This window comes from Portunus trituberculatus, chromosome 26 (assembly GCF_017591435.1).
Source record: "Portunus trituberculatus isolate SZX2019 chromosome 26, ASM1759143v1, whole genome shotgun sequence".
Lineage (NCBI taxonomy): Eukaryota > Metazoa > Arthropoda > Malacostraca > Decapoda > Portunidae > Portunus > Portunus trituberculatus.
In genome coordinates, this window is record NC_059280.1 from 2,549,139 (window position 1) to 2,604,138 (window position 55,000).

Consider the following 55,000-nt stretch of genomic DNA (forward strand, 5'->3'; position numbering starts at 1 on the left):
TCATTGGCCGCTCGCTCTTCAGCTGAGTCTGCCGATCCGAAGACTACTCCTCCTGGTACGTACCTCTCGCTCTGTTGGGGCGGGTAGTCCTGTTCATTTGGCCAATTGGTTTGCCCTGTTGTCCGACGACTCAGTTGAGTCACCTGCAAGAAGCAACGAGATTAATACGTACTTGACCAAACTAACCTATGTAGTGGATGTCCATTTCCCTCCTGCATCGCTTATGCCTTTGAAGGGCATGACCAAACGGCACCGTGGCTCTACGGAGTCGTTAGATTTAGCTCAGCATAAGCAGTCTAAGTTTTCTCCCGGTGCACATAATCGTGAGTCTCCCAGGGACCGCTCTGCTAGGTTACCTCAAGTAGTTTTTGTCCAGCATTCTGTGACGCCCTCCGTTTCAGATCAGGCTTCTTATGATGAGGACGGTCTAAGCATGGAGACGTCCGATGATATTGTCACAGCCGTCCCTCGTGTACCCAATGTATCGGAAAGTACAGTCCTGCCTGATCCTCGTCCTCCGAGATGGATGGATGGATTTTACATAAGGCGCCGCAACGGCTAAGGTCATATGGCGCCGCTTCAAAAATTAAAATGGCAGAGTAGTTATAAAACTATATCAGTTAAAAGCAATACAATATTTAAAAACTAAAAAAAGACAATAAAACGAAATAAAATATTAAAATGCAAAATGAAATAAGAATAAAATTCAGCTTTGGGAGAAGCCAGCTTCTCCCAAAACCTAAAACGTCATGGCCCTCCAGACACTCTGGCCCAAGGACCTTTGAGATATAATAGATACCGCAATCTCTACCGCGACAGCGGTAGAGGTAGCGGTGTCGTAACTCAATCAAACTAGGGCACTCTACAAGAAGGTGCCGTACAGTGAGCGGCACCAAGCAGTCATCACAATAAGGTTGTGGGTCCCTGGTCATCAGATACCTTTGTGTAAGGTACGTGTGACCTATGCGCAGTCCCGCCAATAAAGTCTGAGCACAGCGATCCCGGACATGGGAGTATGTCCACTGAGAGATAGTGGAAGTAGTGACCTCTCCCATTTTCGATGTTGCGACCCCTGTTAGCCATCTCCTCTGCCAAATTGCAGTAATCGCCACACGAATAGTGTAAAATACATCTCGAAACGGAACAGGGGCAGGAGATGGAGCGCGACTTGCTGCCTCTTTAGCGAGGCGATCTGCGTGTTCATTCCCTGGAACACCTACATGACCAGGGACCCAACAGAACCCAACACGATATCCTCTTTTGTAAGATATAGCCACTCCAGGCTGATAAAACCAAAGGGTTAAGGGAAATAAGAGAGAGAAGTAAGAGCACTGCGACAGTCACTAAAAATTGTAAAAGACGAAACCGGAGAGTAAAATAATCTGTAAAGCTAGGACTATGGCAGCTCCGCAGTAAGACAGATGCCACTGAAGGAAGGCTGCCACCGATAAAAAGAGGGAAACCACTAAACCAACGCCTGCGTCGGAATTGGAACCATCAGTAAAAACAGGGATATCATCGGAATGCATAAAAGTGTGTTCTAAAAACCGTGTGTGGGACAGAGCTGGCAGAAAATCCTTTTTGCCATCCATGGCAGGAGGGCATAATGAGGTAACACAAAGCTGCCAATAACCAACTCGGGGGAGCCGGAAAGAGTACACAGGAGTGGGGTCGATAGATAACTCTGCCATGACATTTCCAACTTGTAGGCCAAAAGGTTTAGGGAGACTCGGTCGAGTGACATACGCCTGCGAGCGCGAGTCCCGCAACATTAACAGACAGGGGACAGAATCAGGAAGACGGTGGGTGCGAAACCAACACCGGAGCATCGAACACTGGCGCCGGAGGTCGAGCGGCCAGAAACCAGCATCCACTAGAAGGCTAGGTATTGGATATGTCCGAAAAGCACCCGTAGCCAAGCGGACCCCAGCATGATGCACGGGTCAAGCGTAAGTAGTCGTGCATCCGTTGCGGATGAGTAGATCTCACAGCCGTATTCCAGCTTCGGAAGTATGAGTGTACGGTGACATTCTAGTAGCAGCAAAAGAAATACATAAATCATCAACATATAAGGAGCTGTGAATGTCATCTGGGAGAGTATCAATCACACCATTTATAAAGACTGCAAATAATGTAACACTAAGAATACTTCCCTGTGGAACGCCGTCATTTAGAGCAGTAGCCTCAGAGAGACACTCCAACTCGAACCCGTAAAAACGTCTGGATAAAACTGTTGGATAAAGGGAAGATGGCCACGAAGGCCAAAATTAAACAAAGACTGTAAAATGCCATGACACCAAGCCGTGTAGGCCTTCTCCAGGTCAAAAAGACTGTTACTTGATGGTGGTGATTAGCGAAGGCCTCACAAATGGAAGACTCTAGGATAAAAGAGCATCAGTAGTAGACCTCATCTTTCGGAAGCCGTACTGTACCGATGACAAGTACTTCCTCTCCAAGTACCACATGAGTCTTACATTTACCATCTTTTCTAACACTTTACAAATGCAGGATGTCAAAGATATAGGACGGTAGTTCGTAGCCTGGAGATTATCTTTCCCAGGCTTCGGAAATGGGAGAACCACTGCCACAGCCCAAGAAGATGGAAAGTCACCGGTATGCCAAATCATATTATAAAGATTTAAAAGAAAGTTAAAAGCAGTGTCAGACATGTGGCGCAAGAAGGCATAAGGTATATCATCTGGCCCAGGAGAAGAGTCGTGACACTGGGACAAAGCAGTCCGCAACTCGGAAGCAGAGAAAGGGACATTATAAGACTCCCTCCAGCCGAAGAAAAGTTTATGCCGAGAGATTCCATTCTCTGGCGGTGACGTGCGCCCGGAGCTGCAGGATGCCTCTGGGAAACACTGGCAAAGTCCGCGAAGAGGTCGGCGACATTCCTAGGGTCTGCCACCGTTCGCCCAGCAGACAACAAAATTGGTGGGGAAGGAGCAGAATACTTCCCAGCAATTCGGCGGACTTTGTTGAAGACATCCGTAAGAGGGTGCGGACGTTTATGGAAGAGACATAGCTTTCCACGAGGCTCTTTGTGCCTCTTTCAAAATGCGGCGGGCCCGAGCTCGGCAGCGCCGAAAGCTTCCAGGCACTGCGGTCCCCACGATGTCGCCGGAGACGAGAGAAAGCTGCCCGTTTCTCTTTCACCGCTGCAGTGCATGCTGCGTTCCACCAAGGAACGGGACGCTTAGTAAAGCGACCTGACGTCCTAGGGATTGTCTGAAGCGCTAGAAAAATTAAAAAATCGGTAAAATAATCAAGAGCCTCAGCACAAGTACAAAAGTCAGCCAGCGGACGGATAAAGAGCTAAGGTCTGTGAATCGACGCCAATCTGCCTTGTCTAAAACCCAGCGTGGAGGCCGGGACTGTGGCTCAGAGTTCACAGATTCCAATAAAATCGGAAAGTGGTCACTACCGTGTAAATCCGGTAGGACTCGCCAATTAAAATCGAGGAAAGAATTAGATGTACAAAGAGAAAGATCGATAGCTGTAAAAGTCCCAGTAGGACTGTGGAAATGTGTATCATCCCCAGAATTTAAAACCTCAATCCTCATCCTCAATAAAAGAACCGATTAAAACCCCACGAGGATTACTAGCACCTTCATCCCACAGTGGGTGACGGCCGTTAAAATCTCCCAACAAAAGCTGTCAGCTGACGCACCAGGCCGTCAAGCTCACCCCTGGAGACAGGAAGCCGAGGAGGAGATATAAACTGCAAATGGTGTACAGTCGTCCCATAAAGACCTTAACAGCAACCACCTGAAGGGAGAGTTAAATTGTAACGGGATAATAGGTATATCCTGACGGACTAGAATAGCTGTGCCACCGTGGTGGCCCTGGTCAGGGAAAGGAGTACTAAAAAAGGCACGATAGCCAGGAGGACTAGAATATGTACCATCACCTAGCATAGACTCTTGTAGAGCTACACAGGCTGGAGAGAACTCCGACAGCAAAGCTCGGAGTTCCCCACGAGGCGCGAAGGCCTCTACAGTTCCACTGTAGAAGCTTGAAGATGACTATTTAGGTGCAGTGGATGGGCGAGCCTTTTTAAGGGGCTGCCCGTGACTCACCTGACCAGAAATAATTAAACGACGAGAAGACACCGGAGTTGTGATGTGCCGGGTCGTTGGACCGCACCTTTCGGCTTGCCGGTGAGTGATGCGAACCATCATCACTTTACCGGTCCTCGGAGGACGAGGATCAGGCTGGACTGCGCTTTCCGATACAGTGGGTCCACGAGGGACGGCTGTGACAATATCATCGGACGTCTCCATACTCAGACCGTCCTCATCACAAGAAGCCCGATCTGAGACGGAGGGCGTCACAGGAGGCTGGACAGAAACTACTGGAGCTACCATTGCAGAGCGGTCCCTGGAGGACTCACGATCACGTACACCGGGAGAAACTTAGACTGTTTAGGCTGAGCTAAATCTATCGACTCCGCAGAGCCGCGGTGCCGTTTGGTCAGGCCCTTCAAAGGCTTAGGCGATACAGGTGGCAAATGGACATCCACTACATGGGTGACTTTGGTCAAGTCCGTATTTTCTCGTCACTTCTAAGATGACTCAACCGAGTCATCGGACAAAGGGCAAACCTATTGGCCAAATGAACAGGACCACCCGCCCCAACAGAGCGAGAGGTAGCAGAGAGTTGTCTTCGGACCGGCAGACTCAGCAGAAGAGCGAGCGGCCAATGAAGCATAGGATGTCGCACCAATACCGTCCTTCTGGTGGTACAGGAGTTCACGGCGGGCGCTACCTAGGCTTATGAAATGAGTGTTAGCAAGTTCTAGAATGTCCTGCTCCAGGCGAGACCTGGGGCTTTGCCTGGAACGTACCTGGTGAGCATCACGGCAATGAAACAATAGGCTGCACCATTGCAATGCTCCTCTGAATGTGAGTCGAGTGCAGAGCAATTACCACATCGAAAAGCTTCCTTACACGAGCCCTTGCCGTGACCGTATCCATAGCATGAAAAGTACTGAAGAGGACGAGAAAAAGGTGACTGAAGAGGACGGGAAATAAAACGCCTCACCCTAAGATTAATAGGTCCGATATTAACACGGTCAGGGAGGGTGGAGCCGAAAAAGGTGAGAAGGACCATGTTAGAGGAATTCCTCATCTTAGTCACCTTTTGCACAGAGGTAGGACACATTGCTAGTATTTCATCCTCTGGAAATTCATAAAGGTCTTGACTATAAACACAACCATTACTATAATTAAAGGTGGGATGAGCCTTAACAGTCTCAAACATGCTGTCAGTAGGGCATGGGAGATGTTGCAACATCCTCACTTGTGTAATATCTTTAGCTCGCACTAGCACCCCTTTACCATATTTCTTGAGGTTTCCCTCAAGAATAGTGCCGATTTCTTTGGCAAGATACCGGGAGGCATGAATGAAGTTACCACGCCCATTTCTATAGTACGCCACAAACCAACGAGGAGGCGGGATCTGGCGGACCTCAGGAACTGAATTATCTAAATAGTTTTCAAAAACATTTGTTATGTAATCCATGTCACTCTCTGAAATATTACGTGACTGGAGAAATTCAGTTTTAAAGCCATGGCCGGCGAGGGGCAGAGATGCTACATATTCATAAGCTAAACGGGCTTCATCACATGGCATAAACGTCACATAGCAGCGGTTAGAAGGAAAGTCCTTATCATAAACCAGTCGAATGCGAACAACCGTACCATACGCCTTGAGATGGGAGTGCAAGGCGTGATAGGAAAATGATGGGTTAACATTTACTATCAAAAGGGAGTCATATGCAGCAGAAACGCAACCCTCAGAAGAACTCTCAGAACAGGAGACTGCTGTGGGAGGCCCTTGTGGAGGGGAATCCTTCTACAGTGGAACTGTAGAGGTTTTCGCGCCTCGTGGGGGGAACTCCGAGCTTTGCTGTAGGAGTTCTCTCCAGCCTGTGTAGCTCTACAAGAGACTATGATAGGTGATAGTATTTATTCTAGTCCTCCTGCCTATCGTGCCTTTTTTAACACTCCTTTCCCTGACCAGGGCCACCACGGTGGCAGGTCTCCGGCGACACCGTGGGGACCCGCAGTGCCTGGAAGCTTTTCGGCGCTGCCGAGCTCGGGCCAGCCGCGTTTTGAAAGAGGCACAAAGAGCCTCTTGGAAAGCTTATGTGTCTTCCATTAATGCCCACACTCCTCTTACGGATGTCTTTAACAAAGTCCGCCGAATTGCTAGGAAGTATTCTGCTCCTCCCCCACCAGTTTTGTTGTCTGCTGGGCGAAAGGTGGCAGACCCTAGGACTGTCGCCGACCTCTTCGCGAAGCACTTTGCCAGTGTTTCCCGGAGGCATCCTGCAGCCCCAGGCGCACGTCACCGCCAGAGAATGGAATCTCTCGGCATAAATTTTTCTTCCACAGGAGGGGTCTTATAATGTCCCCTTCTCTGCCTCCGAGTTGCGGACTGCTTTGTCCCAGTGTCATGACTCTTCTCCTGGCCCAGATGATATTCCTTATGCCTTCTTGCGCCACATGTCTGACAGTGCTTTTAACTTTTTATTAAATCTTTATAATATGATTTGGCATACCGGTGACTTTCCTACTTCTTGGGCTGTGGCAGTGGTTCTCCCATTTCCGAAGCCTGGGAAAGATCATCTCCAGGCTACGAATTACCGTCCTATATCTTTGACGTCTTGTATTTGTAAAGTGTTAGAAAAGATGGTAAATGTAAGACTCATGTGGTACTTGGAGAGGGGGAAGTACTTGTCATCGGTACAGTATGGCTTCCGAAAGATGAGGTCTACTACGGATGCTCTTTTATCCCTAGAGTCTTCTATTTGTGAGGCCTTCGCTAATCACCACCACCAGGTTACTGTATTTTTTGACCTGGAGAAGGCCTACGACACAGCTTGGTGTCATGGGATTTTACGTTCCTTGTTTAATTTTGGTCTCCGTGGCCACCTTCCTATTTTTATCCAGCAGTTTTTATCCAGACGTCTTTTACGGGTTCGAGTGGGGAGTGTTCTCTCCGATGCTACTGCTTTAAATGACGGTGTCCCACAGGGAAGTATTCTTAGTGTTACGCTATTCGCAGTCGCAATAAATGGTGTTATAGATACTCTACCAGGTGGCGTTCATAGCTCTTTATATGTGGATGACTTGTGCATCTCTTTTTGCTGCTGCTAGGATGTCACTGATTGAGCGAAAGCTCCAACTGGCAATCAATCGAATATCCAGTTGGGCCAACATAAATGGTTTTCGATTCTCCACCTCAAAGACCGTGTCTATGCATTTTGTCGAAATCGTGGTGTTGATCCAGATCCCGATTTATATTTAGCCAATAGACGCATCTCATGTGTGGAGGCCACTCGATATCTTGGCCTCTTGTTTGACAACCGTCTTACTTGGGTTCCCCATTTCCGTTCTCTTAAAGCGTCTTGCAGGACGGCACTATCCCAAAGCTTCTTCGGGATTTTAAGTTACACCTCTTGGGGATGCGGACAGGGACACGTTGTTTAGAACACTTTTTATCCATTCTGATGATATCCCTGTTTTTACTGATGGTTCCAAATCCGACGCAGGCGTTGGATTTAGTGTGGTTTTCCTCTTTTTATCGGTGTGGCAGCCTTCCTTCGGTAGCCTCCGTCTTTACTGCGGAGCTGTCTGCCATAGTTTTAGCTTTACGGATTATTTTACTCTCCCGGTTTCGTCTTTTACAATTTTTAGTGACTGTCGCAGTGCTCTTACTGCTCTCTCTTGCACTGTCTCCTTAACCCTTTGATTTTATCAGCCCTGGAGTGGCTATATCTTCTTACCCAACGAGGATATCGTGTTGGGTTCTGTTGGGTCCCTGGTCATGTTGGTGTTCCAGGGAATGAACACGCAGACCGCCTCGCTAAAGAGGCAGCAAGTCGCGCTCCGTCTCCTTCCCTGTTCCGTTTCGAGATATATTTCATGCAATTCGTGTGGCGATTGCAGCACTTTGGCAGAGGAGATGGCTAACGGGGGTCGCAACCTTGAAAATGGGAGAGATTACTACTTCCACACTCCCTCAGTGGACTTACACCCATGTCCGGGATCGCCGTGCACAGACTTTATTGGCGCGACTTCGTATAGGTCACACGTACCTTACACAAAGGTACCTCCTGACCAGGGACCCTCAACCTTACTGTGATGACTGCTTGGTGCCACTTACGGTGCGGCACCTACTAGTGGAGTGCCCCAGTTTGACTGACTTAAGACACCGCTACCTCTACCGCTGTCGCGGTAGAGATAACGGTGTCTATTATATCTCAAAGGTCCTTGGACCAGAGTGTCTGGCCCAGGGCCATGACGTTTTTAAGTTTTTGGGAGAAGCTGGCCTTCTCCCAAACTTGTGAGTTTTATTTTATTATATGTATTTTAATGTTTTATTTTATTTTATTTTAGTTTTATTTTTTTTTAGTTATTTTAAATTTTATTGTTTTTACCTGCTTTTAGTCATTTTATCATTTTTCTTTTAAACCCTTTTGTTTTCCATTAGGAATTTTAGCGGCGCCATATGACCTCCGCCGTTGCGGCGCCTAATTTTACCCCCATCCCAACACCAACGCACAGAAACTCCTGCAATTCCAAGGCATAGCACCCTTAACACATTTGCTTAAGTACACACCCTTCAATTGACATCATAATACCCACACCAACCCAAATAGAAACAGGTTCCAAGGCTGCACACCCGTTTCATATACTGAAGAGTCGCCCACACGACACACGGGCATCCCAGCTCCCGCCAAAATTCCCCTCACATGATCACAACAAACACACTCGTTTCGTCCGCTAGCCATCGAGCTTTGCGCCAAATTCGAATTGTCACACTCACCCTTCATTTTTTTGTGCGTATCCTCATGCACACATCCTCCACATCCAATGCACCTCCTGTCATTCTTCTGCTTATGCTCAAGAATTCGTCTTGAACGCCTCAACTCTGTTGGTTCTCCAATCTCCTCAGTTCCACAAAGGTTATTCTCCCCAACTTCCACAAGTTCCTCTGAAATTCCTGTCCTATTGCCTTCATCTTTCTCCTCTACTGCTGGTACGTCATCATGAAACCCAAATCTCTTTAAAACTTCAGTCATATCAGGCATCTCCACTTCCTCCTCCTCAATATCAGGCGATTCCTCCTCACCCTGTATTTCCTCTTCCTCTGGTGGGTTCCATGGGCGCAAATTACTCCTATGAAGTACTTTTGCATGCTCCCAGTCACTCTCCGGTCTGACCTTATATACACCACTTTCCTCATCTAATATCCCCACAATCACCCACACATCCTCAGCAAATTTAGGGTGTATCTTGTTTCTGCCTAACACTGTATGATCCCTCAGCAACACTTTCTGCCCTTTCTTTAGAGCCTCTGTCCTTGCCTGCTCTTGTCACCGTCTCCGGTTGCTCCCATTACACTGCTTTATATTTGCCTTGGCAGCTCGCCAAGCACTTCTGTGCGTCTCCCCTAGCTTCTTAACCCAATCACAATGACTAATAGCAGCCTCTTCTGACCCTACAGCAAACCTATTCATAGGCAAATGAGGCTCTACTCCAAACACCAAATAATGAGGTGAAAACCCAGTCAGAGCATGAGGAGTGCTGTTGTAAATAGATGTGAGACTAGCCAAGTACCTGGGCCACTGTTCTCTCTGCTCCTTACCTAATGTTGCCAACATACCATGCAGGGTCCTATTAAACCTCTCACATACCCCATTCCCCTGTACTTACACAATTCACCTACTAGTTGGCTCTCAAAATTTCTACCTTGGTCACTATGTACTCTGTCTAGGTACCCAAACCGGTAAAATATCTCCTCTACCAAGATTTTAGCTCCAGTGCTGGCTTTCTGATTCTTGGTGGGAAAGGCCAAAGCGAATTTACTGAATACATCAGTCACAATGAGCACATTCTCCTTACCATCCTGGGATGGTTCTAACAATGTAAAGTCCATGATCAACACTTCCCATGGCCTGCTTGCTTCAATTGTCCCCAGTCTTGTTTTAGCACTCACACCCTCTTCCTTAGCCACTGCACATGTCTTACACTGGGCCACATAACCTTTTATATCCTCATGTAATCCAGGCCAAGCAAAACTCTTTTTAACCAGCGCAACAGTCCTGGCAACTCCCTGATGGCTCCATTCATCATGAGCTCCTCTAATCACTGCCTTCCTCTGACTTATTGGTAACACCACTTTCCACTTTTTCCTGTCCTGCTGTTCCCCTCTCCAATATATGACTCCATTCCTCATAATCAAGATTCTCCTTGCCCTCCACAACTTCCTGAAGTCCTCTACCTTCAGCAGATCTTTGATCTCCCTTGGATGCAACTTCCCAATCATTTGCATCCACATTTTACCCAACACAGGGCATGCCTTCTGAGCATATCTCATTTCCTCCAGTTGCCTAATGTTCCATACTCTTACCACAGCAACCTCTTTCTCTGACTTATCCTTAGACATCTCTTCTCACACCTTTCCCCATATTTCTCCTCCTTCCTCACCCTTGACACGGGGCCTTCTAGACAACCCATCTGCATTAGCATTTTCCTTTCCTGGTCGATATTTTACCTCGAAGTCAAACCGGTTCAAATCATCTAACCACCTACTTTCCACAGCTCCCAATTTAGCAGTCTGTAGATGAGCCAAGGGATTATTATCAGTCATCACCACAAATTTCCCCCCGTACCAAGTAATGCTTGAATTTCTCTGTCACAGCCCACTTCAATGCTAGCAACTCCAACTTCCTAGAGCTGTAATTACTCATATTTCTCTCTGACTTCCTCAGACTTCTACTTGCAGAAGCAACTGGATAGAGCTTTCCCTCATGTTCCTACAATAACACAGCCCCTAAGCCATCAAAACTAGCATCCATCTCTACCACAAAGGATTTGCTAAAATCAACATTTTTCAACACTGGTGCATGTGTCAATTTCTCCTTCAATTGTGCAAATGCTTGTTCTTCTTTCTCTCCCCAATACTTAGTCACATTGGCTGTGGACTCACCACCCATTAAGGCATGCAATGGCGACGCTAGCATGGCAAAACCTTCAATAAATCTCCTATAAAATGAATAAAAGGCCACAAATGCTCTTACATCCTTCACTGTACATGGTTTTGGCCAATCTGTTACTGCACTAATTTTCTCTGGAACTGTACTGATTCCATTCCTAGACACTAAAAAAACAAATACTTCACTTCTGGCTTCAAGATATGACACTTTGCAGGTTTCAGCTTAAGTCCATGCTTCCGCAACAACTCTAGCACCGTTTCAAGCTTCTCCAAATGCCCCCCCCCATTTTTGGAAAATAATAACAAACCATCCAAATACACCAACAAGGTTACAAAAATATGATCACTAAATACATGTTCCATAAACCTCTGAAAAGTTGCTGAGCTGTTAGTCAATCCTATAGGACAGCGGACATACTGGTAGTGTCCAAAGGGTGTCACAAATCCTGTCTTTGCTCTGTCCTCTTTTCTCACTTTAATTTGATGGTACTCTGCAGCCAGATCAAAAGAAGAAAAGTATTGGGCACCAGCTAGGGCATCTAATGTGTCCTGAATCCTTGGCAAAGGAAAAGCATCTTTCACTGTTACCTTATTCAGCCTCCCATAAGCCACACACAATCTCAATGAGTGGTCTTTCTTTCTCACCAACACCACTGGGGCAGCATAAGGGCTCACACTCTCCTCGATTACACCTTGTTCCAGGAGCCCCTTAATATGAGCCTTAACTTCTGCCATGCACTTGGGAGGGATATGTCTATAAGGTAACTTGATTGGCACATCACTGGTTAGGTGGATCTCATGCTCCACACCTGTATCACACTAACTCTTGTCCCTCTGCTGCAAACACACACTTGTACTTAAACAGCAGTTAGTCCAACATTTTCACTTGTCCAGCATTCATTTGGCTCTCATCCACATGTACACCTAGTTTCTTTCTGTAATCACCAGCAACTTTGGCAGACACTGGCTCCCCTACTTCACAATGACCTTCCTCTGCACCAGTAATTTCTCTGCCACACGACACCTTGGCCACTTTCCACTGTGGTCTAAGGGTTACATCTGTCTTACCCAAGTTTGCCACTGCAACACAACCTTTAACCCTGATCACTATGGTATAGCTTAGGAAAACACATATGCCTTCAGGCACTCAAAACCTATCTTCTTCATCCATTCGTTCCAATACAACACTTTCACCGTCCAAAGGTTGCAAATTAGGCAGGAACACTTGTAGTATTCTCCTGGTACCAGCAGGAATCACCAGATTCTGATTTTACACTACCACAGCCCATCTCAATGGTTGCTGTAGGATATTCAACCGTGTCTCTACTGCCCGTACACACTTACTCCATACCTCACACAATCCTGATACACCACCTCCGTTGACACTATTCCAACCTTCCACCAACTCAGCTAATACATTCATGCTCAATAACATTGGTAGCTTTGTACCTTGTACCACGCCACCTCCTTCATTAGTACGTTTTACAAACAAACCATAGTCTTTGATCACCTTGCCTTCAATCTTCAAATCTACTTACACATAACCCATACATGGTATTCTCCTTCCATTAGCATCTGTGATCTGCAAGTTTAATCCATGCACTACAACTTGTTGGGGCAACAAATTTTCTGTGTATCACTTATCTGTCTGCAAACTAACTTCTGCCCCTGAATCAATCATGGCCTTAACAGGCTTCTCATTCACAAACACATCAATGTCAGGAGTCTTACCAAACAGCTTCGCTCCTCTGCCTACTTTATCAGCTCCCTCACCAACCCATGAGGACAATTGCCTTACATTACCACTTCTTATTGTGTCTGTCTGGAGCCTTGGGGATCGACCCGTCTTCCGCAAGGCTGTCTATTTCCCGCTTTTAATTTCTCTTCCAAAATTAATACGCTGAAACCCTAAATGGTCTTCCTTTCCGCACAAAGAACATACTTTAGAGGAACCAATACCTCTAACCCCTTTTCCAGTGACACTTCGGTGCAACTCAGCTTCTTCCATTTGAATTTGTTCCACTTCATCCCACTTGTCTGCTGCTCTCTGCACCAGCTCTTCCCAGCCAACCTGTTGATGTTCCTCCCACCATTTCTGCAGTCTCATCCCTATTTTTCTATACCTTAAATTCCTGCAAAACCAAGTGTACAAAAGCCATTTCCTATCATTATTATTCCTTGCTCTCTTACACTGCATCTTCTGTTCAATCTCCCACAGTGACTCAGCAAACTCCCATACACCTTCACCTTGTCTCTGAACACGGGATTCCAACTGCTTTTGCAGGTCCACAAAACTCAATTTCTGGCCAAAAGCATTCTCCAAACACTCAAACAACTCAGGCACAGACTCCACTGCACTGTTACGTACTCTTGTGAGGGTAGGCCTGTCCAGAAATCCACACAAGTATGCCACAGCCTCAGGTCCCATCTGCGTGATGCACTACTCTGCATCCCTGGTCCACTCATCCAACTCCGTAGGCCTCCCTACTTTAACAGAAAACCTTGGAATGGTGGGGAGAGGACGAGACCAAACCGTGGTCTGTGATTGCTGCAGACCCTCCATGGTGTGGCATAGCCGCGTAACAGTTTGTGCCAGCTGACTGTTAGTGCTCCTGACACTATCCCACACCGAACACGGTACCGTTACACTTTGAGCACTCTCTGGGACCTCCCAATCAATCGGCTTTTCCACCCTAACTTCCTCCTTCACATTTTTACATCTCTTCATGGCTACTCTACAATAACTGAGCCCAAGCAGGAGTTTCTTTACTGTCACCCAAAAGGGTAAACCACGCTCTGCTACCAATTCTGTGATGAGGTGGATTCATTTCCTAAGGGGGTTAGGGTCCCCAAGGAATAATCCCGGTTATAGCTGCCCGCTGTCACCTCCTGGGCTCATTATAACATTACACTCATCACATACATTACACTAATCACATACAAGTGAAATCTCGATACTCCTGCCATAGCAAGAATAAATCTACTACCCTTACAACTTTAATAAAGTACAAAAAAATACAATTCTTATAAGCCTTCAGTTCACACACAAAAAAATTCACTGTCCTTGGTTCACCACTGTGTCCCACTCACAACAATAACACACATCACATGAACCTTCACCCAAGCACCAACACTGGCCTTGGTACACCACTGCAACACCACTCTTATACACCGGGGCTTGTAGAGCAAGACTGATGTGACTGGCCCTTGCTATATACTGCACGTCTTTCTTTGCCGCCGTTGCCACAAACGCTACTTCGGCTGCTCATAGAGCTCAGAGCACCTGTATACACTCCTCTGCAGGCACCGACACACAGCAGCTTCCTCCACAGGAGCAGGTAATAGGTAAACCCCACTTCTTCAGGTACCAGGCGGATCAGCTTCCTAACACCAACCCACAGAAACTGCAATTCCCAGGCATAGCACCCTTAACACATTTGCTTAAGTACACACCCTTCACTTCACATCGTATACCCACAGCAACCCAAAAAGAAACACCTGTTTCAAATACTGAAGAGTCGCCCTCACGACACACGGGCATCCCAGCTCCCGGCAAAATTCCCCTCACATGATCACAACAAACATACACTCGTTTCACCCGCTAGCCATCAAGTCTTGCTCCAAATTTGAATCCTCACATATAGTATTGTTAGGCTACTCCCGACGCCAATGTTTCTGTTACTGTTCTCACCACGGGGTTGCACATGGACTCGGTGACTGTTTACACGGCGAAGCAGTGGCGTAATGGATACGGTGGTGAGCGTGGGATCGGGCAGACGTCCACGCTTAGGTTCGAATCCCACCACATACCACTTTAAAGCTATGCCATTAGTCGAGTGGCTTAAAGTTACCTACGTGTCACCATGATACCCAGGCTCTAGGTGGTTACACCAAAGATGCGCTAGGGTGGTGGTATGGGCCCTAATATGGGTACCAATATGAATAAAAATGTTTTCGCCACTAATGGGCAGAAGCCGAAGAGCGCTTCCCACACATACCCTTCAAGTATGCCTATAGGCCATAACATAGGGAGGCAGTGGCATAGTGGATATGGTGGTGAGGGTGGGATCGGGCAGACGTCCACGCGTAGGTTCGAATCCCACCACGTACAGCCTTAAAACACTTTGCCATTAGTCGAGTGGTTTAAAGTTACCTACATATCACCATGACACCCAGGTTCTAGGTGGTTACACCCAAGATGAGCTTGGGCGGTGATATGGGCCCTAATATGGGTACCATATTAGTGGCCTGCGCCACTAATGGGCGGAGGCTGAACAGCGCTTCCCATACACTCAAGTGTGCCTACAGGCGCTATAGGCCTTTCCGTAAAAAAATAATAAATAAATAAAAAAAATGAAAAAGAAAAAAACTCCACCTTTCGTCTCCGCAAGTCGCGTGGGCCGCAACCAGTATATCGTGGGCGTTGGACTTAACAGTTACACTTAGGTGCTCACTCAGTGTTACCGCCCATCAAGGTGGTTGCAGGACAGTAAGACCCTCACGTTGACGCGATAACATATATTTTTCGGTCAAAACCTGTTGACAAAGGCACTACGATAAAATACAAACAAACAATATAATAAGCGCGTTTCCCTTTGGCAAGCATGCAGGTGAAATAATTAGGACCCCTCGACGGGTCGAATCCTTATATTACACCCACATTCCCACCAAATGAGAACGGCTGTGATATAAGTACATATATGCTACGTTTGTGAGACTAAATACATTATGCGACACTAAATACGATAAGTACACTCATAGAATAGCGTGTGGAGTAAATAAGCATACGTCTGAAGGACAATGAACTTACGTGTTCGGGTCTACGGCACGTTACAAGGAGATGACGATGTTAAAGTGTACTCTGCGAGAGCTTGTTGAGGACTGCTCCTTGGTGTGGCCTGGCATGAGGCAGTGAACTCACCCTCTGACCTCATCCGCTGACCCGGGAATTCTTTATCTATGAGACGGGACTCGGACTCAGCACTTCCTATCTTGTAAACAACTTCCATCGCTCCCTCTATCCCTCTCTCGCTCTACTTCTCTCTCTCTCTCTCTCTCTCTCTCTCTCTCTCTCTCTCTCTCTCGTTGGCGATAACACTCAGAACAGGAAAGACAAGCAGAGGCACCTTTTTTTTCTGGTTTATTCGCCACAAACGCAGATGAGTACAGCGAACGAGCGTCTTACCTCACATGCATGTCTGACTTTAACTGGCCCGCTTCACAGCACTTCCCCCTTTCCCTGCCGCGCCACCGCACAATCACCCCAACTATTCACACATCACATTCATACAACTACCACGCAGCTCACATAGCACCATTCGCATTATAAAGGGTAGTATTAGTTAAAGCAATCATCGAAGCACCCTAACCAACACTCATGTAGCTGGCAGCGATCAACACCGCCGTCCGGGCTAGGCGATTCACCCCGTGCTCCTCGCCTCACACAAACGCTCACACAATCATATACACATGTATACACACAACTACATTTTGTCACAATATAATAACACTTACTCAATAACATTGTGAAATATAGATGTAGTTCTTTTCACGATACGAGCGACGCGGCAAAATAATCGAGCACCAAACCATACATCTCTCAGACTGCCCTGGAGTGATATCAGAGAAATACAGGAATCTTTCCCCTTTCTCACAGCATAGCAGAATTGACACTACAGCAAGAATTAAGTGGTTGTCCAGCAATGTATTGGTTGAAAAGCTGGCCAGTCAGATGTTTGATTTGGTTAAACACGGCAATACTGTCACTACGACACAAGTTGCCTATTCTTAACCAAACTCTTGTTTGCATTACTAGGAATTTTAATTACGTCACTTAGTCTTTTAAGTGACACTGAAATCTTGTTTTCTTGTTTACTTTTGTCTGCATTATAATATTTCCGATGAAATACATACTTGTTTAGAAACCAGAGATGACCAAATAAATATAAATATCAATTCACTAGAAAATCAACTTCTATCCATTTGTTCGTAAATATCATAAATAGAGTTCGATTTTCTTTCTGTTACTATATTGTTACGCCACCCCCACCATCCTCACAGCACCCCCAGATGGGATTTGGATTTGGATTTTATTATAAGGCGCCGCAACAGCGAGGGTCATTTGGCGCCGCTACTTTAATTTTTAATTAAGACAAAAAGGCTTTAAAGAAAATTTATCAAATAACTAAACGCAATTAAGAGCAATATAATTAAAGGTAGCTAAAAAACTAAAAAGAATAAAAATTTATATAACATTAAAATACATAATAAAATTAAATAAGATTCTAAAATTCACAAATAGGGAAGGAGGCCAGCCTCTCCCAAAAAAACAAAAACATCATGGCCAAGGGCCATACACGATGGTCCAAGGACCTCAGATAGATAAACATCATAAACATCGCTATCTCCATCGCGGCACCGATAGAGGTAACGGTGTCGCAGGTCTATCAAGCTAGGGCACTCGACAAGTAGGTGCCGTACTGTAAGTGGCACCAGACAGTCATCACAGTAAGGTTGAGGGTCCTTGGTCATCAGGTACTTATTTGTAAGGTACGTGTGACCTATACGTAGTCGGGCCAATAAAATCTGTAAACGGCGATCCCGGACATGGGTGTATGTCCATTGGGGGATAGAGGAAGTAGTGATCTCTCCCATTTTCGAGATTGCGACCCCCGTTAGCCATCTCCTTTGCCAAATTGCTGCAACCGCCACACGAATTATATGAAATACATCTCGAAACCGAACAGGGGCAGGAGATGGAGCACGACTTGCTGCCTCTTTAGCGAGGCGGTCTGCGTGTTCATTCCCAGGAACACCAACGTGACCAGGGACCCAACAGAACCCAACACGATATCCTCTTCTGCTAAGTAGATATAGCCACTCTAGGGCTGATAAAACCAATGGGTGAAAGGAGATAGTGGAAGACAGCAGTAAGAGCACTGCGACAGTCACTAAAAATTGTAAAAGACGAAACCGGGAGAGTAAAAATAATCTGTAAAGCTAAGACTGTGGCAGACAGCTCCGCAGTAAAGACGGATGTCACTGAAGAAAGGGGAAGAGGGGAAAGCAACACTAAACTCAACGCCTGCGTCGGATTTGGAACCATCAGTAAAACCAGGGATATCATCAAAATGGATAAAAAAAAAGTTTTAATAACCGTGTGTGGCAGAAAATCCTTCTTGCCATCCATGGCAGGAGGGCACAAGGAGATAGCAGGAAGCTGCCAATAACCAACTCGTGGGAGCCGGAAAGAGTACACAGGAGTGGGATCGATAGATAAATCCGCCATGAGATTTGCGACTCGATGACCAAAAGGTTTAGGGAGACCAGGTCAAGTGACATATGCCTGCGAGCACGAGTCCCGCAATATTGACAGACAGGAGACAGAATCAGGAAGCCGGTGGGTGCGAAACCAACACCGGAGCATCAAAGACTGGCGCCGGAGGTCCAGCGGCCAGAAGCCAGCATCCACTAATAAGCTAGGAATTGGAGATGTCCGAAATGCACCCGTAGCCAAGCGGACCCCAGCATGATGTGGGGAATCTTATTATGACTGCCCAAGTCACCCTTCTAACAAAATTCCCCACAACACGTAATTATTTGGGCAAGAAATTAGGTTCAAAAGTATAGGATAATTACGTCAATCACTTACCAGTCACTATGTACCTCGGTGCACTGTATTTACCTCGGTGCTAGAGCTCAGAAGTCTTACTGTCATACACTCCTTTACTGTAAGAGACCACAACGAAAATAAGGATCTGTACAAGTGTCCAATAATAAACAATGACACTGTGAATCATAAGTACGACAATACCATCTGCGATAGAGTTACTCACGTTGTGTTAGGTATTCTCTCGCAGCGTAACGCCTTCTCGGTATGTTAATAACGTATAACTAACACTGGCCAGGAAAGCTACACTTAATAAATACCTTACTTGAGAAAGCGAGGCTCTTAATGTAACTGTTCGAGCCTGCTATTGTTCTGGTTATACTTGTTCTCGCTGCTCTTGTTGTACTGCCCGATGTCTGGGTTGGAAAGTAACTAACTCCCTCTCCCTTTCTGCTTCAACTCTTATTTGAGGTGTCGAACGTGCTTCACTGAATCCTTTTACCTTTCCCGGTAGTTTTCAAACTACAATTATGAGATAGTAATTATCCTTACTATCATATATTTATTCAATATACTAATTCTGTGGGATAATTCCCACATACTGGGGGCCCAAGAAAATTTTTTTTCCCAAGAAAACTCCATTTCTCTATGTACACTTAGTGTGGTTGCATTTTTTTTAATATATATATATATATATATATATATATATATATATATATATATATATATATATATATATATATATATATATATACAACCTAATCCTCCACACTTTCATCTCCAAGGCCTCTCGACTGCATCAGTTTTATGGCCTTAATGGCTGCTAGCCGTTTTGGGCTAGTAACTGAAGACTTCATCTTTTACCTTTCCCGGTAGTTTTCAAACTACAGTTATGAGATAGTAATTATCCTTACTATCATATATTTATTCAATATACTAATTATGTGGGATAATTCCCACATACTGGGGGCCTAAGAAAATTTAATTTCTCAAGAAAACTCCATTTCTCTATGTACACTTAGTGTGGTTTTTTTTTAATATATATATATATATATATATATATATATATATATATATATATATATATATATATATATATATATATATATATACAACCTAATCCTCCACACTTTCATTTCCAAGGCCTCTCCACTGCATCAGTTTTATGGCCTTAATGGCTGCTAGCCGTTTTGGGCTAGTAACTGAAGACTTCATCTCTTGTATCCCATCGTTTGTTTCTGTACTAGATATTTCAAACGGTACTAATTTATATGATGAGTAGGCAGTAGTCACCTGCCGCCCGGTGGAATACTCCAGGAGAGGTACTTACGGGGATGTAGGCAGTGCTGCAGATTGAGTGATTCCCCGTGTCCTCTCTTCCCGGTTCCCTTTGTGGTCTCATTTATACAATTGAGCAGCTGCAGCCTGCCCTCTAAAGACAACTTCTACTACTTCCTACACTACACTACAACACCTTACACTTTTACACTCTCTTCAAATCAAAATTTAATAATGGCTTCACCACGCCCTGCCTCGGAGTCCCCTCTGGGGAGGGGACCATAAATGTCCCCAGGTCGGACTGCCCCTCTGCTGTCGACCTTGGGTGTCTTGACACTTCATCTAATACTTTCACTATCAATTTCTGCAACATTCGTGGCCTTCGTTCTAATTTTCAATCTGTGGAACACCACCTCTCCTCTACTAAACCTCATCTTCTCTTCCTAACTGAAACACAGTTGTCTGTGACTACTGACAGCAGCCCCTTTTCTGTTCCCTCCTACTTGCTCTATCCTCATTTTCAATCCAAAGCTGGATGTTGCGCATACGTGCGTAACGACACCACTTGCTCTCGTGCCCACAATCTTGAATCTTCAGAATTTTCTACCATCTGGCTAAGACTTCAATGTCACTCTCTAACTAAATTCATCTGTGCTGTATACCTCTCACCTAATTCCTCTGACTATGTAAAATTCTTTGACTATTTGACTTCCAAGGTGGAGCACATCTTATCTCACTTTCCTTTTGCTGAGATCTCCATTTTAGGGATTTCAATGTTCACCACCAGCTTTGGCTTTCATCTTCTTTCACTGACCAACCTGGTGAACAAACCTTCAACTTTGCTATCCTTCATGACCTAGAGCAGCTAGTGAAGTTCCCTACCCGTATTCCTGACCGCCTTGGAGACACGCCCAACATTCTTGATCTTTTCCTAACCTCCAACCCTTCTGCTTACTCTGTTAAACTTTCCTCTCCGTTGGGCTCCTCCGACCACAATCTAATTTCCGTTACCAGTTCTATCACTCCAGTGCAGCCTCAGGACCCGCCTAAGCGGAGGTGCTTCTGGCATTTTAACTCTGCTAAGTGGGAGGAACTAAGGCAGTACTATTCTGATTTCCCTTGGGATGATTATTGTTTTCATGTCAGAGATCCTTCTCTTTGTGCCGAGCGCATAACAGAGGTGATTATCTCTGGCATGGAGCTATACATTCCTCATACTTTCTCTAACCCTAAAGCTAAAAAGCCTTGGTTTAACTCTGCTTGTTCTCGTGCTGTCAATGATAGAGAGGCGGCTCACAAACGGTTCCGTAGCCATCCAACTGCTGAAACTCATGCCCTATATATTTCTGCCCGTAATCATGCCAAATCTATTCTCCAACTTACTAAAAACTCTTTCATCAATAGAAAATGTCAAAGTCTTTCCAATTCTAACTCCTCTCGAGATTTCTGGCATCTAGCCAATAATATCTCTAACAACTTTACTTCTTCGTCTTTCCCTCCTTTACTTCATCCAGATGGCTCTACAGCTGTCTCTTCTTTTCTAAAGCTGAACTCTTCGCTCAAACCTTTGCTACCAACTCAACTTTGGATGATTCTGGGCATATTCCTCCTACTCCTCCACCCTCTGACTACTTCATCCCTAAAATTAAAATTCTTTATAAAGACGTTTTCCTGGCCCTCTCTGGCCTTGATTCTCGGAAGGCTTACGGTCCGGATGGAGTCCCTCCTGTTGTTCTCAAAACTGTGCTTCCGAACTCGCTCACTGCCTGGTCAAACTCTTTCATCTGTGTCTCTCTACTTCTATTTATCCTTCTTGCTGGAAGTTTGCTCACATTCAACCTGTCCCTAAAAAGGTGACCACTCCAATCCTTCTAACTACCGCCCTATAGCTTTGATTTCCTGCCTTTCTAAAGCCTTTGAGTCTATCCTTAATAGGAAGATAATGAGGCATCTATCAGCTCACAACCTTCTCTCTGATTGCCAGTATGGTTTCCGTAAAGGCAGATCTACTGGTGATCTTCTTACTTTCCTAACTGAATCTTGGTCATCCTCTTTAGGGACTTCGGTGAAACCTTTGCTGTCGGCCTTGACATATCGAAAGCCTTCGATAGAGTCTGGCACAAATCTTTAATTTCTAAACTACCCTCCTACGGATTCTATCCTTCTCTCTGTACCTTCATCTCCAGTTTCCTTTCCGATCGTTCTATTGCTGCTGTAGTAGACGGTCACTGTTCTTCCCTAAAACTATCAACAGTGGTGTTCCACAGGGTTCTGTCCTATCACCCACTCTCTTTCTATTATTCATCAATGATCTCCTAAATCTGACTCAATGCCCTATCCACTCCTATGCTGATGATACCACCCTGCATTATTCAACAGCGTTCAACAGACGCCCAACCCAACAACAATTAAATGACTCAAGGCGAGATGCTATAGGACGCCTAACTTCTGATCTTTCACTTGTTTCTGATTGGGGCAGAGAAAACCTGGTTTTGTTCAATGCCTCAAAACTCAATTTCTACAACTATCTACTCGACATAACCTTCCAGACAACTATCCTCTCTTCTTCAATAACACTCAACTTCCCCTCTCCTCTACATTAAACACACTCGGTCTATCCTTCACTAAAAATCTAAACTGGAAATTTCACATCTCTACTCTTGCTAAATCAGCTTCCAAGAAGTTAGGTGTCCTATGGCGTCTTCGTCCATTTTTCTCTCCCTCCCAGCTGCTTGCTCTGTACAAGGGCCTTATCCGCCCGTGTATGGAGTATGGCTCTCATGTCTGGGGGATCCACACACAGCTTTACTAAACAAGGTGGAATCTAAAGCTTTTCGTCTTATCAACTCTTCTCCTCTAACTGACTGTCTTGATTCTTTAAGTCACCGCCGCAATGTTGCATCTTTATCTGTCTTCTACCGCTGTTTTCATGCTGTCTGCTCTTCTGAACTTGCTAACTGCATGCCTTCCCCCTCCTGCGGCCTCGCTGCACAAGACTCTCTACTTCTTCTCATCCCTATTCTGTCCATCTTCCTAATGCAAGAGTTAACCAGTATCTTCACTCCTTCATTCCCTACACTGGTAAACTCTGGAACTCTCTACCTGTGTCTGTATTTCCACCTGCCTATGACTTAAACTCTTTCAAAAGAGGAGTGTCAAGACACCTCTTACGTTAACTGGACCCTCCTTTTAGATTTTTTTTTGTTTTTTCTCTTTCTACTTTCTTCTTAACAGGGCCTGGCAACCAGCGGGATTTTTTTTTTTCCAACACTTTGTTTGCCCTTGGCCAGTGCCCTTGTAATGTAAAAAAAAAAAAAAAAAAAAAATCTACCGTTCTCAAAGATACACTTCCTTTCGACAAAAGTTTCACGACCCTGACATTACCACTGTTATCAGGAAGAAGTGACAAAATTTTACCTATCAGCCAGGTGGACCGAGGTGTGTCAGTGTCTATTATAACTATATCTCCAACTGACAGTTTAGGTAATGAAGTGTTTACTCCAGACCCATAGTGGTGTTCTCTGAGCGACAGAAGATAATCTTGTCGCCATGTAAGATTCCATCGCTTGATGACTTTATTGATATAGTTAAAGCGATCTATCAATGATTTTTCAATAGACAAGTTCCTGGTGGTCTGAAAATCTGGATCCGTCCTATAGTCTCTGTTGATGACCGGTGGAATGGTTTCAATAATAGATCCCTGTAGAAGATGGTTAGGTGTCAAAGCCACAGGTTCATCAATGGATTCTTGCACATAAGTGAGTGGTCGATTATTCACACGAGCTTCTACTTCCATTAGTAGAGTGCGAAGCTCATCCACAGTTATTCTTTTGTTGTGTAGGACCTTCCTCAGGCATTTCTTTACTATGCCTACCATCCTCTCGTAGAAACCTCCTTGCCAGGGTGCTCTAGGGGGTATGAATTTCCATTCGCAATTGCGTCTGTCAAAGAATTGCTGTACTTCATCTAGCTTGAAGAACTCTTTCAAAACCACTTGTCGGATATAATGATGCTTGGGCAGGATCTTCTCGCAGCAAACCTTCTGAATATTTTCAAAAAAGTATTTGCAGTCATGTCTGTTGCTAGTTCCAAATGAACAGCTCTAGTCATGGCGCAAGTAAAAAGACAAACGTAGATTTTCATTGGTACGGATTCCCCCTTTCCATCTGGGTCTTGCAAATGTATTGCACCACTGTAATCCACTCCCACGACTTGAAAGGGTCTGCTTTCTTGTACTCTCTCTTCTGGTAAAGGTGGTGGACCAGGGTACAAAACTGTTCTGGCTTCATAGTGTCTACATATAACGCAGGACTTTATGCAAGATTTGACGGCTTGTCGCGCCTTTGGTATCCAAAATGACGTCCTTATATTCGTAAGGGTGTCGCCCATTCCTCCGTGTAAAGTGTTGTGGTGCGCATTCATAACCACCAAGTGAGACAACCAATGACTCTTTGGAAGTAGTACCGGATGCTTACTACCATAACTATGTGAAGAATTGTGAAGCCTTCCCCTACACCTTAAAATACCTACCTCATCAAGATATAACCCCAATTGATTTATTAATTTGTTTTGCCTGAAGGCCCTTTTGGACTTTTCAGACCTTTGTGTTTCGAGAGTCTTTGTAGACAACTCTGTGTTATTACCGCGAGTCTTTGTAGACAATTCTGTGTTATTATCGAGAGTCTTTGTAGACAACTCTGTGTTATTACTGAGGGTCCTTTTAGACAACTCAGTTGTGTTAGGGTTATAGCTTGACAAAACTGATATCTCATCGTCATAAACTTCACTTTGTACTAGTTTTATCCAATATTGTATGGGAGATACACCTTCATTGCAAGAAATTTTTCTTCGTCTAGCAAATAAATTGCTTATGAAGTTAAAGACCCTTCTAGTCACTGCTAATAATTTTTCGAGGGACGAGTACCTTTTTACATTTATTATCTGGTTGTTCACTGGAATTGTGGCTTCTAGCTGCACAATTCCTGAAGGAGCATTATCCTGGGGGGCAGGACACCTTTGTTCTGGCCATTGAGATTTCTCCTTCAGCCAGTCTGGACCTCTGAACCACGAAGACGTTTGCAGATGTTTTACAGATACACCTCTACTTAATAGGTCTGCTGGGTTCTCTTTTGTTTCTACCTTCATGTATTTAAAAGTCTTGCCCTTTTCCTTGATCTCCTGCACTCTGTTTTGTACATAGGGTATCTTGCAGTTGTTATTTTCAATCCACATTAACCCGAAAACTGCTGTACGCCTTCTGGGTGGCTTGGCGGCAAACTGCTGTACGCCTTCTGGAAGCGCTCTTTTTAAACAGGCACCATAAAGTTCCCGTGATTCGTATTTCTTTGAAATTATTTTTTTGTGTTCTAATAACCTTTCTTTTAGTAATTTATATCCTTCTAATAAGAATTTGGTTATTTATATCATATTTATAAAGGAAAACAATGAAACACTATGTTTTTATTTTATTTAGTCGACATTGCATTCCTTTCATAGATATTAGAGATTGAGTCTCATGTATGGTAAGAGGAAGCTATAATGTAGTAGTATAGAAGTTGTTTTTGTACAATAGAAAAGAGATAAAGCGAATAAGATTATGGAAACAAGACCATCTTCACTAGACGTTTGTAACACTGTCAGACGTGTCGGCCCGGCCCGCATCGCGCGTCATGAGACATGACTCATCGTCGCTCCTCTCTCTCTCTCTCTCTCTCTCTCTCTCTCTCACACACACACACACACACACACACACACACACACACACAGATATATAGTATGATATGTATGTTATTGTGGCTTACACGGAACTAATATTTCGTTACTTTATTTATTGTGAACCAAGCAAAAGAGTAGTATTTTAGTTTCACTTATTTATTTTGAACAAAGTGTGAGAGAGAGAGAGAGAGAGAGAGAGAGAGAGAGAGAGAGAGAGAGAGAGAGAGAGAGAGAGAGAGAGAGAGAGAGAGAAAAAAAATTGTAAAACAATAGGGGGCTAGAACAATAACCAGTGCATATGCATTTTTACTTGACCAATTTATCCATTCCATATGTATGTTGTTTACTCAATATACTTTGATGCCATTTACTTCATTTGCGATTCAAAATATTAGTGTCAGAATAATGGAAAGAATATTACTTATACGGAAATTGCCATTATAGAAATAAAATACTTTTGTTTTATCATTTATTTCTCTTGAAGCAAGCAAGAGAGAGAGAGAGAGAGAGAGAGAGAGAGAGAGAGAGAGAGAGAGAGAGAGAGAGAGAGAGAGAGAGAGAGAGAGAGAGAGAGAGAGAGAGAGAGAGAGACATTCGAGCGTTGAAAACACTGTCCCGTCGACGAACAGTGGCAATAAGCGGTCTGTGTGTATCTTCCCTGCCTCCTCCCCCTACCTCCCCCCTCCCATCCCGCTCTCCACAATGCCTCCAGATCCTGCCAGAAATCCATTTTTGTGGCGAAAAATACTTAGAAATATGGTAGCTACAGTAAATTTTGAGTTACAGAATTGTGAAATGAAGTATCTGTGACACATCTTTATAAAGTATATATCTTTCAGTGAAAGTCAATCGTTCGCTGATTTAGCCGCACCAGGAGACACCCTCTGAATGTGAATGCCGCAGTTTACGGGTTAAGGCCGCTTCACTGTCTGACCAGATGTAAGTTTCTTCAATACTTATACTCGCTAGAGTATTTTGAATATACTCAGCAAGATTTGTTCCCACTAATAGTGCAGTGAGTTCAAGCTGTGGTATTGTTCTAGTTTTAATTGGAGCGACTCTTGATTTACTTGTCAACAGCCAAGTACTTGTTTCAGTAATTAAGTAAGCAGTAGCACCATATGCTTTAGCTGTGGCATCACAGAATATGTGTAGATCACACCGCTCTCCCTCTTCAACTACAGCTCTTGGTATTTCTATCGCAGTTATTTGTTCATAACTGCTTTCCAGTCTGTTACACTGTTCAATATAATCATCAGGTAAGGGATCATCCCAACCAATTTTTAGTTTCCAGCTTTCTTGTAGCATAATTTTCCCTGTGATGGAAATTGGGGTAAACAGTCCTAAGGGATCAAAAAGTCTACTGACCTTTGAAAGCAGAGACCTCTTTGTCAGTGATGTAGTTTGTTCGCCCAAGGTCTTTGTATACTCAATCCTCAATGTGTCTTCTTCTAAATTCCATCGTATCCCAAGAACTTTAGTTTCCGAAGGTACCTTATAGGCTGGAAAGTCTCTTTCTATCTTGTTCCTTAATTCTGTATGATTAGTAGTTCACTGTCGTAATGGCATATTGGCTAGCAACATTTCTTTGTTTGCCTCCTTATATGTATCATACAGTTGAGTTGTACTTGATGTGCTTCCTTGTCAACATAAAACTGTGACGCTAGTTTTTCCCTTAAGGGACTACTAGAATTCCTGAGATGAAAGTCGATTGTAGCCTGTAATAAAAATGGCGAACTGGTGGCTCCAAACAAGACTGATTTAAATTTGTAAGTCTTGAGTGGGCTTTCCTCTAAAAAAGGATCTACTGGCCACATAAATCTAGTAAAATCCCGGTCCTCTTCTCTAAGACCAATCCTTAAAAATGCTTTAGAAATGTCAGCTGTAAAAGCGTACTTATTTGTCCTGAAGTTCAGTAAGACATCACCCAACTTCTTGGTAAGAGAAGGTCCAGTCATCAGACAATCGTTCAAGGAAGGTTCACTTAGACTCGATTTTGAGCTACAATTGTATACTACTCGAAGTGGTGTAGTTACAGACTCTTTATATACCGCATGATGTGGTATGTAATGTACAGGTTTGCTGGAGTTTATCATTGGTGCCTCTTCAATAAAGCTCTGGTTTAACTGTTCTGTAATGATACCGTGGTAGGCATCTAACTGCCCCTTCCTTTTTAATTCCTTCATTAGGGAATTGAACTGTCCGCGAGCTTTGCTGTAGTTGCTTGGTAATACAGGCTGGTTGACTTTCCATGGTAACTTGACCCAGTATTGCCCATCCTTATACTGGACTGTGTCTAAGTATTCTTTATATGAAATCTGATCATCAGGTGCAGGTTGATTCGGATCTATCCCTATCACATCCAGATCCCATAACTTGTGTAATGGCATCGAATCTATCTGGGAGTCATGTTCCACCAAAGGATCCAAAGTCTCTGTGATTTTCATGACAATTACTGCTTCCTGTATGTTTGCATTGACAGCCATTGCTTTATCTCCAAAAAAAATATTAGGAATTTTCCCAGTGACTATGTATATCCCGCAGGGGAACTGAGTAGGTGTATACCATCCACTACAGCTGTAGTCGTTGAAATGAAATCGTAGTAGTGATCAGCACCTATGAGTATATCAATGTGGCCCACTTTGTCATCATTCACCTCCGTATCAGCCATATTCATACCTTTACTTGTTAAGTGATCAATGACGTTGCTCAGTCCTACAGTTACAATAGTATCAGGCAATGTATCAACTACTACTGCAGTGACTCTTTTCTTACGATTCCCCATTTGTAATACAGGCTTTACTATATCATATTTTTGACTCTGTGCCTGTCCTGTAAATCCTGTCAAGGTCATCCTTTCTCTTGCTTTAACAGATATGCACTTTCTTTGTACAAAGTTTCTTGCAATAAAAGTTCTTTGGGAACCAGAGTCAAAGAATATTCTAATATATTCACTATCACTCTCTAACCTAGCCTTGGCTGTGGCTAGAGCTATACTAGTAGGCCTGATTGTGGCTGCTCCTGTAGTGACATCACTATGACCAGCACTGCTCACTGGTACACTGTCATTACCAGGATTCTGCTGTTTTGCACTTTGTACCTTATCATTTTTAGATTCGGGGTATGAAACACATTGTTGTTTGTCATAACTTTTACATAGGGTTGTATGATGTGGTCCCTTTTGACACCTTCTACATGTCTGCAGGTTGACTGTACAAGATCTGGTTAGATGCTTGCCCATGCACCGGACACATTGTTTCAATTCAAGTAATCTTTGAATCCTGTCATGGCCAGTTTTATACTGAGTACACTGAGAAGCTTTATGAGCTTGACCACAAAACCTGCAACCGTTGGGTTGATAAGATTTGCAGAGTTTATTTTGTTCCGTACTTTCAGTACTATAGTATGTACCCAAAGGCTTTTCTTTGTGGCGTTCATGAGGCTCTGGTTTTACAGTTGTAGTGGGTTTATGTTTGGATTCTATTTCCATATGGGACACCAAGTCCCTTAAACCTTCATTAAGTTGATCCAAATCAAAAAGTTCTGTTCATACTTTAAGTACAGTTGTCTTACCGTAATTGGCGACAGTTTATGTTGAAATATGGAGGCAATTGCCCATTCACTGTCAGTAAAATCATGTTTGTTTTTTAGGCTTCTTGTAAGATTGAGCATGTTCACACGAAAAGCTTCCAAGTCACTTTTCCTATGCTTAGGTTCTTCTGCATTTATAATCTTCTGCAAAAAACAATGTTTTATTTTTTCTTCATCGCCATAAGTTTCCTTTAACGTATTCAAGGCACACTGATAAAATAATTGGCTGAAATTGATGTATACCCCTTAATTAAGTCCAGGGCTCTTCCCTTAAGTTGAGTCTTTAAATATTGTAATTTAGTTACGGGTTCTAAGTTTGTTCTACTTCCAATTTGTGCCTCAAACTGGTCAATAAAGGATTCATATTCAACAAGGTTCCCTGAAAAAGTCGGTAGTTGAATACAAGGCAATTTAGGTCTCGCAGACGCAGCTGGAGTTTGTACTACTGTATCACCAGTGCTGGAAGTCGTAGGAACATTAACTAATGATCGTAACTTAGATATAATCAGTTGATAGTTGGTTTGTAACTCATAATATTCAGTTTGAAGTGAATCAATCTCTTCCTCAGAACTTGCTGACTCAAGTAATAATAACTCAACTTGGTTATAGGCTTCATCATAGCTGTCCCATCGTTTCTGTAACGATGTAATGGCATCCTTAACTTCCTCAGTATCAACTGGGGTTTGTCTCATCAAAGTCTCACAGTTATTCGTGGCTCGTGTTACATGTCCTTTGTAGGCTCTCAATGATCGCTTTGCCTTGTCTGCCATTTTCATCTATCGTTGGGAGTCCACAAAGCGCTTGATTGTATTTCTAAATTTCCTTTCTAAATGAGCCTGTGATTCTCTGTCAAAATGTATACCGTCAACTGTTCCATTTTGAAAAGGCTTGGCAGTGACGCTCAAGAACTGAACGTATGATTTCGTTTTCAAACGATTATTGATGCTATTAGCAACTCGGTTGTATTGATCAGTGTCTGTGTTGAATCGGTTACCAGGAACTGGGTTCCTATGTTCGAGCAATACGAAACAGATATGAGAGTTACAGTAGTGGCGTATTTGCTCAATTATGCCACAAATATCATTAGTAATTAGTGCTGCCTCCAATGAACAATATTGTCAAGTCATGTTTAAAGTTCAAAACCTCAGCAATTGAATTAGTTATAAAGGAGGACGCTTTAGCACCTGGAGATCTAAATATATGTATCTTGCCACCTTCAACAGGTTGTAAAAACCGAGGTGTTAAACTATGACCAACAACCGCTACCGATAATTGGTCAGTCATGAATGAAAACAGAGGTAACTAGCAGTGATTATGACGTAATTATCCGGTTCGAAGGACCACCTTGTGGGGAATCTTATTATGACTGCCCAAGTCACCCTTCTAACAAAATTCCTCCACAACAAGTAATTATTTTGGCAAGAAATCAGGTTCAAAAGTATAGGATAATTATGTCAATCACTTACCAGTCACTCACTGTATGTACCTCGGTACCTCGACTGCGAATAAAGTAACACTAAGAATACTTCCCTGTGGGACGCCAACATTTAGAGCAGTAGCCTCGGAGAGAAAACTCCCCACTCGAACCCGTAAAAGACGCCTGGATAAAAACTGCTGAATAGAAATAGGAATGTGGCCACGAAGGCTAAAATTAAACTAGGACTGTAAAATGCCATGACACCAAGCCGTGTCGCAAGCCTTCTCCATGTCAAAAAAGACTGTTACTTGATGGTGGTGATTAGCGAAGGCCTCAAAAATAGAAGACTCTAAGGATAAAAGAGCATCAGTAGTAGACCTCATTTTTCGGAAACCATACTGTACCGATGACAAGTAGTTCCCCCTCTCCAAGTACCACATAAGCCTTACATTACCATCTTTTCCAACACTTTACAGATACAGGATATCAGAGATATAGGAGGTGATCTTTCCCAGGCTTCGGAAATGGGAGAACCACTGCGACACCCCAAGAGGATGAAAAATCACCGGTATGCCAAATCATATTATAGAGATTTAATAAAAAAGTAAAAGCACGGTCAGACATGTGACGCAAAAAGGCATAAGGAATGTCGTCTGGACCAGGAGAAGAGTCATGACACTGACACAAAGCAGCTCCGCAACTCGGAAGCAGAGAAAGGGACATTATAAGACTCCCCTCCAGCGGAAGAAAAGTTTATGCCAAGATATTCCATTCTCTGGCGGTGATGTGCGCCGAGGCAGCAAGATGTCTCCGGGAAACACTGGCAAAGTGCTCCGCGAAGAGGTCGGCAACCGTCCTAGGGTCTGCCACCGTCCGCCCAGCAGACAACAAAACTGGTGGGGAAGGAGCAGAATACTTCCCAGCAATTCGGCGGACTTTGTTGAAGACATCCATAAGAGGGTTGCGGGCGTTAATGGAAGAGACATAGGCTTTCCAAGAGTAGTGACACTGGGACAAAGCAGTCCGCAACTCGGAGGCAGAGAAGGGGACATTATAGGACCCCTCCAGCGGAAGAAAAATTTATGCCGAGAGATTCCATTCTCTGGCGGTGACATGCGCCCGGGGCTGCAGGATCCTTCCGGGAAACACTGGCAAAGTGCTCCGCGAAGAGGTCGGCGACAGTCTTAGGGTCTGCCACCGTTCGCCCAGCAGACAACAAAACTGGTGGGGGAGGAGCAGAATACTTTCCAGCAATTCGGCGGACTTTGTTAAAGACATCCGTAAGAGGGGTGCGAGCATTTAATGGAAGATACATAAGCTTTCCAAGAGGCTCTTTGTGCCTCTTTCAAAACGCGGCGGGCCCGAGCTCGGCAGCGTCGTAAAGCTTCTAGGCAGTGCGGGTCCCCACGATGTCGCCGGAGATGAGATAAAGCTGCCCGTTTCTCTTTCACAGCGTTAGTGCACGCTGCGTTCCACCAAGGAACGGGACGCTTAGTAAAGCGACCGGACGTCCTAGGGATTGTCTGAAGCGCTCCTGAATGTAAAAAATCGGTAAAATAATTAACAGCCTCAATACAAGTAGAAAAGTCAGCCAGCGGACGGATAAAAGAGCTAAGGTCTGTGAATCGAGGCCAATCTGCCTTGTCTAAAACCCAGCATGAGGGCCGGAAATGTGGCTCAGAGTTCACAGATTCTAATAAAATCGGAAAGTGATCACTACCGTGTAAAACCGGTAGGACCCGCCAATTAAAATCAAGGAAAGAATTATATATACACAGAGAAAGATCGATAGCTGTAAAAGTCCCAGTAGGACTGTGGAAATGTGTAACATCCCCAGAATTTAAAACCTCATCCTCAATAAAAGAACCGATTAAAACCACACGAGGATTACTAGTACCTTCATCCCACGATGGGTGACGGCCGTTAAAATATCCCAACAAGAGGAAAGGCGGAGTCAGCTGACGCACCAGACCGTCAAGCTCACCCTGGAGATAGGAACCCGAGGAGGGAGATATAAACTGCAAATAGTGTAGGATCGTCCCATAAAAACATTAACAGCAACCACCTGAAGGGGAGAGTTGAGTTGCAAGGGACAACAGGTATGTCTTGACGGACTAGGATAGCTGTGCCACCGTGGTGGCCGTTTTCGGGGAAAGGAGTGCTAAAAAAGTCACGATAGCCAGTAGGACTAGAATAAGTACTATCACCTAGCATAGTCTCTTGTAGAGCTACACAGGCTGGAGAGAACTCCGACAATAAAGCTCGGAGTTCCCTTCACGAGGCGCGAAGTCCTCTACAGTTCCACTGTAGAAGCTTGAAGATGACTATTTAGGTGCAGTGGACAGGCGAACCTTTTGAAGGGGCTGCCCATGACTCACCTGACTAGAAATAATTAACTGACGAGAAGACACCGGCCTTTCGGCCTACCGGTGAGTGATGCGAACTCCTACCGGTCATCGGAGGACGAGGGTCAGGCTAGATTGCACTTTTTGACACAGCGGGTCCACGAGGGACGGCTGTGACAATATCATCGGACGTCTCCATGCTAAGACCGCCCGATCTGAGACGGAGGACGTCACAGAAGGCTGGGCAGAAACAACTGGAGCTACCATTGCAGAACGGTCCCTGGAGGACTCACGATCATGTACACCAGGAGAAACCTTAGATTGTTTAGGCTGAGCTAAATCTATCGACTCCGCAGAGCCGCGGTGCCGTTTTGTCAGGCCCTTCAAAGGCTTAGGCGATACAGGGGGCAAATGGACATCCACTACATGGGTGAATTTCGTCATATCCGGATTATTTCCCTCACTTCTTACAGATGACTCAACTGAGTCGTCAGACAAAACGGCAAACCTATTAGCCAGATGAACAGGACCACCCCCCCCAACAGAGCGAGAGGTAGCAGAAGGAGTTGTCTTTGGACCGGCAGACTAAGCTGAGGAGCGTGCGGCCAATGAAGCATAGGATGTCGCACCAGTACTGGCCTTCTGGCGGTACAGGAGTTCACGGCGTGCGCTACCAAGGCTGATGAACTGAGTGTTAGCAAGCTGTAGAATGTCCTGCTCCAGGCGATACCTGAGGTATTGCCTGGAACGTACCTGGTGAGCATCACAGCAATGGAAACAATAAGCTGCAGCATTGCAATGCTCCTCAGAATGTGAGTCTAGTGCTGAGCAATTACCGCATCAAGAAGCTTCCTTGCAGGAGCTTTTGCCATGGCCGTAGCCGTAGCACGAGAAACATTGAAGAGGACGAGAAATAAAACGCCTCATCCTAAGATTAATAGGTCCGATATTAACACGGTCAGGGAGGGTGGAACCAAAAAAGGTGAGAAGGACCATGTTGGAGGAGTTCCTCATCTTTGTCACCTTTTGGACTGAGCTAGGACACATTGTTAGTATTTCCTCCTCTGAAAACTCATAAAGATCTTGACTATAAACCCCAGATGGGAACCACCTTGTCATGGTGGGGGGGCTTGCGTGCCCCTGTGACCTGGTGAGCTAGGCTAGACGGGGCTTAGGCCCCTGCTCAGATCTTCCGAGGGGGAGAGGGCTATCCATGCTAGTAAGGTCACCAATGAGGGGCCAGACTAAATGGTTCCTACGTAAACTGCCAGTGGACCAGCAGAGCCACCCGCTAGAGGGATCGCCCAAGAGGGATCGACCTGTGTTTGATGGTTGGGTGTCCAGGCTGGGATGCTTTGTGAAGGGGGTCTCAGCTCTGTCGTGGACAAACATTCGTATCATGTGGGGCTTTTTTCTTAAACGACTGGTCCGCTTGGGGACGAGGTACCCCGTCCACGGCAGCCAGCGCTCACTCCCATTGTAGTCCCATTAGGTAGGTTCTCTCCAGCCTGTGTTGCTCTACAAGATACTATGCTTGGTGATAGTTCTTATTCTAGTCTTGGCTATCGTGCCTTTTTTAGCACTCCTTTCCCTGAACAGAGCCACCACGGTGGCACAACTATCCTAGTCCATCAGGATATACCTGTTGTCCCCTTGCAACTTAACTCTCCCCTTCAGGTGGTTGCTGTCAAAGTCTTTCTGGGACGATCCTGCACTTTTTGCAGTCTATATCTCCCTCCTCGGGTTCCTGTCTCCAGGGGTGAACTTAATGTGCTCGTGCGTGAGCTGACTCCGCCTTTCCTCTTGTTGGAAGATTTTAACGCCCGTCACCCATTGTGGGATGAAGGTGCTAGCAATCCTCGTGGGGTTTTAATCGGTTCTTTATTTGAGGATGAGGGATTGGAGGTTTTAGATTCTGGGGATATTACACATTTTCACAGTCCAACTGGGACTTTTACAGCTATCGATCTTTCTCTCTGTACATCTAATTTTTTTCCTTGATTTTAATTGGCGGGTTCTACCTGATTTACATGGTAGTGACCACTTCCCTATTTTAATGCAATCTGTGAACTCTGAGCCACAGTCCCGCCCCCCATGCTGGGTTTTAGACAAGGCAGATTGGCCACGATTCACTTTTATCCGTCCGTTGGCCGACTTTTCTACTTGTTCTGAGGCAGTGTTTCAGACAATCCCTAGGACGTCCGGTCGCTTTACTAAGCGTCCCGTTCCTTGGTGGAATGCAGCATGCACCAACGCTGTGAGAGAGAAAAGGGCAGCTTTCTCTCATCTCCAGTGACATCGTGGGGACCCACAGTGTCTGGATGGTTATTGACGCTGCCGAGCTCGGGCCCGCCGCATTTCGAAGGAGGCACAAAGAGCCTCATGGAAAGCCTATGTCTTATGCATTAATGTTCACACCTCTCTCACGGATGTATTCAATAAAGTCCGCTGAATTGCTGGGAAGTATCCTGCACCTTCCCCGCCAGACTTGTTGTTTGCTGGGCAAACGATGGCAGATCCTAAGACTGTCTCCGACCTGTTTGCAGAGCACTTTGCCAGTGTTTCCTGGAAGGATCCTGCAGCCCCAAGCGCACGTGACCGCCAGAGAGAATGAAATCTCTCGGTGTCAACTTTTCTTCCACTGGTGGGGAGTCTTAAAATGTCCCCTTCTCTGTCTCTGAGTTGCAGACCGCTTTGTCCCAGTGTCATGACTCTTCTCCTGGTCCAGATGATATTCCTTATGCATTCTTGCGCCATATGTCTGACGGTGCTTTTTATTAAATCTTTATAATATGATTTGGCATACCGGTGATTTTCCATCTTCTTGGGCTGTGGCAGTGGTTCTCCCATTTCCGAAGATAATCTTCAGGCTACGAACTATCGTCCTATATTTTTGACATCCTGCATTTGTAAAGTGTTAGAAAAGATGGTAAATGTAAGACTCATGTGGTACTTGGAGAGGGGAAAGTACTTGTCATCGGTACAGTATGGCTTCTGAAAGATGAGATCTACTATTGATGCTCCTTTATCCCTAGAGTCTTCTATTTGTGAGGCTTTTGCAAATCATCACCATCAAGTAACAGTTTTTTTTTTTTTTTGGACCAGGAGAAAGCCTACGACACAGCTTGGTGCCATGGTATTTTACGTTCCTTGTTCGATTTTGGCCTCCGTGGCCACCTTCCTATTTTTATTTAGCAGTCTTTATCCAGCAGTTTTTACGGGTTCGAGTGGAGAGTGTTCTGTCTGAGGCTACTGCTCTAACTGATGGTGTCCCACAGGGAAGTATTCTTAGTGTTACGCTATTCGCAATCGCCATAAATGGTGTCATTGATACTCTTCCGGATTGCGTTCACAGCTCCTTATATGTGGACGACTTATACATCTCTTTTTCGGCTACTAGAATGTCTCTGAATGAGCACAAGCTCCAACTGGCGATCAATAGGGTGTTCCGTTGGGCCAACATCAATGGTTTTCATTTCTCCACCTCAAAGACCGTAGCTATACAGTTTTGTCGCAACCATGGCGTCCATCCAGATCCTGATTTATATTTAGCCAACAGACGTCTCTCTTGTGTGGAGACAACTCGATACCTTGGCCTATTGTTTGACAACCGTCTTACTTGGGTTCTTCCGTTCTCTTAAAGCGTCTTGCAGGACAGCACTATCCCTTCTTCGGGTTTTAATTACGTCACACCTCTTGGGGTGCGGACAGGGACATTCTGCTGCTTCTTCACAGAACACTTATCCTTACCATGCTGGAATACGGTTGTGAGATCTACTTCTCTGCAACAGATGCACAGCTACGCGTGCTTGACTCCTTGCATCATGCTGGGGTCCGCTTGGCTACAGGTGCATTTCGGACATCTCCAATTCCTAGCCTATTAGTGGATGCTGGTTTCTGGCCGCTCAACCTCCGGCACCAGTCTTTAATGCTCCGGTGTTGGTTTCGCACCCACCGTCTTCCTGATTCAATTCCTTGTGTGTCAATCTTGCGGGACTCGCGTTCGCAGGTGTATGTCACTCGGTCTAGTCTCCCTAAACCTTTTGGCTTTCAAGTCGCCTCTCTCATGCTGGATTTCTCTATCGACCCCACTCCTGTCTACTTTTTCCGAATCCCTCGAGTTGGTTATTGGCAGCTACCTGTGGTCTCGTTATGCTCTCCTACTATGGATGGCAAGAAGGATCTCCCGCCAGCTCTGTCCCGCACACGGTTTTAGAACACTATTCTACACATTCTGAAGCCATCCCTGTCTTTACTGATGGTTTCAAGTCCGATGCATGTGTTGGGTTTAGTGTGGTTTTTCCCTCCTTCTACCGGATTGGCAGCCTTCCCGCAGTGGTATCAGTCTTTACTGCGGAACTGTCTGCCGTAGTTCTAGCTTTACAGATAATCTATACTCTCCCGGTTCCTTCTTTTACAATTTTTAGTGACTCTCGCAGTGTTCTTACTGTTCTCTCCTCTATTATTTCCCTTCACCCATTGGTTTTATCAGCTTTGGAGTGGCTTTATCTGCTTACGAAAAAAAGATATCGTGTTGGGTTCTGCTGGGTCCCTGGTCACGTTGGTGTTCCTGGGAATGAACACGCAGATGGCCTTGCTAAAGAAGCAGCAAGTCGCGCTCCACCGTTTAGAGATGTATTCCAGTCCATTCGTCTGGATGATGTTGCAAGATGGCAGAGGAGGTGCCAAATGGGGATTGCCATCTCGAAAATGGGAGAGATCACCACTTCCATCCTCCCTGACTGGACATACACCCATATCCGCGACCGCCGTACACAGATTGTCTTACCGAGGCTAAGAATAGGCCACACGTTTCTTACACAAAGTTATCTAATGACAGGGGACCCTCAACCCTACTGAGATGAATGCCTGGTGCCGCTCACCGTGCGGCACCTGCTGGTAGAGTGCCCTAGTTTGATCGAGTTACGACACCGCTACCTCTACCGGTGTCGCGGTAGAGATAGCGTTGTCTACTATCTCTCAAAGGTGCTTGGACCAGCATGTCTGGCCCCATGCCATGACGTTTACAAGTACCTGGGAGAAGCTGGGCTTCTCCCCAATGTGTGAATTTTATTTCATTTTATTATATGTATTTTTAACGTTTTATTTAATTTTATTGTAATTCTAGTATTTTTAGTTACCTTTAATTGTATTGTTTTTAATTGCTTTTAGTTTTCATTATTAACTACATTGTCTCAATTATAATACTGTAAAGGCGCAGTTGCGGCGCCTAAAATAAAATCCATCCATCCATCCATCCTCACAGCCTCCACAGCAACGACAGGAATTCACTTACCACAGTGGCAGACCAGGAGAACACAGGACGGTATACTTCTAGGCCAAGATTCGTGGCTAGCAAGGGAAAGCGAGCCACAAACACACACCCAGACTCAGACAGACTCAGTGAGGCAGGGCAGCAAGAAACACTTGGCACAATTCCTTTAGTTTACTGGCACAAAAAGTAATACAGTACAAGGTGGCACACAGAATACTTACATTAGACAGTGCAGTGAAATGACAGCCTAGCGGGTGGCAGAAGAGAAACTCAGCAATATCTTGTCCTCAAAGAAGAACTGGAGCTGGGGCTGGAGACTAGCAAGGTCCTGTCCTCAAACAAGAACTGGCAGCAGAAGACGAGACGAGCAAGGCTGATACCAGCTTTAATAACCCCTGCTCAACTTTTATTGGCTTATCCACGAGCCAGTCACACCTGGAATATCCACCTGGCCACCATGCTGCTTCCGGTCATCGCACATGCGGTACCACTCTGCAGCAACCTTATCTTCACAACTCAGCGTCGCCGCAACGATATGTTGAAGGAATTGGGGAGAAAAATATATTGTATCAATTCGCTGCATCTTTATGTATATAGAATTATACATGAAGGATTTTTTTCTTATGCTTGTGGCTGCGTCTCGCACCCACAACTGACAGCTAGGATTACGGGAGCGCAGGGCGAGCATGGGACGCTCGCCATTGGCGGATCACGGCCCAGCCAGACCTGCGGTGATCTAGTTCGGGATTGGCCAGCGTGTCCAGCACTCCCTCTCCTCCGATCCGTTTCCTGATTGGCCAACATGTCCAGTTCTGATCGGTCACGTGATTGGCTACCTGTGATCCGGCGGAAAGGTATATATGTAACCGATGTACTCCAATAAATCAGTTCCTGACCTGCCACCACGGTTTTCACTGCCTTCTCTGCTAGCTGCTCGCTACAGTGGTGACTAGTGACTCCTCGTTCTTCTCGCACTCTTCGGCATGGCTGACGGCGTCACGCCGCCCTCTTCTCCTTCCGCCGCAAGAGCTGTCCCTGCGGCCGCCGTCGCACAGGTCAAGCTCCCCACCTTCTCCGTGCTCGACGCTCCCACGTGGTTCCGGCGAGCAGAGGTGCAATTCCGGCTGAAGAGACTTACTAGTGCGACAATCCAGGCTGACCACGTCCTCGCCTCCCTCCCTGACGATCTCTTTCCCCACATCTCGGAGTGGCTACTATCTAAGGGCGACGGCGCCATCGAGTACAGTGACCTCAAGAGTTTCCTTCTGCAACGCTTCACTCCGTCCCCAGCGTCGCGAGTTTCACAGCTCCTGCACCTTTCCAAACAGTCGGTGACCAGCTGAGGCCCTCCTCGAAATGAAAGCCCTGGCACGGCTGCCTCCTGCAGCAGATGGATCAGAGAGGAAGCTGGACCTCCTGCGAGCACTGTGGTTTCTCCGCCTTCCTGAATCTATTCGTGCAGTCATCCCCAATGCTGAGGAGATGGACGAAGACAGCCTGCAACAGGTTCGTTTGCTTGACGCCCAGGCCGCGGTGGGTCGCCACATCAACGCCGTGCCATCGTCTACTGCAACACAGTCCTGGGACGACGATATCGCAGCGCTCAACGTCGCACCTGTTCTTTCCCGCCAACCTCCTGTACGGCAGCATCTCGGCACTCGGCCTCACCCCCGCCAGCAGCAACCAAGTGGGAGGTTCATCGATGGCTTGTGCTATTTCCATGCCCGATTTGGTCCTGACGCCAGGAACTGCAAGGCTGGTTGCACTTGGCCGGCCGCCGTTGCGGGGAAGATACCTTCTGGATACTGGCGCTGGCCGGTCCCTTCTGCCAGCCTCTCGGTGGAGGAGGAAGATTTGGTGTTAGGCGCCGCAACAGCATAGGTCATATGGCGCCGCATGAAACTATTCAATTAAAACCAAAAGGGTTTAAAACAAATCGTAAAATAACTAAAACAAGTAAAAACGATAAAATTAATGGTAATTAAAAACAAAAAGCTACAATAATATACATAAAACATTAGAATACATATAATAAAATTAAATAAAATTCACAGCTTTGGGAGAAGGCCAGCTTCTCCCAAAAATCTAAAAACGTCATGGCCTTGGGCCAGACACTTTGGTCCAAGGACCTTTGAGATATAATAGACACCACTATCTCTGCCGCGACAGCGGTAGAGGGAGCGGTGTCGTAACTCTATCAAACTAGGGCACTCTACCAATTGGTGCCGCACGGTAAGCGGCACCAGGCAGTCATCACAGTAAGGTTGAGGGTCCCTGGTCAACAGGTACCTCTGTGTAAGGTACGTGTGACCTATACGCAGTCGCGCCAATAAATGGGTGTATGTCAAGTGAGGGATAGAGGAAATAGTGATCTCTCCCATTTTCGAGGTTGCGACCCCCGTTAGCCATCTCCTCTGCCAGATTGCTGCAACTGCCTTACGAATTAGAGGAAAGATATCTCGAAACGGAACAGACGCAGGAGATGGAGCGCGACTTGCTGCCTCTTTAGCGAGGTGATCTGCGTGTTCATTCCCTGGAACACCAACGTGACCAGAAACCCAACAGAACCCAACACGATATCCTCGTTGTGTAAGAAGGTATAGCCACTCCAGGGCTGATAAAACCAAAGGGTTAAAGGATATAGTGCAAGAGAGAAAATAAGAGCACTGCGACAGTCACTAAAAATTGTAAAAGACGAAACCGGTAAAGTAAAAATTATTTGTAAAGCTAGGACTATGGCAGACAGCTCCGCAGTAAAGACGGATGCCACTGAAGGAAGGCTGCCAGACCGATAAAAAGAGGAAAACCACACTAAATCCAACGCCTGCGTCGGATTTGGAACCATCAGTAAAAACAGGGATATCATCAGAATGCATAAAAAAGTGTTCTAAAAACCGTGTGTGGGACAGAGCTGGCAGAAAATCCTTCTTGCCATCCATGGCAGGACATAATGAGATAACAGGAAGCTGCCAATAACCAACTCGTGGGAGACGGAAAGAGTACACAGGAGTGGGGTCGATAGATAACTCTGCCATGAGATTTGCAACACGTAGGCCAAAAGGTTTAGGAGACTCGGTCGAGTGACATACGCCTGCGAGCGCGAGTCCCGCAACATTGACACACAGGGACAGAATCAGGAAGACGGTGGGTGCGAAACCAACACCGGAGCATCGAAGACTGGCGCCGGAGGTCGAGCGGCCAGAAACCAGCATCCACTAGAAGGCTAGGTATTGGAGATGTCCGAAATGCACCCGTAGCCAAGCGGACCCCAGCATGATGCACGGGGTCAAGCGTGCGTAGTCGTGCATCCGTTGCGGATGAGTAGATCTCACAGCCGTATTCCAGCTTCGGAAGTATGAGTGTACGGTGAAGCAACAGCAACGTGTCCCTGTCCGCACCCCAAGAGGTGTGACTTAAAACCCGAAGAAGGGATAGTGCCTGCCGACAAGACGCCTTAAGAGAACGGAAATGGGGAACCCAGGTGAGACGGTTGTCAAATAAAAGGCCAAGATATCGAGTCGCCTCCACGCATGAGAGGCGTCTATTGGCGAGGTATAAATCCGGGTCTGGATGGACACCACGGTTGCGACAAAATGCATGGCTACGGTCTTCGAGGTGGAGAATCGAAAACCGTTCATGTTGGCCCAACTGGACACCCTATTGATCGCCAGTTGGAGCTTGCGCTCAATCAGTGACATCCTAGCAGCAGCAAAAGAGATACATAAATCGTCCAACATATAAAGAGCTGTGAATGCCATCTGGTAGAGTATCTATAACACCATTTATTGCAACTGCGAATAGCGTAACACTAAGAATACTTCCTGTGGGACACCGTCATTTAAAGCAGTAGCATCGGAGAGAACACTCCCAACTCGAACCCGTAAAAACGTCTGGATAAAAACTGCTGGATAAAAATAGGAAGGTGGCCACGAAGGCCAAAATTAAACAAAGACTGTAAAATGCCATGACACCAAGCCGTGTCGTAGGCCTTCTCCAGGTCAAAAAGACTGTTACTTGATGGTGGTGATTAGCGAAGGCCTCACAAATGGAAGACTCTAGGGATAAAAGAGCATCAGTAGTAGACCTCATCTTTCGGAAGCCGTACTGTACCGATGACAAGTACTTCCCCCTCTCCAAGTACCACATGAGTCTTACATTTACCATCTTTTCTAACACTTTACAAATACAGGACGTCAAAGATATAGGACGGTAGTTCGTAGCCTGGAGATTATCTTTCCCAGGCTTCGGAAATGGGAGAACCACTGCCACAGCCCAAGAAGATGGAAAGTCACCGGTATGCCAAATCATATTATAAAGATTTAAAAGAAAGTTAAAAGCAGTGTCAGACATGTGGCGCAAGAAGGCATAAGGTATATCATCTGGCCCAGGAGAAGAGTCGTGACACTGGGACAAAGCAGTCCGCAACTCGGAAGCAGAGAAAGGGACATTATAAGACTCCTCCAGCGGAAGAAAAGTTTATGCCGAGAGATTCCATTCTCTGGCGGTGACGTGCGCCCGGAGCTGCAGGATGCCTCTGGGAAACACTGGCAAAGTGCTCCGCGAAGAGGTCGGCGACATTCCTAGGGTCTGCCACCGTTCGCCCAGCAGACAACAAAATTGGTGGGGAAGGAGCAGAATACTTCCCAGCAATTCGGCGGACTTTGTTGAAGACATCCGTAAGAGGGTGCGGACGTTTATGGAAGAGACATAGGCTTTCCACGAGGCTCTTTGTGCCTCTTTCAAAGTGCGGCGGGCCCGAGCTCGGCAGCGCCGAAAAGCTTCCAGGCACTGCGGGTCCCCACGATGTCGCCGGAGACGAGAGAAAGCTGCCCGTTTCTCTTTCACCGCTGCAGTGCATGCTGCGTTCCACCAAGGAACGGGACGCTTAGTAAAGCGACCTGACGTCCTAGGGATTGTCTGAAGCGCTAAAGAAATAAAAGAAATCGGTAAAATAATCAACAGCCTCAGCACAAGTAGAAAAGTCAGCCAGCGGACGGATAAAAGAGCTAAGGTCTGTGAATCGACGCCAATCTGCCTTGTCTAAAACCCAGCGTGGTGGCCGGGACTGTGGCTCAGATTTCACAGATTGCAATAAAATCGGAAAGTGGTCACTACCGTGTAAATCCGGTAGGACTCGCCAATTAAAATCAAGAAAAGAATTAGATGTACAAAGAGAAAGATCGATAGCTGTAAAAGTCCCAGTAGGAGAATTTAAAACCTCCAATCCCTCATCCTCAATAAAAGAGCCGATTAAAACCCCACGGGGATTAGTAGCACCTTCATCCCACAATGGGTGACGGCCGTCAAAATCTCCCAACAAAGAAAAGGCGGAGTCAGCTGACGCACCAGGCCGTCAAGCTCACCCCTGGAGACAGGAAGCCGAGGAGGAGATATAAACTGCAGATGGTGTACAGTCGTCCCATAAAGACCTTAACAGCAACCACCTGAAGGGAGAGTTAAGTTGTACCGGGATAACAGGTATATCCTGACGGACTAGAATAGCTGTGCCACCGTGGTGGCCCTGGTCAGGAAAGGAGTGTTAAAAAGGCACGATAGCCAGGAGGACTAGAATAAGTACTATCACCTATCATAGTCTCTTGTAGAGCTACACAGGCTGGAGAGAACTCCGACAGCAAAGCTCGGAGTTCCCCCCACGAGGCGCGAAGGCCTCAACAGTTCCACTGTAGAAGCTTGAAGACGACTATTTGGGTGCAGTGGACGAGCGAGCCTTTTGAGGCTGCCCGTGACTGACGTGACTAGAAATAATCAAATGACGAGAAGACACCGGGAATTGAAATGTACCGGGTCGTTGGACAGCAGCCTTTCGGCTTATCGGTGGGTGATGCGAACTATCATTCACTTTTACCGGTCCTCGGAGGACGAGGATCAGGCAGGACTGCACTTTCCGATACATTGGGTCCACGAGGGACGGCTGTGACAATATCATCGGACGTCTCCATGCTCAGACCGTCTTCATCATAAGAAGCCCGATCTGAGACAGAGGGCGTCACAGAAGGCTGGACAGAAACTACTGGAGCTACCTAGCAGAGCGGTCCCTGGAGGACTCACGATTATAAGCACCGGGAGAAAACTTAGACTGCTTATGCTGAGCTAAATCTAACGACTCCGCAGAGCCGCGGTGCCGTTTGGTTAGACCCTTCAAAGGCTTAGGAGATACAGGTGGCAAATGGACATCTACTACATGGGTGACTTTGGTCAAGTCCGTATTTTCTCGTCACTTCTAAGAGATGACTCAACCGAGTCATCAGCCAAAATGGCAAACCTGTTAGCCAGATAAACAGGACCACCCGCCCCAACAGAGCGAGAGGTAGCAGGAGGAGTTGTCTTCGGACCGGCAGACTCAGCCGAAGAGCGAGCGGCCAATGAAGCATAGGATGTCGCACCAGTACCATCCTTCTGGCGGTACAGGAGTTCACGGCGGGCGCTACCGAGGCTGATAAACTGACTATTGGCAAGCTGTAGAATGTCCTGCTCCAGGCGATACCTGGGGCATTGCCTGGAACGTACCTGGTGAGCATCACGGCAATGAAAACAATAAGCTGCACCATTGCAATGCTCCTCTGAATGCGAGTCGAGTGCAGAGCAATTACCACATCGGGAAGCTTCCTTACACGAGCTTTTCCGTGACCGTACCCATAGCATGAGAAGCACTGAAGAGGGCGAGAAACAAAGCGCCTCACCCTAAGGTTGATAGGACCGATATTAACACGGTCAGGAAGGGTGGACCCAAAAAGGTGAGAAGGACCATGTTGGAGGAGTTCCTCATCTTAGTCACCTTTTGTACTGAGCTAGGGCACATTGCTAGTATTTCCTCTTCTGGGAATTCATAGAGGTCTTGGCTATAAACACAACCTTTGCTATAGTTAAAGGTGGGATGAGCCTTAACAGTCTCAAACATGCTGTCAGAAGGGCATGGGAGATGTTGCAACATCCTAGCTTGCGTAAGATCTTTGCTCGCACAAGCACCCCTTCCCATACTTTTTCAGATTCCCTCAGGAATCGTGCCGATTTCTTTGGACAGGTACCGGGAGGCATGGATGAAATTCCACGCCCATTTCTATAGTACGCCACAAACCAACGTGGAGGTGGGATCTGGCGGACTGCTGGAACTGAATTCTCTAAATAGTTTTCAAAAACATTTGGGATGTAATCCATGTCACTGTCTGAAATATTACGTGACTGGAGAAATTCAGTTTTAAAGCCATGGCCGGCGAGGGGCAGAGATGCTACATGTTCATAAGCTAAACGAGCTTCATCACATGACATAAACGTTACATAGCAGCGGTTAGAAGGAAAGTCCTTATCATAAACCAGTCGAATGCGAACAACCGTACCATACGCCTTGAGAAGTGAGTGCAAGGCATGATAGGAAAATGATGGATTAACATTTACCATTACAAGAGAGTCATATGCAGCAGAAATGCATCCCTCAGAAGAACTTCCAGAACAGGAGACTGCTGTGGGAGGCCCTTGTGGAGGGGAATCCTCCTCCTTACTCAGACCTGAAGATGACGTCTCGTGGGCCAGGTCAGCCACCTCACGAGAACCTGAATGTTTTTTGTGTTTTCCCATAAAAAACAGCTACACAAAAATTGGCTCCAGGGCAAGGGAAACCACCTACTGGGACTACAATGGGAGGAGCGCTGGCTGCCGTGGACGGGGTACCTCGTCCCCATGCGGACCAGTCGTTTTAAAAAGGCCCCACATGATACGAATGTTTGTCCACGACAGAGCTGAGACCCCCCTCCCAAAGCATCCCAGCCTGGACACCCAACCATCCAGCACAGGACAGCCCCTATTAGGCGATCCCTCCAGCGGGTGGCTCCGCTGGTCCACTGGCAGCCTACGTAGGAACCATTTAGTCTGGCCCCTCACTGGCAACCGTACTAGCATGGGTAGCCCTCTCCCCCTCGAAAGGGCAGAGCAGGGGCCTAAGCCCCCTCTAGCCTAGCTCGCCAGGTCACAGGGGCACGCAAGCCCCCCCACCACGACAAGGCGGTTCCCATCTGGGGTTGTCTCGGTGGAGGAAGCACCACCTACCGCAGCCCGACGTCAGACTTACGGCGGCCAATGGCACACCGATTCCGACATACGGCCGCCAGCACCTCGCCATCCGGATTGGCGACCGCACATACGGCTGGAGCTTCGTGGTGGCCGACGTTACCCTCCCTCTCCTGGGTGCGGATTTCCTGGCCAACTACCAGCTCCTCGTGGACGCCTCCGGTGCTAGGTTGTTCGACACAGCTACCTTTGCCACTATTCCCATCACCGCTGCCCCGGACGCCCCCACCGTTCATGTGATTGATGCCGCAGATGACTTCACTCACCTCCGTGATTCCTACCCGGATGTTTTCAAGCCTGAGCTTCGTCAATGCCCGCGGGCTCTTGCCAAACACGGCGTCTACCACCACATCAAGACGTCTGGTCCTCCGGTGTTCTCCAAGTTTAGCCGGTTGGCCCTCGACAAACTCGCCGCGGCGAAGAAGACTTTCGCCGAATTGGAGCGCCTGGGCATCTGCCAGAGGGCACCGAGTCCTTGGGCGTCCCCTCTTCACATCGTGAAGAAGGATGGCTCCCTCCGCCCTTGTGGCGACTATAGGCGCCTCAACATGCAGACGGAGCCGGACCATTACCCTCTTCTCAACATTGCAGACATCACTTCTTTCCTCCACGGGGCCAAGGTCTTTTCTAAGCTGGACCTGTTGAAAGGGTATTACCAGGTGCCAGTACATACGCCTGACATCCCAAAAACGGCTGTCACTACTCCCTTTGGTAATTTCACATTTAATTACAGCTGTTTTGGCCTCCGTAACGCTGGAGCGACGTTCCAGAGGATGATGGACGGCATTCTGGGGGATTTGTCATTTTGTGTCTGTTACATTGATGACATCCTCGTCTACTCTTCCTCCGAGCAAGAACATCTGCAGCACCTCTCCACGGTCTTGGACCGCCTGCAGAGGAACGGCCTGGTCGTGCGCTACGACAAGTGTGTGTTTTGCGTTGCTGAAGTGGACTTCCTGGCGCCTTTTCCCAGCCGGTGTTTCGCCTCTCCCTGACAAGGTGGCTGCTATCAAGAGCTTCCCCACACCTACCACGGTCAAGGCCCTGCAGGAATTCGTCGGCCTGGTGAACTACTACTACCACCGTTTCCTGCCTGGCATCGCTTCCGTCATGGCCCCGTTGTATGGTGCACTGTCTGGGAAGTCCAAGGAGTTGTCATGGAGTGACACACATGCCGTAGCTTTTCAGAAGGCCAAGGATGCCCTTGCCTCTGCTACTCTCCTTACCTTCCCGATTCCGGGGGCGTCCCTCCTCTTAACTACGGATGCCAGTGACGTTGCCATCGGTGCTGTCCTTGAGCAAGTTGTCAAAGGGCTTCCCCGCCCCCTGGGATTCTTCAGCCGTAAGCTATTACGGGCCGAACGACAGTACTCGATCTTCGATCGGGAGCTCCTCGCCGTGCATCACGCTGTCCGGCACTTCCGCCATATTCTCGAAGGCGCCACCTTTACGATTCAGACTGACCACATGCCTCTGGTGCACGCCTTCACCCGCCAGGCTGATGCTTGGTCCCCTCGCCAGCGCCGTCATCTCTCCGCCATCGCCGAGTTTGGCTGTTCCCTTCGCCACATGCCAGGTAAGCAGAACCCTGTTGCCGATGCCCTCTCGGGTCCCCATCGACGCTGTGCAGCTGGGCCTCGACTACACCCGCCTCGCTGAGGTTCAGAGGGCGGATCCAGAGACGGCGGCCTGTCGGACCTCCGTTACCTCCCTTTCATGGCAGGACGTCCCCATGTGCAGTGACGGCACCACGGTCCTCTGCGACGTCAGCACTGGCCGCCCTCGCCCGTGGATACCGGCCTCTCTCCGCCGCCATGTCTTCGACCTCATCCATGGGTTAGCTCATCCCTCTCGGCGTGCGACGGCTCACCTACTGAAGCAGAAGTTCGTGTGGCACGGTATTTCCAGAGACGCCAAGGACTGGGTTCGTGCCTGCCCTGCTTGTCAGACCACACAAGATTCAGAGGCACACCAAGACGGGCCCTGCGTCCTTTCCCCAGCCACGGCGACGTTTTGGCCACATCCATGTCGATGTGGTGGGTCCCCTTCCTCCTTCCGAGGGGTATCGCTACCTCTTCACCATCATGGACCGTTCGACGAGGTGGCCAGAAGCTGTTCCGATGGTCGACGCCACTGCTGCATCCTGCTCCGCTGCCCTGCTCTCTGGGTGGGTTTCACGTTTCGGCGTTCCTGATCATATCACATCTGACCATGGCCCTTCTTTTACTTCACAGCTGTGGACGTCCATGGGTGAGCTGCTGGGAGTCGACATTCATCACACCACAGCTTATAACCCAGAAGCTAATGGGATAGTGGAACGTTTTCACAGGACCCTGAAGGCTGCTCTGATGTCCCGGTGCCGTTCCGCGACGTGGTCTTCGCAGCTTCTGTGGGTGCTCCTCGGCCTTCGCACTGCCTCGAAGGAAGGACTAGGTGTCTCCTCTGCGGAAATGGTTTACGGCTACTCACTTGTAGTTCCAGGCGAGTTCTTCCCCGATGCTTCCTCCTGTGGCGACTTGGCTCGGCTGCATCGCATCGTCGGGAAGTTCGCTCCATGCAAGCAAACGTACAGGGCGCCCGGCCACCGCTACATCCCCTGAGATCTCCATACTACGAAGTATGTTTTTCTCCGCACGGACGCAAGCAGGCCGCCCCTAACTCCTCCCTACACTGGCCCCTATGAAGTTGTCGCACGGAAGGAGAAGGCTTTCCTGCTGCGGATTAAGGGCGCCGATGATTGGGTCTCCATAGACCGCCTCAAGTCGGCTTATCTGCAGGATGATGACCCGCCTCCTGTTCAGCTCTCCAGGGCTGGCCGTCCGCTCTCTCGTGCCCCTAGGCATCTTTGCCAGGGGGGGGGGAGTATTGTGGCTGCGCCTCGCACCCACAACTGACAGCTGGGATCACGGGAGCGCAAGGCGAGCAAGAGACGCTCGCCATTGGCGGATCACGGCCCAGCCAGGCCTGCGGTGATCTGGTTCGGGATTGGCCAGCGTGTCCAGCACTCCCTCTCCTCCGATCCGTTTCCTGATTGGCCAACATGTCCAGTTCTGATCGGTCACATGATTGGCTACCTGTGATCCGGCGGAAAGGTATAACCGATGTACTCCAATAAATCAGTTCCTGACCTGCCACCACGGTTTTCACTGCCCTCGCTGCCTAGGCTAGTAGCTGCTCGCTACATGCTCCTAATGTTCTGAGAAGGGGGCATTTCTAGTGCTGCTACCTGTTGACACTAATTCTAAAAATTCCCCATTATGGATTTCATATCACCAACGGTTGCCTTTTTTCGTCAAATTTCAAATCATTGATATTTACAAGAAAAAATAAGACAAAACATTGGAACCTTGAACAAAAGTCATTTGGATTACTTCATCGGAAGGTAGGCAGCAATAGCATCCTAAAGTTAAATTATTTAAGAAAGTTGAAAGAACCTGGAATATGGAGGTGAAATATATACATGTATGTAGGCTAAAGAAACTAGGAACATCCATTTTTTAAATTTTTTTTATGAAGTTATTGACAACCTCACTTCTCACCGATACTTGCATATTTCTAACGAGTGAAAGAAAGAGTCCTTGTTAATATTACATTAAAAAAAAAATAAGCATTACTGTACTTAGGAATATATCCTTCTATGACTCAATGATTACTTATTATACGCAGTATTGCAAAGAACCCAGGAATGAGCAAGAACACTATATAAAGCGGCCGATATTCCCTAATCTTCCTCAACAATGCTTACCTGTTTCCATTGAATGGAAAAATAGATTAAACAAAAGATAAACATGCATACTTATTCGTTCATCATAGTATATTTATGAAGGAACTATACTCTGGTGACAAACAGGCCTAGACACTTATTACAATCCCAGCAAAAAGCAAAAAAGCGTCATATTGCCCTATAAGGGATATGGTTCATTCTCATGATAATGTCTGACATTATGTTAATCATTTATTTATTTTTTTTTATCTTGCATGCCTATAGCTCGCACTACATACATAGTGCCTCTATTTGTGACCTGAAAGACTATTTGTGTTGCAGGTATCCATGTTCCAGTGGCCAATGTGTCGTCATCCTTAAGCCCTATGTTTCTTAGTGGTGAAGATATCAAAATATTTATTTTTCTCTCTGGTGTCAACGACCAGCTTGTCGAGGAAGCGTGTCATATGGTTAAGGCTCTTCAGTCTCGCTCAGGGTGAGTAGGATTACCAATTTTAACATTTGTTCTTTATTGGAGTGTAGGATGATGCATTCCGTTATAATTTTATAGGAAACTTTATTTACTCTAAACTAGGCTATCGATTAGTCACAATAATTAAACTTGCATTTTTTAAATAAAATCATCGTAATCTTTTCATCAAACAAGTCTCGTCCATGAAAAAAAAAAATAGAAAAAAACATTTCTACATATTGTTGTGCTTGGACTGGCCGAAATAATTCTGAATGTCTTGCTGGCGGTTGGAGGGAGCCTGGGCTACCATTATTTCAGTACGGGTTGTTCTTGTATTAGTTTGTTGTGGAATTTTGGCTCTTATGCTATGTGACAAAAATGATCAAACAGATTCTGTGATGTAGTAGTGTAACAACCGCTTTCAGCCAGCTCTAATGGACGAGGCAAGACCTACACCGGTCGTTGACACACACAAAAACAAACAAAAAAAAAATCCCTAAAAAAATTACACACAAAAAAAATAATAATAATAATTTGAGGGGATCGTTCCGCCTTCCTCATTCTGACCAGAGGGATGGGTAGTGTTATTGAGACGCAGTACTGACAATGGTAATTTTATTGCTACAATGATAATAAATGAACTATCAATCCAAAACAGAAATTTTGAATGAGTGGCACTTTTTACTTCCTCTCACAGCCAACCCAAAATTTTCAACACTCGATTGTTTAGAAAAATTTTCCTAACATCACTTTGAATTAACATGAATGGAATATTCAGTATTCATACGCTGATACCTTGGATAATTACTCCCTAACTGCTAGGAATGACACAAAAGAAATAGAAATGAGCATGGCTTCCCAGACACTCAACACAATCCGAACCACGTGCTCCCTGCCAATGCCAGGCACCAAACACAATGTTAGTTCTCATATTGAAACTGTAATACTATATGGGGCAACACTTGCATTACACCACCACTAGGAATATGGTCTAATGGAGATGAACACCACAGTCTCTATATATTCACTAAATATCACATGAGATTCCTTCGGAGTCCTTACACACCTACCTGCCAATGCTAGGCACCAAACACAATGCCACAATGGCCGAGGCCTTCGTGTCTTGCCTCAACGGCAAGGAGGGAACAGAGTTACCAACGCGAACGTTATTTCTCTATTCAGTTTTCTCAACTCCCTTACACCATGCACCTGATTGTAATATCACATTTAATTTTGTAGAACATATCCTTACAATGAGAAATATATTGGCAAAACCTCAAATTAACCACAAGGGTTGATGAATTATCGTACACTACCCTCTACTATTGCAACATTATTTGTGCACGGGTTGGATTTAAACAACAAATAGATATACTGTACCGTGAGTCTACAAAATATAAGAATATTGGCCGGAATGGTAAGTGAACTGAGGGCTTATCAACGTGGCTTAAAATACCTCATATAGCCACCGACGCCAACATAGTTTTATAAGACTGCACCTGTCGAAGTTGAATTCTCACCGTCTGACGGCACAGGCTGAGGCAATACAATGGATGAGGCACATAAGAATGTTCTCTGAGTACTCTAATTAACTAATATTATTAAACAAATCTCTTAGAAATAAATACCTAAGATAATAGAGCTCACTTAGACACAATGACAGTCCTTTACTTCCTGTTAACACACCCCCGATTTCTTATCCCCACCGCGAGCTTAATAGAAAATCAACTATTGAGGGTAACTAAAAAAAATAGAATAAAAACAATGGGGCGTTACAGTAGAATGATCTGGATGTAGCATACATCTTATAAAAGAAGGTAAGTAGCCAACAAGAGCCAGTAACACTAAAGAAGAAGTCGGTATTTGTGAGAAAAAGGTATCTGGCAATTGACGGAGAATAAGCGGCTTCCCGCCGGTGCCAAGCCAAGCTCATTGTCCTGTATAAAAGGGTGCCCCCACTTGACAGTTCTGCCTCAGGGCAGTCTTGTCTTTTTGGCTAGCTCTGCCAGGGCCGAAAATACACCGAATACACATGAGAGGAGTGAGACACATTAAGGCGGCGTCACACTAGCACTTTTCCGTCTTCTTTTTCCGTCAATTTTCTGACGACTGTCAACTTTTGCAGACGGTGGCCGTCACACACAAGCTTGCCTTCGCCTTTGCCGCGCTTGTCGATTGTAAACAAACATGGCTCCTCATTCACCCCAGCAAGCCGCGGCTTTTTTGCACCTTATAATGTAATCAGCTGTTCTGTGATCCCAAAGGCAACGGTGACCTCTAATACTCTCTATGAGAAATTCGTCAGTGTGTTTTGTCCACTGCTCATCTTGGCCAGCTATTTGGAAGTTGCCTTGGAAATATTCAAAAGCATCGCACATTCACACTCCCCTGGAAATGTACACAAACAACTGAGGAACTTTTCATTGCTAGGCTAGAAGAAAAAAAAAATGTATATAAACATATATTCACCAACTCATTTAAATTTCATGCCATGATAATAGCATTCTTCCGTTTAACAAAAGAATATTTTTTTTAATAAAAGTGTTGATTAGAAACCATAGTTCTTATTTTGACTAAAAATTGGCGCTAGACGAAAACGATGCGTTCCGTCTGACTCAAGACGACGGAAAGAGTTGACGGAAGAGTAAAAAGACGACGGAAATCCCCTGAGACAACGGAAAAAGTGCTAGTGTGACGCCGCCTTTAGACACCATTTGTGGGCCGCCACCCAAAGGCTTAAAGGCCCACTCCATCTCTCACCACAAGGGATAGTAAATCTAAACAACAACAACATTGACAGAGACTCAGTAAAGTAGCCCAAGAAGTCCTGCCTTTATTTACGACCCTTCATGGTGAAGTGACTGAAGCTCTTCTACACCTATGCCGACAATGTACTCACTACGTCGTCCAGAAGTCCCAACACCCCGGGGGTAACAGCATCAGGACGGCATGGCACCCCATGCCTGGTCTGGTACAAGACCTGATCTGATGGGCCTGCCAAGTGATATGGCATCCTTGATGGCACGCTGGTTACCGAACAACAGACCTCCTGTTGCTGCCACCCCGGAGAAGTGCGGAATAGAGAAGACGTTTTCAGGGTTCCGAACTTGGCGCCGTTCGGTGGAGATGTCGCTGCGTCTAGCCACATGGCCTGACAAAAAGGCCATGCTCCACATCCGGCTGGTCTGTGTTTCTGAACTACGGTGTACCCTGGACGCAAGGTTTCACACGGAACAATGGGAGGCTCTGGAACCCAGACTGCCAAAAAATTTTGTGAGATGTTGATTCCAGTGCTCCGATTGTCATAGTGTAAAGTTCGTCTGAGACAAATTTTCATACTTAAGAAACGTCTCGATTCTTCTTATTGCATTACCGTTGAGTATTATTAATGATAAATGTAAGGGGTGTGTCAGTAGATCGTTTGTATCCCAATATGTGTTGATTAAGAGAAAAAAAAACTTAATTAACTCAAGAAATGTAGTGAATTCAGAAGGAACAATCTTTTCGATCACATTACAGGAAATAGAAAATGATATAAGACAGTTATCAGTTTTACCACTTTTGTAGAGAGGAGTAATTATGGTGCCCTTTTTTCTACTTGTTTCGAAAAAAAAAGACTATTACAATGGAAGTATATATAATAAAATGTTTAATAATATACTAAAATAGAAAATCGAATTTTTCACAAAATGAAGAGAAATGTAATCAAATTGAAAAGACTTAGCATTATTCCAAAGGCTTTGAATTATCAAAATGGCTGTGCTCTTGCATATATCTACAAGTTGTGTAAATATATGGAATGTTAGCTATCTGACCTTCACATATTTCATTTAGGAAGTCGGTATAGATCTCACCAACCCTCAGCTGACTGGAATTCCTCCCATGTTCTAATCCAGCTTCCCCCACCGCCTTACTCTTTCTCTGTCTCGCTCCGACTTCGCACCTTCCCCCCCAACTCCCCTGCTCCTCCCTTCCTTCTACCTGACTATCTCTGCCTTCCCCTTGCCAAGTGACTTGTAAATATTCCCTTAAGCCCTCGAAATTAACCTTCCTGAAGTCAAGTACTTTCCTTTTGTTCGTTTTTCTAAGTTTCATGTCATTTCAATGTATACCGTATTTCTTTGTGATCGCTGTTACCTAGCTGGTCACCAACCTCCACCTGCGTAACTGCCTCCTCCCTGTTTGTCAGAATTAAATCTAGAATATTATTTCCCCGTGTAGGTTCTAAAATGACTTGCTTTAAAAAATTATCCTGAATGACCCTAAGAAACTTTTCTGCTTCCCTGTTACCCACCATCAAGCTACAATAAACATTCCTATAGTTAAAATTCCCTACCACACATACCTTACTGTACTTGGTTGCTCTATTTATTTCCACCCATAGTCTTGTCCAATCGTCTGATGATACCATCCTGCACTTTTCTGTCTTTTTATAGACGTCAGGAATTAACATTTCAAGTAGATAAACCACAGAATACTTGGTTTCGGATCTCTAAAATTTCT

General features: G+C 45.9%; 2 protein-coding genes across 2 annotated transcripts; one reads left to right on the forward strand and one right to left on the reverse strand.

Annotated features, from left to right (window-relative positions):
• Window positions 1-28,139: 28,139 nt before the first annotated feature.
• LOC123509263 lies at window positions 28,140-29,102 on the reverse strand. The gene has a single exon (XM_045263462.1). The coding sequence runs from the start codon at window positions 29,100-29,102 to the stop codon at window positions 28,140-28,142; it is 963 nt and encodes a 320-aa protein (XP_045119397.1).
• An 18,952-nt stretch (window positions 29,103-48,054) lies between these two features.
• Window positions 48,055-49,216, forward strand: LOC123509264. Its single transcript, XM_045263463.1, has 3 exons — window positions 48,055-48,489; window positions 48,557-48,888; window positions 48,970-49,216. Exons 1-3 carry the CDS (start codon window positions 48,055-48,057, stop codon window positions 49,214-49,216), a joined length of 1,014 nt encoding a protein of 337 aa, XP_045119398.1.
• The last annotated feature ends 5,784 nt before the right edge of the window (window positions 49,217-55,000 follow it).

Excerpts from the sequence above, each read along its gene's own strand:
- LOC123509263 (XM_045263462.1), bottom strand. The coding sequence starts at position 29,102 with ATGGAAATAGAATCCAAACATAAACCCACTACAACTGTAAAACCAGAG.
- LOC123509264 (XM_045263463.1), top strand. The coding sequence starts at position 48,055 with ATGTGCAGTGACGGCACCACGGTCCTCTGCGACGTCAGCACTGGCCGC. Across the intron at positions 48,490-48,556 it reads TCCGCTGCCCTGCTCTCTGG|CTGTGGACGTCCATGGGTGA; the intron begins GTGGGTTTCACG and ends TTTACTTCACAG. Across the intron at positions 48,889-48,969 it reads TTCGCTCCATGCAAGCAAAC|GCCGCCCCTAACTCCTCCCT; the intron begins GTACAGGGCGCC and ends GGACGCAAGCAG.